This window comes from Stegodyphus dumicola, chromosome 1 (assembly GCF_044657685.1).
Source record: "Stegodyphus dumicola isolate Sdum_Otavi_A_Nest chromosome 1, ASM4465768v1".
In the NCBI taxonomy this organism is placed as follows: Eukaryota; Metazoa; Arthropoda; class Arachnida; order Araneae; family Eresidae; genus Stegodyphus; species Stegodyphus dumicola.
The window spans coordinates 148364070-148436158 of record NC_140768.1 but is presented as its reverse complement, the minus strand read 5'-3'; the positions used below and the strand labels follow the sequence as shown (position 1 = coordinate 148436158).

The following is a 72089-nucleotide window of genomic DNA, read 5'->3' as shown; positions in this document are numbered from 1 at the left end:
TTTTTTACAGATTTTGTACATCCCTCAGAGTATTGTACCTTTTGCTTTGATTGTGTTCTTCCTGTAATAGGAGAAATAGACGTATACACTGACTTGTCGGGACAGGACGGTCAATTTGGTGCAGCTTTCGTAATTTACTTTTTTGGTGTTGAAATTGTAAATAAAATGTACAGGTTGAATAGTTACAATTCTGTTTTTCAAGCGGAATGTTGTGCGCTCCTTAAGGCTTTGCAATGGATTAAGAGTAATTTGAGCTGTGTAAATACTGTACATATTTACTCTGATTGTATGTCTATGCTCCAGTCTCTGTCCTGAGCCCGTACAGCCAATGTTCTAATTTTTGAAATTAAGTGCTTGTTAAAATTGTTGAAACAACGCATGGATGTTTATTTACATTGGGTAAAGGCCCATGTTGATTTTACCGGAAATGAAAGAGCCGACGTGCTGGCAAAACAAGCCATTTATGATGAGCGAGTTTAATTCTTTGAGACGTCCGGTTCGAAAAGCTATGCTATTAAAAATATGAAAATTTTTTATTTTAATATCTGGACATTCAATGGAAAGAGTCTGAGAGGTGCGCGTGTTTATTGCAGCATATTAAAATTAAAAACGAAATGAAGCCGATTAGCGATGTACATCTGAATCAGTTCTTGACTGGACATGGCCGTTTCCCCGCGTACCTCTCTAGGTTTGGTTTGCAAAATTCAGATTTATGTGGCGTTTGTCATGTAGTTGGGAACGCAGAGCATTTTCTCAATCACTGTCCCTTGTTAAAGGATTTGAGAATCGAATGCTTTAGTGATAAACCATTAGGTATTGAAACTTTAAAAAGATTCTCTAGATATGCAATGTCTTATATAAACAATAATAGAGTGACATTTGGTGTATTAGTTTAAATTATGTCTTTAAATATTTCAATTATTTTGTCTAATTTTTTTCCTTTATGTATTATTCATGTGTATGTATTGTATGGTGTATTGTCTGTTTTTTTTTTAAATTTAAACATATGTTTACAGCACATATATACAGTTTAGGCACTCTGTAATAACATCATAGACCATAGTCTAAATATTTTAATTGAATTATAGGCTTTTAAATTATTTTATATGTTTTTTAAGATAATTTTATCAATTCAACGATCATTTGTGAGCTGAGGATTTTATTTTACTTGTAGTAATTGTATTTTATTGTACTTGTATTTTATTTTACTTGTTGATGTAGTTATTTTGTTCTGCTCTAACCGGGGCTTTAAGTAGCAAAGTTAAAATTAATATTGCTGTCAGATTATAATTATTTTCTATTGCATATTTAACTATAGAACATCTCATTACGTGCGGCCTTGGTGTGATCTTCTGCAGGTTCTTTTCCTTTTGGGAATTCCCCAATGAACCTTTGAGGTGCTTAGTTATTTATATTGTTTTATGGTTTGAAGCGAGTTTTATTATGTGACAGAAACTGCCTCTCTGTGAGTGTTTTTGTCTGTGATTGTATGATTGCGTAAGTGTTTGTTTGTGTTTTGTGTCATTTTCTTATCTTTAGTTTTTCTACTAACCCTTCTTTATTTTTGGTTCGTTATTTTATGTTTTCTGAGATGTTTTATCAGCGTGGTTTGGAGGAGGATTGACCTATTTTTAATCATATGGTCCCGCTGGGACAAGGCGGATTGGGTCTCCCTCGAATAGTTCACGAATAGTTCACAGGGCCAAGCAATGTAAGACAAATGTACGATGTATGATATGCTCGAAAAGACATTGGGGTGTCATGTGTCCGGATTTGCCCACCAATCAAAAGAGCAATGATGTTGAAAAGAATAAAGAAGAGGAAACACAAAACGTATCACATGCGAGCACTAATTTCCTAGATGAAGTGTTTCTTCAAACACTATTAATTAATATAGACGCAAACAAAAAGCAGAAGACAGTAAGAGCACTTATCCATACAGGATCGCAACGTTCATACTTATTAAAGGAGACTGCTGTAGACATAGGGTTCAATTGGATCTGAATCTTTAATCCATACACTTTTTGGAGGAGTAACAACAAAGAGAGAAATTCACAAACGCTATGAAGAGAACGTTAGAAGCCTAAGAGGTGATTTTTTTAGACGACTAATCTTGTTGGAACAGTCGAAGATTTGTGGACCAGTAGTCAGTTTACAGCCTGGACCATGGATAGAAGAACCAAGACAGAAGAATATCCATGCATCTGATGTAGGAAAAAAGGATTTGAAAATAGAATTTCTTATTGGAGCTGACGTCGCAGGTGTTCTGTTAACCGGAAGAATTCAGAAATTAGAAAATGGGCTGACTGCTGTGGAATCAGTACTTGGATGGACAATCATGGGAAAGATAAAAGATAACGTTGCAGAAAGAAACTCCTTGTCCATGTCTTCAACCATAACGTCGATGTTGACTCACAGCAGTGACATAGAAAACTTGTGGAAGCTAGAAGCACTGGGAATTACAGATGCCAAAGAAAGTAAAACTGACTCAGAGTTAGAAGAAGCAGTGTGGGATCACTTTCACAAGACTCTGAAGAGGGTGGATGATCGCTATGAAGTCACTTTACCTTGGATCAACGATAAAGAAGCTTTACCAAGTAACAGAGAAGTTGCTGAAAAGCGATTGATCTCCACGACAAAGAAGCTCATGTTGAAAGATAAATTTGAAACATACAATGCAGTGTTCGAAGAATGGCTCGAATCTGGAGTAATAGAAGAAGTAACAGAAGAAGCGGAACGAGTTAACAATCATTATCTTCCCCACAGACCGGTCTTCAAAGATAACTGTACAACAGCAGTAAGGCCTGTATTTGACGCTTCGTGCAAGCAAAAAGATTTCCTGTCACTTAATGACTGTTTAGCAAAAGGTCAAAATTTAAATGAATTAATACCTAGATTGCTTCTTGAATTTAGGCAAGGAAAAATAGGGATTATCTCAGATATTAAAAGAGCTTTTCTTCAAATATCTGTTCAAAGATCTGATCGTGATTTCCTAAGATTCCTATGGTGGAAAAACTCGGAACAAAAGGAAATAAGAAAATTTCGCCATTGCAGAGTAGTCTTCGGACTAAAATGCAGTCCTTTTCTTTTAAGAGCAGTGATCAACTCTCATTTAGACCAATGTGAACCTTCTTTGAAGGAAGTGGCTACAAAATTGAAAAATTCCTTCTGTGTTGACAACTGTGTCACTTCAGTGAATTCGAATGAAGAAGCAGAATACTTTATTGCAAAATCAACTCAGTTAATGGCAAGTGCTAACTTTGACTTAAGAGGGTGGGAGCAAACAGAACTGAACAGTGGAAAATCTACAATGAGTGAACCATTGAAAGTACTTGGTCTTCTGTGGGATAAATATGAAAATTCTTTGTTTTCTGACATCCCTAATATCAACTTGATTGATCTCTCAGTGACAAGACGAAACGTTCTATCGATTGTACAGAGAGTTTTTGACCCAATAGGTTTCACATGGCCTTTTACACTCCTTCCAAAGTTGAGCTGGGATGCAGAGCTACCTGAAGATATAAAAAGAAAATTCTTGAAGTGGGTCAAAGAATTACCCTTGTTATCCTCTGTGAAGATTCCCAGACAACTTTCATTGACAGAAGGACAATCTTTTAGTTTTCATACGTTTGCCGATGCTTCACAAGGATCTTATGCAAGTGCAGTATATTTGAGAAGTCAAAATAAAGAAGTCAAAGTGACCCTAGTGCAAGCCAAAGCGCGAGTGGCTCCCTTGAAAAAAATAAGTATACCACGACTTGAATTGCTTGCTTGTCTTATTGGGGTGCGATTAGCATCATTTGTCAAGAAGAACCTTAAGGTCGAAATTTCAAAGGAATATTACTGGACCGATTCGTCAACAGCACTGTTCTGGATAAAGAACGTAGAAGTTTGGAGCACTTTTGTGAATAACAGAGTTTCAGAAATTAGAATCATATCGGATCGTGAAAATTGGCATCATGTACCAGGTGCGGAAAACCCAGCCGATATGCCATCAAGAGGATGCTCTGTGAAGAAACTCATTGAATCAAGATGGTGGGAGGACCCACCTTGGTTGGTACTACCGGAAGAAGAATGGCCTCGTTCTATCCCAATCGATAATAAAGAAGAGGTTAATACTGAAAAACGTAAAGCAGTTATAGTTTCGTTAAGCAATGTTAGCGATATGTCTTCACAATTCTTTGGCTATTTTTCAAAGTATAAGAAAATACTTAGAATGATTGGGTGGATACACAGATTCATAGGAAATACCCGAAAGAGGAAAGAAAAAAAGAGAATCAGGAGAGTTAAAAGTTTATGAATTGATAAGGGCCTATGTCCTGAGAATGTTGCCATTCCCAGTGTTGGCTGTCATTCTAGACTTGTTGGTGTCCGTGGTACTGGCTGTCATCCGAAGAATGCTGCTTCTGGTTTGCATTCAAGGAATAACGTCCACTCCCAGCCCCTGTCATAGAAATGATATCCTTGCTGATGTTGACTCATCCAGGCGTGTTGCAGTCCATGGTTCTGGCCGTTTTCTGAGGAGCAATGCTAGTTCCACTGTAAATTCTTCTATGAACACTACTGTCTCAATTGCTAGTTTTCAGAAGAATCCAATTCGTGCTTTTGGTGATGGTTTGTGCCCAAAGAGGGATTTGACTGTTAGTGGCGGTTTGCATCTGAAGAATGCTGCTTCAGCTGTTTTGCGCCTAAAAAGTGTAATGGCTTACATGGGATCATCACTAAAGAATGCAGTCACTGCTGCTGGTTATAGTGTACAGCAGACAAGTGCTGTTTCTTTCAGTGATTGTTATCCATTGCATTGTGCTTCTGTTAGTGGCAAAGGGAGTTTAAAAAAATGATTCAACAAATTTTGATATTTCACAACCTAAATTGTGTACAACAAAAGATGATTTTTACACTGACTTTGCCTCTAGTTATGCTTTGCAGCAAAAGAACATTTCTATTATCAGGTTCAGTGTTTCTCCTTACTTGCTTGGGGAACATTCCAGAACCTGACTCGGAACAGGGAGCTTACTAAAGCTATGTTCAATAAATGTGGGAAGTAGACAAGATACACAGTAAGGGTATACGAAACCCTTTATTTTTCACTCTTTACAATAATTTCCGGAATTCGGAATACAGAGACCAACCACTTGTGGTCTGAACGTAAGAATATAAAAATATTAACTAAACTCTAACTTAACTTTGGAATAACAAACAAGGGTCTCCGAGAAGATTGGCCGTATATTAACAGGAAGCCGTATGTAGTACAGAGAACTGTTAACACTACAATACGTTTAAAATTATTAAGAGGATTAAACCTCTGGCCTGGAAGGCAACCAGCAACCGAGTAAAAACTGCTAAGGCACGCGGCCTGCTTCTACTAACTCCTTCCTCTCTCTTGCTTGGCAAAAAGCCACAACTTAAGTACTTGGCGTTCGCCAACAAATTTGCATAAATAAGTTAAAGCTTTTAATTCTGGCCGGAAGTAGAAAATAAGAAGTGATAGTAAAGATTTAAAATAAAATAAACGTTAGTAAAACTTCAGATCCTTACATACTTCCAGAGTTAATTAGTTTGAAACTGAAGTCTAAAACGACCTTGTTGAAAACTTTTAGCTCTACAATCTAACGCAAGGCCAATCTTTTACAAACATTTCTCACTAGAAACTAGAAATTTGAAAAGAAAAAAAAAATTGTTTTTACATTATCAGCTCCATGGACAATTATTTTTCATCTGTACTGCATCTAAACAGGAGCTTTTAGTTGAAATCTGGTTCCTTCCAGAGATCTGGAAGGAAAACTAGTTTAATGAAATGTTACACAATGAAATGGTAAGTAACATGAATATTTATATTTCTCTTAACATTCTTATTTCATTCATGACTTTATTTTAATTATCTCTTCCCGTGCTCTCTGACATGTGTTGTAAAAGAAAACACCAAACACGAATGTGTTTATGTATACGTGTTCAACACTGCCGCCTACAATCAAAACACTAACGTGTTAAAATTCAACATAACACACCCTATCTTCAACTCTATGCCCTGAGGTACTATTCTGAAAGTGGCTAACTCTGAAGTGTAGCGTCAGAGAGCCTAACTACATTCATTCAACCTTTAACACATATTCACAATACTTTTCTCTTTTTTCTCAGTCACACGAATAAGTTTAAAATTTTGGCATTACTTTCACTTTTACCATATCACAGTATTTCTTAACATTTAAAATAACAGTTCACATTGTATATAAGAACATATTAACATGCCGTTAATTTTACGCATTTTAGAACATACATTAGTAGTACATTGTTAACTTCTATTCTTTTCCAAGCAAGTGCCAATTCTTCTACATTGAAATACTACATTTTAAAAGTCTTTCAGACTAAATCTTCTTTCTTGCCAGAATGTTTTAAATAAAATTTATACAATAACTTTTACAATATTCAAGTATTTACACATTCCTATTATACATCAACTTTAGTTTTACTCGCGAGTAATTGAAAAACATAATACCAAAATAGGTAACAACTCATTTCTCGCCTTTTGGCGATAAAGGTAGACCTCACATGAGGTAAAACGTCTTGAAATCTGCCACTTGCAATAAGAATGAAAGATTAACTTAAGTTTGCAAAGTAACATAAAGTTTTACTTATCTTTGTGATATTCGGACATTCTTTTCTCTGCCCAGTCCTGGAAGGTAGCGCAGATTAGTGTTTGATTTATCCTCCTTCTTGTGCGGGCTCGCCCTTCAGTCCTTCCTCTAGGAGCTTTCTTTTCCCTCCAGTTCGGTCACCCTTGAATACCTTCTTTTTCGCCTCTGCCTGTGGTCCTTCCGTAATTCGGCGACATTTGCCGGGTAGAGTCCTGTCCGATGAGTAGATCTTCCGTTTGGGAGCCGGGTTATAGTTGCCGTTATTTCTCCTGGCTCTCTTTGCATTCGTCGTACTTCTCCCTTCTTCGTTCTGGGGGTGGTCGTGCGCTCTCTTTTGTTGTCGGTGGAACGGCTTCTTTTTCTTGTTACCTTCAATTTTCCAACGGGAAAACTTTCTTTTCAATTGCTCCTGCCTCCTAATGGCTTGTCCTTGTGCTTGTCGTTGTTCCACCTCTGGAGCTTGTGCCTGCCGTGCCGGATCCTGCAGAAGATCTTTAAATATTTGCATTTTATTACGGTCATAGTATGGTTTTATTTGGTCAATGTTTGCGGAGCATGTTTCATCATGCTGGCTTTTAACACCACTACAGCCTGAGTTATTTTTTCTATGACATATGGTCCTTCAAATCGTGGAAAAAATTTGGCGGTTTTATCTTCTAGTGCTGAAGAAAGTGAATGCTTAATTTTTAATACTTCACTCCTACTTTATAAGTTACTCCGCGTCGTTTCAAATCATAATAGAGCTTTTGTTTTCTTTGTGCTACTTCAGTGTTCTTTTTTGCTTCTTTAATTAATTTTTCTATATCACCCATTTTAAATTCTGGGGCTCTTTGTTGAACATAAAATAATTTATCTAACGGCGTTATAATCTTTCTGCCTAAAAATAACTCAGCAGGAGTTTTGCCCGTTGTATCATGTTTTGCGGTCCTAAGGGCGAAAGCAAATTCATTGACATAGTTATCTCAGCTTTTATGAAAATTTTTAACATAACTACGGATAATTTTCACTATATTTCTATTGCCCGTTCCGCTATATTTGATTGCGGTCGATACGGGACCATTTTTAAATGACGTATGCCCAGTTTTTGGCACATGTCTTCAAATATATTACTTACAAATTGAGGACCATTATCCGATATAACTTTTAGGGGCGCCCCGTATTTTAAAATATATTTATTTAAAATAGAATCAGTAACTAATTTCGCGGATGCTCGTTTTAAGAGAACAATTTCGGTCCACTTACTAAAATAATCAACCATAACAAGGAGATACCGACTTTTATTTAACTGACTTTTTGGGAAAGGGCCCAATAAATCGATGCCAATTATTTCATTTGGAAATTCGGATTTAATACTATTTAGAAACCCGGCGGGCGGAAATTAATATAATTAACTGCTTGACATGTTGGGCAGGACTGGACATACGACCTTGTTAACTTTTGCATTTCAGGAATATAGAGTGCCCCGCGTACGCGTTGGATAGTTTTTCGAATACCAGCATGAGAAGCTAAAGGGCTGTCATGTAACTCCTGCAGGATATTTAATCTAAGACTAGCTGGAATAACAGGTCGAAATTCGTTGTTGGAATTTGTAGTTTTTGTATAAAATAATAGACCATCTATTAGTTCGTAATGGGCCGCCCTATTTCTTATCGCCACAATATCTTGGTGGCTAAAATTTTCAGGATCCTTTAAATACTCATAAATGTTTCCAAACTCAGGATCCTTACCCAGTTCGGTTATTACAGTTTCTCGGGAATTTATTGTACATGCTGTGAGCATTGCCACCTTTACAGTATTACCTTCTTCATCTATTTTTATTCTGGATAGGGCATCTGCTACGATATTTTCCTTTCCGGGGGTATGCTTGATTACCAGATTATATTCTTGTAGCTTGACTGCCCATCTTATTAACCTTGGGGATAAGTTTTTCCCTGAGTACAATCTAGTTACCGCCGCATGATCAGAATACACTGTTATTGGCGCCTTTCCAAAATAGACTCGGAACTTTTGCACTGCTAACAGAACTGCAAGTGCCTCTCTCTCGGTCGCGGAATAATTTCTTTGTGTTTGATTTAAAGTTCGACTAAAAAATGCCACGGGCTGCTGATTTTGCGAAAGTACCGCTCCTACCGCATAATCCGAAGCATCCGCTGAAATTTCTGAATTCTCATTCTTTTCAGGAAATTTCAACACAGGGGCTTGTGTTAATGCTTGCTTTAATTTTTCGAAAGCACTATAGGCTTCGGCCGTCCACGAGAATCTTGCCTTTTTCCTTTTTAATTTTAACAATGGTTCAGCAATAGCTGCAAAATCTTTATAAAGGACCTATAATATGAACAAAGTCCTAGAAAAGAAGAGAGCTTCTTCGCCGTATTTGGCGGCGGATACCTTTGCACAGCGATTATTTTTGATTCGTCTGTCTCGATTTCTTTCTGAGATATTTTGTAACCTAAGTATTTTAATTCAGGGGCTGCAAATTTGCACTTTTCGACATTAACTTTTACACCGACCTCATTTAATAATGAAAACACCTGTCTTAAATCCTGTACATGTTGGTCCAGATTATCACTAGTAATAATGATATCGTCTAAATAGATAAGGGTGGACTTTCCAAGAACAGGCCTTAGCACAATGTCCATACATCGCTGAAATGTTGCCGGTGCCCCTGAAAGGCCAAACGGCATACGCAGGAATGCATAAGTGTCAGACTTGGTTATGAAAGCAGTCTTAGGTACGTCCTCAGGCCTAAGCCCTATTTGAAAATAACCAGTCGTTAAGTCTAAAGTCGTCATATATTTGGTAGACGTTATGTTCCTTAGAATTTCTTCAATAATAGGGAACGGATATACCGGATATTTAGTTATGGAGTTTAATTTACGATAGTCAATCGCAAAACGCCACCTTTTTGGATGTGTTAATGGATAGTCATTATTTTTCTTACATAAAACCACCGGGCTAGCATAACTACTTGAGATGGGCGTTATGATCTTTTTACGTAGCATATCGCTAATGTGCCATTCTATAATTTTTTCTTTATTCTTATCATACCGGTATGCTTTGTGGCGAACTGGCAATGAATCTCCGGTGTCGATACTATGGTTAGTAACTTGAGTAAATCCTGGAATATCACTAAATAACGAAGCAAATTCACTTACCACTTGTCGGATTCTTTGTTGCTCTTCCTTAGGCAGATGGTCAAGGTTTAACATTGGCGGTTCCGTTTTTTCTTCTCGAACTGGTTTCATCGTCAGCTTAAGGGACGCTTCATTAAAATCCAGCGTTGCTTCTGCCTCTGAAAGAAAATCTATCCCTAAGATAATATGTGCTTGCAGATTCTTTACTATAAAAAACATAATTTTTACTTGTTCGTCCTTGATACGAACGTATAGCGGTAATTTACCTATGCACTTACATCTTTCTCCCTGCGCAGCTAACACTGTCGTATTATCCAAATTATATATGCGGTATCTCCGAAAATACTTCCTAAACAAATCTTCTGCCACACAGGAACACTGCGCGCCTGTATCCAGGTGTGCGGTGGCTGGGATGTTATTCACCAACACTTCAATCTTCGGAAGAGTCAAATTTTCCACCATTACTGTATTTAACTTGAAGGAAGAGGGGTTTTCTTGGCCTTCGGATTTCCGTACCCTCCCGTTAGCAGAAATCCGTTTTAGTTTAAATCTTTTTTTCTTTCCATGCTTTCCTTCTTTTTCCACTGGCCTTGAGACTTTTTTCCTGGATTGCTATTGAACTGTCGACGTTCGCCGGCTGTTTTTGGATGCTCGGGTTTCCTTGCCCACTGATTCGCTTTGCTTCCGTAGCCGTGTGCTTGACTTTGCTGGCCCTTCAAAGCGCTGGTAGCTAAGGTCTTGGCTCACCAAATTGGTTTCGTTGTTGATATTGGCGTCTTCTTTCAATGTCCGCCGTTCTTCTACTTTCAAACTGGATTGCTAGCTCAAATAACTTTTCCAGTGTAGTTGGATTCCTTAATTCAATAAAGTCTTGTACTTGGGGAAGTAACCTCGGCAAAATCACTTGAATTATCTCAGGATCCGGACGTTTTCCATACAGGAGTTTGAAGACGTGAATTTTTCTTAAAATAAAGGTGGAAAGATTTTCTATTCTTTGCTGATATATGCTGAAAAGTTCCGTTTCTAATTTCGCACGATCCCTTACGACAGGGAAGGCTTTTACTAGGGCAGTCTTGAAATTTTCGTAAGTATAGGTGGGACTTCCTGCTTGACCCAAGAGACTTCTGCCTATACATTTGAACCAATTAAGCGCTTGGCCCCTCAAAGCGCTGGTAGCTAAGGTAACTTTCTGGAACTCCTGCACGGGATACATCATGAAGTGGTCCTCTAGTTTTTCCAAAAAACTGGTTACCGGTGAGTTTCCATTAAATGTTGCTTCTGGTTTCATCGCTGCGCGCATGGTCTGGACGATGTAACCACATCCTTCCAGGCCGGCAGCTGGCATTTCTGGATTCTGAGCCGCTTCTGCAGGCAGCACAGGTTCTTCTTGAAACTCGGCCATGGTTATTCTTCTCCGTCGCGCGCCCACTATCAGGTTCAGTGTTTCTCCTTACTTGCTTGGGGAACATTCCAGAACCTGACTCGGAACAGGGAGCTTACTAAAGCTATGTTCAATAAATGTGGGAAGTAGACAAGATACACAGGAAGGGTATACGAAACCCTTTATTTTTCACTCTTTACAATAATTTCCGGACTTCGGAATACAGAGACCAACCACTTGTGGTCTGAACGTAAGAATATAAAAATATTAACTAAACTCTAACTTTACTTTGGAATAACAAGCAAGGGTCTCCGAGAAGATTGGCCGTATATTAACAGGAAGCCGTATGTAGTACAGAGAACTGTTAACACTACAATACGTTTAAAATTATTAAGAGGATTAAACCTCTGGCCTGGAAGGCAACCAGCAACCGAGTAAAAACTGCTAAGGCAAGCGGCCTGCTTCTACTAACTCCTTCCTCTCTCTCGCTTGGCAAAAAGCCACAACTTAAGTGCTTGGCGTTCGCCAACAAATTTGCATAAATAAGTTAAAGCTTTTAATTCTGGCCGGAAGTAGAAAATAAGAAGTGATAGTAAAGATTTAAAATAAAATAAACGTTAGTAAAACTTAAGATCCTTACACTATGACCAGAAAAAGCACTTCTTGTAGTTCAGGCCTAAGTTTCTTTCACTTTAATAAATTTTGTTTACTAAAAGATCACATAGAAAACAGTGAAATTAATTGTCAAGAGAGAAAAAATAAGTCTATGTGTCCTATTCTGACTGGAGGGAGGTCCGAAATTGACTGTAATGCACCATCGCTTTACCCTGGAAAATGTGATATTTGTAAAAAAAAAAAAAAAAAAACTGTAAAACTAAAAATTCTTTTAATAACCATAAAAAGAATTGCAAAGAAAAACTTGAAACTGAAAATTTTAAACTTTCAATAACTTCTCCTCAGAGTAATATTGCTATAAACATTGATAATGTATTGAGTGCTAAAAAATTAGAAACCAAAGAATGTATTAATGATAAAATAGAAATGACTTATCTTCGTAAATGTGAAATATGCTTAAAAACGTATAAATCGAAGAATTCATTTTATAACCACAAAAAAAAAAAAAAAAAGGAAAAAAAAAATGTTCAAATAAACAAGTATCTGATTTAAAACAAAATTTTTCATCTGTCTACCCTCGGAAATGTCTGAATTGTGATAACTGTTATCCTTGCAAATTATCATTTTTTAAACATAAGAAATTTTGCACAGAAGTTAATAAATTGTATGTATGCTTCATACCTGATTGCCATAAGTCTTTTACATATGTTTTAAATTTTAATAAGCATTTAGCAGGTGAACATAATTTAAAAAAACTTAAAAGAATATTCATTTGAAATAATGAGTTATTTTCAAGATTGGCTAGAACTGGAAAGAACCTCAACATTAACTTCATTCAGAAAGTTTTCTAAAGTAACGAAAAATTCTAAAAATTATCATTATTATTGTTTCCAGTTTACCATGCACGGTTATTCTTATTTTGAAAAAAAAAAAAAAAAAAGACTAGTCGGAAAATGAAAAAGTAAAATTTCAAACAATTTATGCTGTCCGGTCAGAATATGGGCTTGTGAAGAAATGAATAAAATCTCTGTTTTTTACTTTCCTAAACATAATCATAAGCAAAAGTTTGAAAATTGTAAATATCAGCCATTGAAACAAAGTACGCGGTGTTTGATAAAAGCAAATTTACGTTTGTCTGTGCCTCCACAAAAAATAAGGGATATCTTACAAGATGGATCAGGAAATCGTGAGAATAGAAATAATTTCCCTGTAAAAGGAAAGCTTTGTCTCCCGTAAAACTATTTCTGCTTATTCTAGATATTTAAACAATTCATTGCGTCCAAGTAGTGATGCAGTTTCTGTTAATTCAATCATTGAAACTTTAAAATGTGAAGCATACAATCCTGTGTTATTATATAAGCCTCAGAATAATTCAACTTTGTACGGTCCAACTGATCTAGATAATCTTCCAAATCATAAAGTATCGTTTGCTCTTGGTCTTCAGATGCGTGAACAGAAAGAAATGATGATAAAAGGTTGTACAGAGATTTTATGTATCGATTCTACACATAAAACTAACCAGTATGATTTTTACCGGAAGCACTTCCGCAAAAAACCCGGTAAATATAAACATCGCCAACTTCGACGGTAATAGTTCAAACCTGGTAACGCATCGGATTTAACCTATTCGCTTGTTCCAAGCTCGAAGTTTGCAACCACTCCTCTTGCGTTTATTTTGTTGAATTATCACTGTCGTTGTTCGCATTTACAGATTTATATTAATCTTCTTTTATTTATTATTATTTTATCTGAATTTTTTTAACAACGAATAGATAAAAATATTTTCGAAGATAGATGCCGGTTCTCGGTTCGGGATGAAAGGAAGAAAATACGGCGGGAGGGGTGAATGCTAATTTGTAACAGGGCTGTTCACGTTGTGCTCTTAATTATTAACAGCTCTAAGAACCATGAGGTTTCCAACCTCTAAAATACTTTGTTTCCGTAGGCCGCAAAAATGTGCATGTGTATTTTAAATAATTAAGTAATGCTTTTATTTTTATTATTGGTTATTGTCATATAAAATTATAAGAATAAATCAATTTTTATGGCGTCAAATTTTAGCAAGATAATATATTGTTAATGCTTTTCTAACAATAAGCTTTCAGACTATGGCAGGTGTGACATAAATAGATGATTAAATTGAAATAAAAAATATTATTGATTATCTAAGATAACAGAATAGTTTGATGCATCACCATGGTCTTCAAAATTAGCAAACCATTGCTGGTGTAAGGAATATATTGTTTCTGTGTGAACTGGAATTTAAGACAATTTTTTTTCGTATATCACGTTTAACCGGTTAATTTCAGTATATTAATACTAATTTATATTTTTAAATGAATTTTTATTTCCGTTATAAACGCTTAATATATTCTTTTCTGTGCAAACTTGAATTTAATACAAATTAATTTTCGTATATCACGTTTAACCGGTTAGTTTTACATCTACATGCTTATTAGCTGTGAATTTTTACTACCATATGCTTAATAAATTGTTTTGTCTGCTAATTTGAATCTACATGCACTAAAAATCACGTTTACAAAATATCACGTTTACGGCTCGGCTCATCGTCGATTAACCGCGAGCTTGGCGAGTAAAAATGCAACGGCGCCAACAGGTTCTCTGCGGATGAAAACCCTTTTTACCTTCTTAATCTTTTAGTACCTGATGAATTTGGTTGTGGCTATCCAGTTCCTCATTTTATTACTAATTTTCTAGATGCGGACACTCTTTGTTTATTTAATAGTTTAAAGTGTCGTGTACCAAATTTATATGTAAACTGCGTAATGACAGATGATGTCAAAGTTACATATCCTGCATTTTCAAAGGTTTTTGGCCAAGATGTTAAGCATCTTTTATGTTCCAAGTTCCAAGTACCGCTGGATGCGCCGCTGATTAACTTGCAGGATTTGCAAGTTTTGTTTTTATGTTCGTGACACGTACGCCAAAGTTGGTTCCGACAACTTGATTCTAAAGTGGTAGATAAGGAAGTACAACAAAAAATGCTAGGAGAATTAACAAAAATATTACATGAAAGAAACCAGATCACTTTTTATGATCAAATAAGTAAGTTTTTGAATGACTATTCTAGGAAAAGTCGAGGTTTTATTGAATATTTTTCTGAAAATTATTAAAAATAGATTAGAAGAATGGGCTTTATGTTATCGGAACTTTCCGCATGCATTTACTGATACTAACATGTACTGTGAATCTTTTCACAATCAGTTGAAAACTGTTTATTTTAAGTGAAGACATAATAGACGATTAGATATTTTAATTTCTACACTTCTGACAATTGAGAAAGATAAATATTGAAATCATACCTATAAATTATACACTAATGTATCTCCCAGAAATTCCATTTCTTGTTTAAGTAGGCATCAGAGAGGACTAAAAATTAGGGACAGTGATGTAAATAAATGCTCTGATAATTCTTGGACTGTTTGTTCCCAGACAAAAAATAAAATATATACTGTGCAGCGTCTTTTTGAAATGTGTCCTTGTCAGGATTTTTGCTTTTATAGATGCCCTAAAGTATCATGCGTCTCATTGTGTAGTCACTTGTATGACTGCAATTGCTTAGATAAATTGCTGTGCAAACATATACATAAAGTGCATTCATTCCTTAATAGACAAAATGATTGTATGTTTAATCCATCGGGGATTAATCTTGAATCGAATCAGAAATGCAATGAAAATATGAAATCAATAAATGTGTATTCTGTTAATCATTACAATCCACAAAGTATTGAACAGAGAGTAAATGCATGTGAAAAGCTTGTAGAAGAATTAGTGCAATTAATAAGACAACTAAAGTCCAAAATGTCATGTTAAAGTGTGTTCATACAACATTAAATTCGTTAGTTTCAGAATGTAGAGGAATTTTAAACTCGAATGAAAATTAAAGAGCAGTTTCAAGTGCATCATGTCCAGTTGCACCAAATCAAAAACTTAACACAGAATTGTTTAAAACTTCTATAAAGAGAAAATTACAGAAACGTCAGCAGAACAAGAATCAAGATTTTAATGATAGTGTAGATGACTCAGAAATAAATGAATGCGTGGAAAAGAAAATTAAATTTAAAGTCATAGCATTTGATTTAAATGACAATGATAAATATCTATGTGATTTAACCAGAGTTGATCAATGCTTAATAATCATTTTCCCTTCCATTAAAGTCTAGCGAAGATATTTCTGAAAGAATTTTATAAATTCGCTGCTATAGTATCAATCGTCAGAAGGGTGTTGATTCGGGACGAATTGTTGCTCTAAGTGCTCTGCCATAAGGGCGGCCTTTTCCTTGTATGTGAGCGCGATTCTGTTGTTACTATAAATTGGTTTATTGCAGGGGGGGCTTACGCCTAAGGTTTCTTGCGAAAGACCAGAAATCATTTCCAGATTCATTGAAACTCTCAATTTTATTATTCCAGACCTCATCACGATGTTTCCGGATCTTGCATCTGATTTTATTATTAAGTCTGTTAAGTTCTTTCTTGACCCCTGGGTCCCAAAATATATGCCACCTCTTTCTCAATCGGTTTCTCTCTTTAATCATATCTCTGATTTCTCTGGGTAATCGGAAATTGTCTCTATCAATTGGGGTTTTCTTGGTAGCAGTGTTGTATGCACCGAGGATACTATTGTTGAGAATTTCAATCGCATTATCAATGTCGTCTTTATTCTTAAGTGAGCTAATAATTGGGGGGTTCTCTAGCAATTGGGTGTAATATTGCTGCCAGTCGGTGATATTTTTAAACTTGTTTTCTTCGCATTTGTTAGTACCTAAAATAGCAATAACCGGCACGTGGTCGGAGGTTAGTTTAACTTTAACGTCTAAATACATAGGAATGGCGGTATTAGTGAGCACAATGTCTAAAATGTCTCCTCTTCTAGAGTTATCTGGGAGATAAGTATAGTCTGCAGGTGCATAGAAATATATAGGATAGTTATTGATAAACTCGAGCAGGACTTCGCCATTATTGTTGGTTCTTCGACAGCCCCATTCAGTATTTTTTTAGTTCAGATCTCCAGCCAGGATGATATGTTTATTATTTGGGAGAAGATCAGCTAACTTATCAATGTCAAGTACATTGTTTTGTGGATTATATATTGCAATAAAATAGACAACTCCATAATATGGGAGTAGAACTGAGGCAGTAACTGCTTCATATCCGTTATCACGATCTTCGCTGATGAGGCAAGATTGTAGGGTGCTTTTCACAAAAATCGCGACCCCCCCACCTCTATGACTCAATCTGTCACATCTATAACATCTATAGTTTGCTATATTCATATTGTAACAGGGAGTCGCAAACGTTTCTGTGATGAGTGCAACGTCAATATCATATACAAGTAAAAAGTTATGAAGTTCCGTAATTCTATTCTGGACGCTATGCGCGTTCCAGGTCATGAACTGAATAGGGGCCCGACTATTTCTGTATTGACCCATGATCTAAAGTCTGTGTTATAGCAGTTTCTGGACTGGTTTGAAGAGTCTGTTTTGTTTGTTGTGTTAATTGCAAGAAGCCAGCGCCTTTAATGATTTTTACTAGCTCTGCTAGATTAGCAAGAACTGTTTTTGCTTCATTGATTGTTTCCGAATATAGTCCTGATGATATGGCCTGTGCATAACTTTTACCTTCTATGATTTGAAAAAGAAAAAAGAAAGTTTGAGAAAGTTTTGTTTTTGACAGTATTACTTGTGCTGCTATTGTTCTTGGGATACTTTTCACAACCCTTAAAGCTAGATGTGTGAGGTCCCCCGCAGTTCGCACAGACTAGGGGCTTATCAGGATTTTTTCTGTCAGGGCATTCTTTAATGGAATGGCTTCCGCCACATCGGACACATTTCGGAGCATAATTGCATCCGGCTTGGGTGTGATTGAAGCCCTGACAGCGAAAACACTGTATGAGCACCTGTCTGCCTTTATACTCCACTACTTTAATTCTCATGTAGCAGAGTTTGTATTCATTGTAGATTCGTTTCGAATCGTCAGTTTTTGGCAGTGTAACAAGAAACAATGGGAGTGGGATGACTCCCCCCCTGGTCGTCTTGACATTTGCTTAATTTCAATAATTTTGTAATTCAATTCCTCTAATTCAGTTTGAATTTCCTCTATATCTGAAGTAGTAGTGAGTCCATTTATGACCACTTTTAAGTTTTTATCTTGAGGCAAAATGTAGGAGTGGTGCTCAACTTTGAGCTCTTTGAGTACTTTAACCATGCCTCTATAACTTTCCGCAGTGGCTAATCGCACCGACGTTGCGAATAGCTAAGAGGCTATTCACACCACCTACGTTCGCGCATGCGCCCAATCAGCTCAGGTACCAGCATTTTACGCCGATTTCCGTAAGACAGGTGGTAGCAAGAGCGAAGGTTGCTAACCCTAACTCGGCAATAGAAAGAGTTGTTAATAGTTCACCAGCAAGAGAATAATTTGCAAGTAATAATTATCAGATACAAAGACGAGGTAAATCTATATACATGATAATGCTCAGGAAATGATTAGATAAAATAGGGATTTAATGATGGTACTAATTGCAAGCGAGGACGTGTAATTAGTTAAAAAATCTTTAATGTATTGACAAAAAGGATACAGAAATTACTTAAATTCTTTTATTTCACTGAGGAATTTTTATGCAAACTTAGACCCTAGTCTTATAGCATAGGACTGTCAGAATTTATTATTCAATAAGAAAACTTACTGAACATTATAATATTCTTATATATTCATCACTTTTTCAGTATCCACAGGTTCTAATGCCATATTACAGGTTCAAATGGCATATTTCAAAATCAAAGTTATTTATGAAATAAAACCTTATAAAATCTGATAAATCATTTGTGTGTGCAAATTTTTAAATCTAAAATCTCTTACATTAAATTATTTCTGTCTTAAATTCCATCCCATTATTAATAGCAATTTAATTTATTAATGTGTTTGTACTAATTTTTCAAACTTCTTTGAAATACTTTTTGTGTCGTGAAAATGCCAAGTATTTTCATAAAAAAAAATAAACAGACATACAAAATTGTTAATAACCAGTATTATATGATTAATTGTTCATTTAATAGTTGATTTGATCTCTTTTGACTTATTTCATGTCTAAATTTTCTACACAAAAATCCTCTGTCTAATTTTTATTAGCTTTTCTCAGACAATTTTTTAAGAGGAATGAATTAAAGTCTTGATTGGCAAAACACATCTTTGAAAACTAAATGTACTCTAAGAAGTACAGAAAATGTAAACAAGATTTTGTACCTCCCCCAAATCAGTCATTTAAACTATTCCAACCGTTCAGGAAAACGATAAACATTGTGAACATAAAAATCTGCCCTTTTTTATATATACTTCAATAAAAGGAAATGGGTTCCTTCTTTTAATATATATAAGAAAAGGAACCCATTTTCCTTTCTAAACTTTTCAAAGTCGCCAACGCTTAAAAAATGATAAACTACGCTAAGGTAAGTAACCCGCCTTTAAAAAAAAAAAAAAAAAAAAAAGATTCACTACAACACTTAAACCATGGAGGTAGGAAGTAAGATGGAGTCGCCCTAAACAAGTTTCTCCGTACCCTGCTCTGAAACACCGGCGATCCCTACGTGGTGACCAAAACATTGGATCATTTACCATTGAGTTCTATGGGATTTGACGCGTTCGGGTGTAAATATTTTGTAATTACGTCGCAAATATACATATAAATGTATATATTTTCTTTTTCTACAACACTTCAGAGTCCTAAGTATGTGAAAACAACATATTTTTAAACAACATTTCATTCTGAACGGAATTAAATGCTATACTTTTCTCAGAATGGTTTAATTTGAATGAAATATTTTCACAAGTTTTCGTTAATTACATTAGAAAAAAAATTAAGGTAATTCGATTTTATTCGGTTAAGGTACAAAAATTAAGATCAAAGTTTATTGTATTATTAATATTAAAATTATGCATTATTTCTTTTCTATTTATAGAGCTTCTTCCTAAAATACTTTCTTAAATATGACATGATTTTTTGGCTTCTTTTAAATCGAAAAATGTAAGTCAATTTATAATTAATGCTCTATTCGGTTCATTTTAAATTAGAGAATTATTAGGAATTAGCGAAATACTTTAAATAAGTATTTCGCTAATTCCTAATAATTAAATAGGTATTAAATAGTATTTGACTTTCTCTGAACATTTCTGAAAGGGAATAAAATAAGTTTTGTTTTTAAGTATTATTTAAAACTTGTAACTGAGTTATTATAAAATGTAAAGGGAATAATTCTTTTAATTATACTTATCAGACTTTTTTTTACCCTTCATTTCAACAATACATATTCCAAAACTCTTTATTACGTTCTTAAGTGCGCATCTCATAGCATTTGCTTTACAATACCTTTTAACAGATTGCTTTCCAATACGAACAATTCTTGCTTAAATAGTTTTATAACGTATTTGTCAACAGGATTTCAATTTATGTTTACAATTCAATATTAAGGTTATTATATATTTAGATAACATTTATAATCATTATAAATTAGATACATTTAATCATTAGATTTCTTCACAGTACTTTCACAGTTGTTTATAAGTGAATAAATTCTTCATTTCAAATACATTTATAAATAATTTAATGAATATTTAAGTATTTTGTCAAAGGCAGATACATGCTTTTTGAAAGCACATGCATAAATACCCATACATATTTCCTATTTATCATTTCCGGCATGTGCAAATCTTTAATTTCTGTACATTCACTATATTTTTCGTGTAAAGTAATTTACACTAATTTAGCATACACCCGAAAGTTTTACATAAAAAATATATATGAATATAATTTGAATGAAAATTATAAGTATTATTTTTAATACCCACTCAAAGGTCAGTTTTTCTTCAAAATTCCTCCACGATGGCATCTCTCTCTTTAGGCAGATAGCCCTTGCATGCGTTACTCTATTTAATAAAAACTTAATCTGAACTATGTGCCTAATTACAAATATTTTAACATACATAATTTTATATTTACATTTAGCCATCAAGTTTCAAACTTTTCAAATCTTCTAGAAAATAAATTTTGGCAGATCTCTTTCAGCAATTTTCTTAAAATCTATATTTTTGTAGTGCAACAGCTTAGAATTTTATAAAACAAATTCATAATCATAATCGCTGTTGTTAGTTATCGAAAAATAACCAAGATGTGATTTTTGCGTAAATGTCAGTAAACTATACAAATTGCTATTATCCATTACACTATGAATGTTTCTTTCATGCGAGAGTGTCCCTTTTTCGATTTCTATGGAACTGTCGTGTGTCGAAATACTATCAGAATCTTGTCAAGCGAGCTTCTGAATGTAAACAAAGAACACCCGGTCTGGTGACCCAAGCTTCAAAGCAGTGCTTCACTTCTAGCGCGGAATGGCCCCTCCTCCCTTTCCTACCTCCATGACTTAAACAGTTCGCGTACGTAGAATCCGTTCCACCGAATTCGCTGGTGCAGCTCCGCACTGCAAACTTAATGTTGCTATACTCATGCTAGACGTGGCGAAAGCATTCGACCGCGTCTGGCATGAGGGCTTAATTGCTAAATTAATTGACTTTCAACTGGACAGAGAACTCATTCTGCTAATCCATTCTTTTATCAGGGATCGGACATTCAGAGTTTCGGTAAAAAATGAATTATCCAGCACTAAAATAATGACTAGCGGTGTTCCACAGGGTTCTGTGACTGGCCCTATACTCTATCTATTCTACGTTTCAGACTTTCCGAGATTGCATTTAAATCATAATTCTATGCTAGCCTGTTATGCAGACGACACTGCCCTGGCAGTGAAGTCTGCTAACATCAATCATGCTATTCGGAAACTCCAAGACACTATTCCCTCCATAGAACAATGGTGTGGATATTGGAAGATACGAATTAACGCTCAAAAATCGCAGCTCCTACTCATAAGGAAAAGGAAGAAAAATGTTCCGATCAGGCAAAGTGTTTATCTTTTTAACGAGGCTGTGCCTATCGTGAAACAAGCCAAATATCTGGGCATCACCATCAACGACAAGCTCACATGGCAGCATCACATCCAACAAATCAGGGATAAAGCGATTAAAGTCATGAAATGTTTATATCCTATGATAGGGAAATATTCAAAACTTTCGTTGGACAAGAAACGACTTATTTATCTAGCCACAATCCGACCCATCATGACGTACGCTTCGCCAGCATGGACTACCGCTACGAAGGGCGAAATCCAAAAATTAAAAGTTGTGCAAAACCAATTTTTAAGAATTATCACAAATGCACACCCGTATGTGAAGAACAAACGTCTCCATGAAGATTTAAAAATGGATACAATAGTGGAATATTTAAGAACTAACACGGCATTTTATGACGCCGCTAAGGAGTGCCAACATATGGACATTTTCAACCTATTTCACTATGAAATTTTACACGAGGACAGGCACCTCCATCCATATGCCGCTTTTCTACTCAGTGGAAACCAGGATTTTCCAACATAATTTGTGTTTTTAAGTATGTAGTACTCTGAAAAACTTATTTGATTTGTAAATAATGATGTTTAGAAATCTTAGCCGGATGATCATGTGACACACACAGCCACGCCCACAAGATATTACTTATATTTTTCCTGTATATACTACTTTCCTTTTTGGAATCGTATTTTATTTTCTGCATTTATGACTGCAACACACACCTTTTATGAACTGATTTAGTACTATTTTATGTATAACTATTGTAAACCTTCAGATTTACAGCGCTACGATGCCTGGATACCTCATCGCCAACCAGATGTCTTATCGCTCATCACGTGACATTGGTCACACCCCCTGCATCTGCTATCCTGTCTCCACGAGAACTACGTTCGGCATTTCCTTACCTGCAGCGCTCCTAGAAGCACCAAAGTTCGATAGCCGGAACACAACCTGCGATTTCGCAGGTTAATCGCGGTAAATAAAGCAAGTTGGAGTTGGAGAGAATCCATTCTTTTCGATTGGGATCAAATGACGGATCCGACAACTCAATGCGCATGCGTGGTTAATGCAAAGAATCTGTAAGGAATTCCTTACAGATTCTTTGGTTAATGTTGGTGCGAATAGCGTCGGCCATAACTTTCAGCATCTCCTGCAATGACTTTTATGCCATCGTTCCTCAAGTTTTGTCCAATAAATGAGAATTTTTTGGTATGAAATAATTTTTTGATATTTCCCCAAGTCATGACATTTTCTTTAAGAATTAGTGGTGGGAGTTTTCTTTGCGTGTTAGTCTCTGAATTTTGTGTATTACCTTCAGTGAGTTCATTATTTATTATCGTCTGATTATTTGTGTTATCCTGATTTTCTGTTTTGCTAACATTGGTATCCATGTTATTATCTATTTCATTATGCTGGTTATATTCTGCATGTGTTTGCACACTATTAATCGACGTTTGATCATTCGTGCTATTACTAGCTTGATTAGCCGTAACGATCGGTGAGATTATTTGTGTGTGCGTACTGAGTTTCACTTTTTTAGCAATTGGTTTGTGAATTTTTGTTCTAACGGTGTGGTCGCCTCTGCGGCGTTTGAATGGTTCTTCATCCGAACTTGTATCTTGATCAAGTGTTTTTTTCCTCGGTACTGTTAATGGGATCATCATGTAAGTTTATTGGACTTCTGGCCCTGCTGTTTTCATCAAAGTTTTTACCTGTGTTAGATGTAGGTGTTTTATCATTGACGCTATTATTTTGCTCTTTCAAAGCATTTACAATCTCAAGGGAGCTAAGCAGAAAATTGTAAAATGTTTGTTCAATGTCAGATAATTTCCCATCTTTTTTGTCTCTGATTTTATCTAACTCCTTAAGCTGATTTGTGTAAATTTACACGAGCCTCTCCATGATCCGCTACGCAGAAATAAACGCAACAAAATCCAAAATCCAGCGCCCATAAAAATGGAGCCCTGGCTCGATAACCTTCTCCACAGACAGATGTGCAGGCGAAGAACACACGAGGCCCCTGACAGTCACCTGAAGTGAGAGCCTGGGGGTAACTACGTGTGTTATCCGATCCTAAAATCCAAAATCAAACGCGCAAAATATTTTAATTTTATCTGATTAAATATTCAAACGCGCAATTAATCTTAATGATAAGCAATATGGCAGTATTAGTCGCAATACCAGCAATCAGGCAATTTGGCAAGACACGTGGTGGTGAAAATAAAAATTTTGCGAAATAATCCTAAAATAATGTAAAAAAGTAAAATAGTGAAAGCATATAAGCATTTCACAATAAATACCAACCGTAAAACAGAATTAAAAAATGCTGATGCAATCAGAATCGTACGAGCACTGCATGCTCCTAAAACGTACTCGCTGTACCTCCTGCTGTGATAGCTGCTTCGCTGCTATTGGTTAGAAGACTGAAGACGTAACATAGAGCTTTCAGCGTCATTTGTTTAGTCACGTGGTAAAGCTTCTCGTTCAAAGTAGTTGTGTAATAAAAATGAGCAGGACACGTTGCATCTAATGCAATATTTCGGCCTAATTAGTAATGAATGAATGAAAAAACTTTTATGGTGTACAGCGGTAATGTTTTAATCCTTTAAAAAAGCAGTTAAGAAGTTTGAGGTGATTTTATGTACAACTAAATTAAATCATATGTTAATAAAAATTTTATTTTATGCAATACACACTTGAGAAATACCGGATCATTACAAAGGAAGGAAAATGGGTTGTTTGCTTGAAAGCGTTATATCCATATTCGTTTTTGCTAATAGAATGTAGGAAAACAACATTTAACATAGTTTATTAATGTTTTATCGTGATACAACTATATTTTTAAGAAGATTACAACGCTTACAATTATACACTAAATTTATCTCACTTTTTACCCTGAGATGGAATCCCAGGAAGAAATTGTTAATGATGGACTAGATCAAAGTAGTGATATAGAGAAAGCACACGTGGGATCTTTTCCTTTATTGGATAACTTTTGCCAACCAATTTACTGCAAAATATGTATGCTTACATTGCCTACTGTCCATTAAATTAAATATAACCTTTGAATTGCTCATATTATTCTTGTTTTAAAAGTAACTGTTGTCAGTTAAATCTATCAGTAACCTTTAGTATGCATAAGGTAGTAAGGATTATACCTTTTAGACACATAAACATTGCTTGGATTATTTTAAATTTGGCACAGCTTTAATATTAGTCCTTTTTGGCGAGAAATTTGTTTGGCGACATTTTGGAGCGATAAATGTAAAATTATAATAACCTTGGTAACCCTAATTACTGAGCTAAAAAACATGCCGCCATTTCTGTCCACGTAACTTTAAAGAATTTGGTAGGTATCAGAGCTTTGATGGCAGGAGGGATAAATTACATGTTTTTCTTAAAGTTACGTTTGTGTTAGGAAAGCACAACATTTAAAATATTTTTAAAAAAGCTAAAATTTGATAGCTAAAACTGATTCTTTTAATATTACATCACATGAGTCTTGACATTTTTTCATATGTCAACTCTCCATATTATAAACTCCACCCCCCCGAAAAAAAAAAAAAAAAAAAAAAAAAAAAACATTTTCAGTAGCATGAGGTAAACTCTTTGTGTTTCCTTTGCTAAGGAGATGAAAATTACCATGGTCTAAAAATACTTTTTCACCTCATATTAGAAATATAGGGATGTGTAATTGCATGAATTCATAGGTTCAAATCAGGACCAAAATTATTGCTTTTATAACATTTTTATAATTTGACCGACTATAAAAAATATAATCTTGCTTAGATTATGGAATATATTGCTTATAATTTACAGTTCTCAAATTTTGTAAATCTTACAACCTAATAGCTGTATATGAATAACCTTCACTGAGTATTATTACTTTTATTAATAGTATGTTGACATAACAGTCGACTTTTTATTTTAAATTTTATGCCACTTTTCTACATTACTTAAACATTTTATCTAACAGAAATCTGAATTTTTTTAAATAAAAACTCTATAATAAAAGTAAGAGTACAATTTATATATAAAAATTTGACTACATGGCAAGCACTTGGATACTGATTTCAATGTCTTTAAATGTTATTATTATAAAGTTTAGATATATTCTTATTAAGTTAAAATATACTTTTATTCTCTTATAAAGTTTAGATGTACAGAACAGAAGGCACACTTTGTGCTTACAACTCAGTCAACCACTTGTGGCAAGATAAGTTATGATAACAATTAAGTTCAAATGTAAAATTTAAATTCAAATAAATCAATTTAATGCAAAGTTGGTTAAAAACTTAACCAGCATGGAATTCAACTATCAGCAATTACAATGCGAGACTGAAGACTACATATCTTATCTTATCTAGCAACCTAGTAACGTGGCCTCGAAAGGCAAAACACGGTTTGTTTTACAAACTAAAAACTTCATTTAGATTCTGGTGGGAAAATGGATGGAGAAAATTGATAGTAAAGATCCCAAGCATAAAATAACTCTGGTTACAAAATAAAGAATGTTACATTATACTTTGTGCCCTGATTAATTATTCACTACATGAAATAGTGTAATGCATTTTTATTTGCATCATATACAAATTATTTATTTTATTTAAATGCTGTCCAAAACTGAACAGGATTTTGCAAACATATTCACCATATTTTTCGACCTATAGATGCAACACTTCTTCACTTCAAAAGTAAGATTTAGAATTAAGAAATAAGAAAATAATAGAGAATTATGAATAGAAAATAAATATATATGCTGGCTAGCAGAAGAAGGATGCCTTCATAAAGTACTTTTTAAGAGAAATTGGCTCAGATTCACATTACATGTACGAAAAACCACAAAAACTCCCATATAGCCAGCCTGAACTACCACTGTTAAGTGGCTTATCACTCCAACACTAGTGGATTCCAATGACTGTTTGAATTTTTCACAGAAATCATCATTTATGATGATTGTTGTATTATTACCATTGGTACAAAATTTACTCATTATGATAATTTAATTTTAGCTTTTAAATTATAAACATAAATTACTTGTAATAAATTTAGGGATTAAAAAATACACATTTCTTAATATTTTTACCATTTACAAAATTTAATCATAAAAAGTATTCCTAACACTGCTACAAAACTTGCTCATTATAATTTAATTTGATTTCCTTCACTTTGAAATATTTTTTATTTTCTTTTAATAACAGAATCTAAGAAACTAAAGTAACATATACTACTAGTTTGAAATGCATTTCTGAACCTTTTGTAAATTTCATTATTCACAACATAAAAATTAACCTTTTGTAAATTTAAAATATTAGCTAAGTACTAATATAATATAAATATTAACTAACTACTTAAAATATTAATGTTTAATACATTAATATTATATTTTGTAATTTAAAATATTAACCTTTTGTAAATTTCATTACTCATAATCACTGCCATAAATTCATTTATGGTAGTGTTTCAAGAATTTATCATAGCAGTACTAGAAATGTTGAAAATTAGGGAAAGTCTGTTTATTCTGATGAAGAGTTTATTTTTTAGGTTTGTTATTTAGTCTAGATCGGGTTTTGTTGACAATCCGCCATTTTTTTCCGATCTTCAAAGTCGGGTATACATTGCGACCGAACTTTGTCGCCAAATCAAAAAATTGCCAAAAGGACCAATACTAAAGCTGTTCCTTAAATTTTTATTTATATTTTAAAGTACACAGTGTCATTTCCATTACCTATTTTCTACTTCATTACCTTTTTTTTAAAGATGGAGATTATCTGGAAATGTGACAAATTGCATTATGAATGTATTTTAAACTTACCATTAACATTTTAGACTACATTTTGCCCCAATATTTATGTTTGGTGATGATTGCTCTCCCATTAATGGAAACGTAGCAATAAGGTTTTGTGTTTAAATATATTAAGTTATTAATTTAAAATTCCTATATTTAGATTAACATCCCTGTGTTTAACAAGAGCCGTAAAATATATGGAATTTAGATTCTTACCACAGACCCACTGAAAAGTCATGAACTCGTTGGCAACTTTAAAGAGCATTTGCAAACTTGTTGGTGAGTTAGGAGAGGGATATTTGTTTACATTAAATTTATTTCAACAATGCATTCTTACACTCTCCTTTTTCAATACAAGACATGCACAATTCAAGGCTTTTTTTCACCGTTGTTCTCCCTATAAATAACTGTATAATAAAATAATAATAATAATAATAATAAATAAATAAAAATATCAGAAAATTGCAAAATTTTGGCACCAGAATCCTAAAATGAGAAAGGAAAGAGAGGAATGTGATGCCTTTTATGTTGTATGCACACAGAAAGCTATGTCGCCATAGATTGCACCAGAGGCAACAGAAACTGCAGTATGTGGTCCACCACAATGCTAAAGTACTCAAATTCCCATAGAAGGGATCATAATCTGCAACTACACTGGTGAAAATATCTGGAGAAGTGCTGTCTGGGAGAATGCTATGTGTATACTTGGGTTGCCACATAAATGATTTTTAGTGACGTGTAGCCACATAAATGTTTCTTCGCAACATGGTTTAGACCATCAGTACTTTTTCACAGCATTCTGGTGAGGTTCAGATAATTAGAAAGTACCAAAATTCATCATTTTAGAATTATTTTGAGTAAGTTATATACTTTGTGAAATGTGATGAACAAAAATTAATAAGCTGTGCTTCCCTCAAACCAATTTCCTTTCTTCCACATAATGTTCGCATATATCAGAACTTTACTATTGCAATATGCTTTTAGAATGATTATAATTTCATTCTATGAAATTTTTACCATCCCATGACATAGCAGACTGAAACTAGAAAAAACAAACAGTTTTCTGTTTTCATTATTTTTAGCAAATCAGAAAGATCCATATTTATAAAATGAGAACATGGCTAACAAAAATGAGATAGAAAATTACATACACAATTATCAGAAGTCGGTTATGATTATACATGACTGTTACAGTTCGTGCAGGCATCATTGCTGGGAAATAGCTACCTCTAAAAATCTGAGATGAAGTAAATAATCAATAGGTACCTTTGTCACAATTTACATTATCATTTTTACATTGATACTTTATTATTTAAAAAAAAGCATTATCTTACTTAATCTGGTTTTCCTATAGGTGGTGAATGCTTAAGCAATGAACTCACTAGTTTGACTCATTGATTAAGATAACATACATCTGTATGTATGGCTGTTACAGTTATATTACTCTTCAGTTCAGATCTAAGTAGGTGCTACATATGTACTGTTCAATGTTATCTGCATCATAAAGGAGTTTTTTAAAATGACCATTGTTTCAGCTAACTTTGGTAGAAAAAAAGTGCAGCCCTCGTGTGCTTTGCCATATTCAAATAACCTAACCTAACCAAACGCTCGTTAGAACATTATAAGTGACTACAGCGATAGTTGTGCATAGAACTTTGCAAATAGAAGGATAAATAATATAAATTAATTTTTTTCCAGATGAATCTTAATACATCAACACCATCAAGGATCCCATCCATGGTCTGCATCAATAAAATGCCACATTATGTCATGCATTATGCATTCCCATACAGGTCTGAAACCAAGTGTAATTGTATGGTGCCATTACATTCCAGTTGCCTTCATGTTTAATGCTCATCGGTGGCCAGGACAACCTGTATAAGTGCAATGGGCAGCAAGACATAGGAGCGTCAAAATTTTTAGAATTTTGGCAGGCACTGGAATGCATAATTTGCAAGCAGCAGTTATTGCATTAGGTGATAAAATGTCTAGCTCTGGCTTCGCTAGCAGCCAAGCAGTAAAATAGTTGAATTCTGATAATTAGACCCGGGTTCACATTCTGGCAAATGGGTTGGCTGCACATGTGTTTTCATAGTTTTCCACATATATGAAATAGGTATAAGCTGATTTCTCTTTGAAAGTACTCTATGAAAGTATCTCTACCCTTAGCCAAGTTACCATACTGTAATCAAATAAATTAAACACTTCCCCCCAAAAAAGAGCCTCCATGTTTAATGTGCAGTTGAACAGGCACCATTGTTTAGGGCTACTGTAAATGATTCATCAGATTTAAAAATTCTAATATTGAAAATATTATACATATTATGATGATTGAATCCAAGTAAAGAATGAGAAATTATCCAAATTTTCTTTACATACAACAAATGTTTTGCTGTGTATGTTATGTAAGCACCAGGTACATTATGTACAAAAATGCCACGTGAGCACCAGGTACATTTTGTACATAATGTATTAGCAGTACATTATGTACAAAAATGTACTCCTTAATGTTTGCCCAATGGAAGACTTCAAATGTGATAGATGATGCAGTATGGAAACTCGTACAAAAAATGTGAAATCAATAACCATTTGAAAGTGTGCAATGTGATCAACGTTCATAAAATGTCTGTAGCATGCGAGGTAATTTTGTAGTTTCTAGTTCATTTCCATAAATTGATTATTGTATGTATACTACTTATAAAAAGGCAGCGTTTTTAAAATCTGATGAATAATTTATTATTGCTCTGAGGTTTTCGAAGCTCACTGCTGTCTATCTTTAGAGGTTGTCTAGAACTAGTGACCAACAAGGAATGACTGGCACATAACAGAAAACAACTCCTAAATTCCCACCATTTTTTTATTGATCTATTTATCCCTTGATCTGTGATTTCATCAGATCTGTTACCTACTGAATATATCAGGCATATGATTATAGAAAACTAGCACACCACAGTCTACCCACGGCTACATCAGCTGGACACTGGTAATAATTGAAATCTCATTTTCTCACATATTCTAGGAGCACATCCAGTATGTATCTGTTTACCTTCATGCAGCAGTTTTATGCAATGGCTGCACGAGGTGATACATTCTACGTCTGTTTTTTAAACCATGTATTTTAAGTCTGATTTGCTTACACATGTACAGTTAAGCAATGTATTAAAAGTTATTTCTAAAATAAATATGGCTCTATCGCTCTTCAGTAATGCTATGCTTTTAATAACCATCAGTGTTTTATGATTACAACAGTTATTTATATTAATGTTAACCCCCCCCCAAAAAAAATTAAATCACAATTAAATCACTGTGGAAATCTACAAATTACAGAAACTGCATTTATCATTTTCTTCTAATATTTGATTTAAGGCAGAGGTTCTCAAAAAATTAATGATCTGATTAAAAAATCTGTGCAAAATAACATCAACAACAGAAGTAAGTTATCCTAGCTGTATCTAAGCAAATGTTCTGTGATACATATTTATATGGGTTATAATATATTTATGATATATTATTATAAAGATTAAGAGTTTTACTAAACATGCATCACTATTACCTAGCTCCATAATTAAAGCCACAAAACATTTGTATGCTGATCTCAGGCAGGTCATGGCTGGCTTGGTCTTTCATGTATTTTCTAATCAGAAAAGCATATATGAGACAAATATCATTTAGTGAGATAATCTCCATGAGAGCTTCCCTCAAGCAAAATACTTGCGAGAATTAATTAATTAGCTTGTAAAGGTACATTAAAAGCATGATGTTATGAAGAAGAAAAAAGTTCTACAAAGCAAAAAAAAAAAAAAAAAAAAAAAATTCTAAAGTACAAATTAGCAGGAAATCCAGCCTTAGTTTATTATAACATTATTAGATTTATCATTTTAAACTCTAATTCATTTACCCAGAAAAAACATTGGTACTTACGTATTATCGCAACCAGGTTGGCGCGATTTGTAAGTTTGAGTAAAAAAGTACGAATAGAAATAAAATGTACATTTATTAATTACAGATAATTTTTAATACAGTTTTTTATATTATTTTGTTTTAAAATATAAAATAGCAAGTAAACCCTTCCGGTGTCGAATTTGAATAATTTGCAGAATTATTTTTTCGGCGGAAATCTTTTGGCTATTGCTTTTAGCACTGATTGAAAACCATCTTCGCCATTAACAGCTTGAGCTTGGCGCCATATAAATTTGATAAGGTATGAGTCAAGATGATGACGGGCTGTTCCTCTCTGTTTTTTGTTGCTCCATTTGGCTGAGCCCCACATGCGCTCTACATGTTGTGTGTGAACGCCCGTGTTGGGATCCACAAAGTTATATTTGTGATTAACAGTTCCATGCAGAAATCCAGCATTTTCGAACTCACTTGTATTGTATCCTTTCCAGCAATCCGAATAAATGATGCTTCCTTCCTTGATATTTTCGCAAATTTTTCCACAATAAGTCCTTCGCTGCCTATTTGTTTTCTTTCTTTTTCATCCATTTCAAGGGCACATATCTCCCGCATGTAATTATTCCAATCTATAACAGTAATCTATAAAACTAGGAATAACATGTAGGGTTGCCGTAAGTAGGGTCGCCAAATTTGGCGATTTATGCGAATTTTGGCCTGGTTGCGTTAATACGTAAGTACCAAAAATTCTATCAAAAAATTTTATATTCTCATCATTAAGAAAAATATATTGTTTTTTATATGACTACTTCATTTTACACAATATATTACTTTATGAAGCCAAATAATAGATACACAAGCCTTAGTTGAATATCAATTGTGTAAAGCAGGTTTTGAAATTTTAATATATAATTAGGTGCTTTATTAGTGTTGAAAACAAGATTTTGCAAGTAATTATTTTCTTTTCACAAGACTTGCTGTATTTTTGTGTTAAATCTGGATGGTATTTTCTAGGAAAGATAATCTTTTAGAAGACTTTTGCTTACACTTTTGTTTGATTTATCCCTTGGAAAATTTCAAGAATATTCTGATGTTCACTGAGCAGTGCTACTAAGGCATTAATTTTATATCATTATGTACAATGGCAAATGGTATGAGGACAACTAAATGGTTAGTCAATAAGAGTGATTATTTTTGGTGCTTTTTATTAAATCAGATCTGTAGCTTTCATAAGTATAATAAAATCTGAGATAGAGTTAATAATTCATCATGAATCAACCTGACTGCTTTATTTAATCTTAAACAATGCCTGAGACTTATGGAATAGCCTCTTTAATAAGAAAGTACCATGAGTCTAATTTTACAGCTGATATCACTCAAAACAGTTTTATGTATCTTATCATGCACATGAAGTATGTCATGATGCACAATTTTTTCCCTACATGATGGTAATGTAAGTTGAGCCTCCAGCAATGGACACTTCACATTATCAGATATATCCCATTAAAAGACAGTTCCTAATTTCCTGTACAGAGAGAAGTAGAGAACCATTATACACATATTTGGCGATCCTGTAACTGTCCAGTAGCGGGTGGTTTTATTATACTTCACTTATATTTATAATATAATATATTTATGATATATTTTATAAGAGTTTTACTAAACATGCATACATGATGCCAATGTTGTAATGAGCATACATGATGCCATTAATTATATCCTCAAAGATATCCCTGCTACTATGATAATGAAAAACTTCAGTTTCTTATCGTAATGTTTAACTTAATTTCCCATCTATTAAAATATTAATTTGATCCAAGACACTCTGATATTGATCAGTAACAAAGTGTCATGCGCATATTTCATGTGAATGTAATTATTTTTGCTTTGTATATATATATATTGTTAATGTTTACTTCAGGACAGATTAGCTATTTTGTAATTGTAAGTCACTTCATTTTTTAATTGCAATTTACTGGTGGGTGGGAAGAGTACAAAAGAAAATCAGGGAAGTGCAGAATCACCCACTGCTTGGCGCATTTTTAAGAATTACACAAACTTGGTATCCATGTACACATTGACGTATTTTCACTTAAAAAAAATCCCAGAATTGCAAAAAAATGGCATTGCGCACTCCCTTGACTTTATCCATGTACACATCCACCTATTTTCACTTGAAAAATAAAAGATTATTGACAAAAATACTTACTCTTACATGATATTCTGAGCAAATTCCAACCTTACAAAGCGCTTTCTGAACGACAAATCCACTACAAAACTTTTTTGAAATTATTAATTCATCATGCCAAACTCTACCTAGAAATATCATAATGACTATTTCCAAGTTTTTGAATGCTTATTTTTTTCCTGTTATTCACATAACTTAGTATGCACCTGAATACTCACATCCAAAACTGAAACAATGTTTTTTGATACATTATTGGTGACAATGACACAGTAATGTTCTAGTTTGTCTTTTTGTATCTTTTTAAAAGGCGGACATCATCAGAAGATGCTCTATATTTTTAAATGTTCGAAAACAATACTCTTTTTCAGAATATCGGTTATTACTGTAAATATTAAGAGTCCACCATTTTATAATTTTGGTTCCAGAAAATATTAACATACCAATGAAATATTAAAAGATTAAACCGTTCTGCGAAATATTTTCAAATATAAAACCAGTCTTTTATTATAAAATAAATTAAAAAATCTATTCATGTCACCCCCAAAATTGAATCTCTTATCTTAAATCAAAAATCTCTTGCATTATCTCACAACTTCTGTTATGTGAAAATCTAAAATACAATAATAAATACTTTTATGCTCCAGTAAAGAAATTTTTTTTTACATATTTATATATTTTGTTTGACGAAATTTGTTTTCCTAGTAAACATATATTATGCCGTCCAAATAAAGTATTATGTCTGAAGAGCTTTACGTCCTATGTTCTTTAACGTTGTACCTTTTTATTAGTTCGGAAATGTATATGCATACAAAATTTATTACGTTTTATCCAGCAAACTACGCCGGTTCCATAGCGCTTCTTCAGAATCCATGCAATTGGCTTGTCACGTGACCAAACAAGTGACGTTATTACGTAGCAAGCCGATCAGCCAATAATGATTCAGCATTTTCTCAGCAGGGGGTACAGCTAGAGCTACTAGAGATACAGGCTGACTCGTCAGCCATTTTGAATCTAAGCTTTAGGGTTGCAATTTAGGTGTGGAGCGGCAACTTTCGCTCTTTAGCGCTGTCCGCTAAAATTTAACATTCTAGAGAATCCGAATTTCAGCTTTTTTCTGCATCCATATAAAAATGTGTGGCTTTTTCCCCTTCTTTTGTCTGCAGTTCAGATTCTTTCTCGTATTTCTTTTTTAAATTGCCAAATTTCTCGTATGATTCAAGTTATTTTAAAAGTTTCTAAAACATTTTTACATATCATATTTCAAATTTGTATTTTTAGTTAAAAATACTTTCTTTTTGAATTCCTTTATTGAATTTTCAATTTTTTCTTTTAAATGCACGCATAATGTTATTCATCTCAAAATGTATTTTTTGACAAGAGCTTTCCCTCAACCACATTCTTAATATGGTTGAGGGAAATCCCTCAACCTCCATTAATTTAGGATAAGGTTTAATCTTTAATTCTTGTTTTTTATTTTTAATATGTTATTTGAATTTTGCTCACATGGAATCAAACGTCTATTACTGTAGCAAATTTGTTAAAAATGTTATTTTGTGTGTTTCCAGAAAAAGCTGCTAAACACTTAGCTTGATTTTAAATACTGATTCAGGATATACACCTTTAAATTATAATGCTTTTAGAATGAAGTGCAGAATGCTATAAAAATTAAAGTTCTTTATTTAGCTAAATATTAAAATAATACACACACAAATAAATAAAAATAATACCTATACATACAGAATTTACAGATACTATTTACTTATAAGTTTATTTGTTGTTGATGGTTACTTTTTATTATACTTGGAAAAATTATACTTACATACATATGCTCTTAATATTACACAATCTGAATATTTAAATGATAATTCCATAACATAATAAGATTCAATCTATATCACAGCAAAGACAATACTTAAATCACAGTTCTTTTTATTAATTAATTTGCATAAGTAAAAACATAAAAATATTATTCAGCTTCAAATCTATAAAATAAGTCCTCTAGTAACAAACATATGACAAACACATATAGTGAAAATAAAGATAAATAAATAAAAATGTTTTGCTTTTTTGTCTAATGTAGTGCAATTCAGTCTATTATATTCAAATTTTATTAAAACATACTGCAGTAATTGAATTTTTTCCATTATACATCAAACTGCTTTATATAGAATGATATTATATTAGTTTTACTTTTAAAACTAATATAATATAATTAATTCTCATTTATATGAGGAGATGTTTGAATAAATGCAAAAAACCATCTGAATAAATCTTAGCCAACACTATTCAGATAGTATTCTTGTTTTCAAGGTATATCATTTTTATTTTGTTCTTTTTCCATTAAAGGAGCTAACCTAAGAGACTTATTTCATTTACATATATCTCATTGATATTATAAATATAGCTTAAACATGTTTTATGTGCATACTCAAAGGGGGGTGGGAAGTAAGTCTTTCATTTCATTTTTTTTGGTTGCTCTAAGTTCTTTCAGTAATATTTTGTTCTGGCATTGCAGAAGCGAGATCAATTCAGTCTGCTGTTTTATAAAAATTCCTTAACCCCTTAAGGCACACATTAATTTCTAATTTTTGGTCAAAAAATCACCTATTTTTTTCCTTGCATAATCATATTCTCTAGTGCATTTTAAGACATGATCGACAAATAAAAGTAATTTTTAACTAAAAATTTAATTAAAAAATCTTATTTTTAATTTTGGAATAATTTCACTTAAAGTTGTCTTTTGTTATGCTCCTTTGTATTAGAAAAGACAACATACAGGGGTACAAGTATAGGCTAATTTAAAAAAATATATATATATTATACAAACAAAGTGAAAACGATTTGATTACATGTTTATTTTGAATTTGAAGTTATTAAAATCAAATTAAATCAAATTGTCATACTTGCAAACATAAAATTGACTAAAAATTCAGTTTGGTATGATATACCATGAAGCATGGTACTGCGCAAAGTCCAACATTACAGTTCCTACAATAGTATCTTGTTTCTTTCCTTATCTTTTTACTCCTCTCATCTCTTTTACTGCAACAAACGGCGCAATTTCTACAAAGGGGCCGCTTTCTTTTCTGTAGGTGGTATAAATTCGAGAAAGTGCCTTTCAGTTAGTCTCAGAGGCCCAGGTTGGTAACCAGGCCGACCTGTTCTTTTGGGTAACACTTTTGAATGGTATTTTTCAATTAATTTTTCAACAAGCATTTTACGGAATTCGAAATGGTCCCGTTTTCCTCCATTTTTTTTTATATAGTACAAATGAATTCCATACGGATATATCCACAAGATGGAAAAATATTTTCTTATACCTTTTTCCTCGTTTTCTTGTTGTTGGGTAATCGTGGAGATGCTGATCAAGCCGATCAACGCCTCCCATTGTATCGCTGTAATCAATTACAACTTTCGGTTTCTTTATTTGAGTGCCATCATTGGCTGTTTTACTTGTATTTTCCTGATGTGTGTTATGGATTTTTGAAAGCAAACAGACATCTTTTTTGTCTTTCCACTTCATCGCCATTACTTTTCCTCTCTGAAACGCTATAACATCTCCCTTTTTCAATTTTTTATTTCTAATTTCAGATGGAACTTCTTTTCTGGTACTTTTCAGAGTCCCGTAGGTATCTGTTTGACGTTTTACCAGGAAATCCGCTAATTGTGGAGAAGTATAAAAGTTGTCAGTCGTTAAACAGTACCCTTTATCTAATAACGGTTCAATCAGTGACAACACTACTTGAGTTGATACCGGCATTTCTCGATATGCATCGCTCAGATTCGTTCCTTTTCCGGTATATATAATGGATGAATATAAGTAACCGGTTTTTGATTCACAAAGAAGGTACATCTTTATTCCGAAACAAGCTCGTTTCAGTGGTATATATTGCTTCCATTTCATTCGCCCTTTATACAGTAGTAGACTTTCGTCTATCGTGATATCTCTTTCCGGTGTATATAGAAAAGAACACTTTTTATTTATATGGTCAAATACAGGCCATATCTTATTGAGCTTGGGATGGGGGTGAACCTCAGCATCGTAAGTTTCATTGTTAGAGAAGTGAAGATATCTTTTTATCTCAGAATAGCGACGAAAGCTAAGGAGCTTCGGAAAAATAGGTGATTGAAAAATTTCAACTTTTGACCAATACATCCTTATCTCAGGCTTTCTAATTATACCTTGTAGTATAGTTATGGCTAAAAATATGTATAATTCTTCCATAGTAATCGGTGACCATAGGTTCTGTGATGATCCTGGATGTTGAAATGCATATCTGTTTGTTTCAGTTAGAATTATGTCCATCAGAGAGTTATCAAAAAATAATTCAAAGTATGACAAAGCATCATCGTAATCCGTCAGAGTAAAACAACAGCCAGGGTTAGCTTCAAATCGAAATCTCGGTGGAGCAACGTTTGGTTGATTTATACTAATTTGATACCAATTCCTTGCTATATCCAAAATCTCGTTGTCATTATCTTCCGATTCACTTCCATCACTCAAGAAATCATCACTCTCATCGCTGAAACTGTCTGATAAATTGGCATATTCAAAATTGTCATCGTCAGAGTCGCTCATTATCAGATAACTTATTTTAAATTACAAAAACACTTAGTAATATAATTTGCAGTTAACTGCTTACTTTTATTATATTTACGTAATAAAAATGGATATATTACCTTTTCCACACCAAACGACTACTTTATAGCAAAGAATTTCTAGCAAACTTATAGCTAATCATCAAAATGCGCCACGTGGTTTACACAAGAAAAATGCTGAATAGTGGTGCCATCTATGTCAAATAAGTTTAATTATAATCTAGCCTATTTATTTTTACTAGAACGGATCTCAGACAAGCATTAGAAATAAAATAACGGGAGATACAAGGGCGCCCGTGTGAGACACGGGCATGTGCAAATTTGACGGAAACTTTCGCCCGTGTGAGACACGGGCAAATGCGTTAAGGGGTTAAAAGAACATCCTGGAATAAAGAAAAAATCTATATGAATAATCATCAAAGAAGGGGGGGGAACACAACAAACAAACAAAAAAGCTCTGAAAGGTTTCAGATTTTAAATTACACCCAAAGGGGCTTTTTTTGACATTTTGTGTTTTACCTTTATTTATTAAATATCAAGTTTTTCACACTTAAACTATAAAATTCAGTTCAACAGCAATATTGCAAGATAATTTTAAAATGAGCGTATCTTCAGAATTCCCGATTCATTGTCTCACACGCCGAAGATAAAAGTGTCTTTTCTGTACAACATTGCCATTGCTCGCTTTGAAATCCTCAAGTTTGTTAATCAAAAATTCGTTAAAGCTTTACAACATATAAAATCTATATTAAAACAAATTCCGAATTTCAAATTCGGGCTTCCAGATGTCCATATTCACAGTAGAATTAAGTCATTCAAAATTTGATGGCTCTAGGTACCGTTGTTTTATCAAAATGCGAAAAACATACATGCATTTATGCAGATTCTTCCCTATATAATAGGGTGATAATATTTGGTGGCAACAATTTGAAAAGTGATGCAGCCGTTTATAGTGTTTCAATACAAAATGAAAACAATAGTCCTTCAGGGACAAAGCCCCTTTGGATTAAATGCCAAACTTAAACAGATAATAAATCCACAAAATAAAAATGCAACTTCCAGGTCTCTTTTCCTACACCGTGGTGGGTTTTTAAATTTGACTCTATTGTTTTCAGCATTTTCTAGATTATTTTTTTTATTTTCTAATATTTAAAATTTATTTCACTTAAAAATAGATTTTTAAAATTTATTTCCAGCTTTTCAAGGGATCAATTATCTCCATAATCATGAGCAATTTAATAACACAAATTATCAACTTATATCACAGCCTTCACATATGCTGATGAAATTAATTAAAATTAATTACAATTTGGTTTCAAGATGAGTCTAAAAGTTGTTTTTGCAAACAAAACTGAAATTTACATAGAGAATTTGCAACTATTGATGAAATTAATTACATTCCTTTTACCAAAAAATTACTTTATAGAACATTTTAAATGTATATAAGGAAGCAATTTAATTATACATTAGTTATCAACTTACATTAGAGCCTTCACAAATAGATGGTATTTCATTGCAAAATGAGGCTAAAGGCTGTTCTTGCAAACAAACGTGAAATGTACACAAAGAATTTGTAAATGCTGATGAAATTAATTACATTCCTTTTACCCCCCCAAAAAAAGTTAATAGAAACGTTTTGTATAAGCAAGCAATTTAATAATACACTAATTATCTACTTACATGAGATCCTTCACAAATAGATGGCATTTTATCACAAGATGAAGTTGAAGCTTGTTCTTGCAAACAAACCTGAAATATATATATAAGAAATTTAGAAATACAGATAATATAAACTACATTCATTTTAAGAAATAATTATTTTACATAACATTTTATAATTCATAAATAGATAATAAATTGTTAACACTCAAAACTCAAAAATAATTCCATAGCACAACAGCCAGATATAGTACAGCTGTTTAGCAACCATAAGACAAACAATTTCATATTTCAGAAATGGTATAAAAATTCATTAATATATGTAAAACATATGACATTTAATAGCTGCTCAAATGAAAACATAGCATAGATTCTTTACTAGCAGCTGTTATTTAATCAGAAGGTAATGCTAAATGTTGTTGCAAACACACCTGAGATGTACTGTAATGTACACATTTGCAACCACTGGTGAAATGAAATAAAGTGCATGATTATGAAGATGGAAACGTTTAAAATACTTCAGCAGCAAAATTTATTTCTCCAAAATATGAAGCTGAAGGTTGTGGCAAATGAACCTAAAAGAAATTATAATATATGAAATATGTGGAAGTGAAAGAAATTATAAACTCTGATCGGATAAAAATAAAAACAAATAATCATTACCATTTTAAAAGTAACTTTCAACTTATAAAAAAGCATAAATACATTGGACTGTTCATAGCATTCATACTTCTTAAACATAAGTAAATATTACGTTAATATATTTTTAAATTTTAGAAACAGTGTTAATATTTTTAGAAAAAGTTTATAATACTAAATATTTAATAACTGTTCAAATGAAGACTTACAACAGATGGTTCAGCAACAGAAATCGCTTTAGTTGATAAAGGTAAACTGTGCAGCAAGCCACCCTCAAGATGCAAAAATTATGAAACACATATAAGTAAGGATACCTGAAAATGCTGATAAATAAAATATACTTAATGTAATTTTAATAATAAATAATATAAATAATCCTAATAAGTTTTGTAAATCTTTAAACAAAAAATAACAACATTCAGACAAGACATATAAGACATTAAAATATACATTTAAATCAATGTATTATGACTATATTATTGTATTACTCAAGATTAAAGTTATTAATTTCAATATTATTTCTTTTACTTACTCCATACATATTTCCCTCTATTTATCTGGAATTTAAAATTAAGCAAAAAAGCAACTTTAGTTTAATACAAATTTTGATTTAAACTCTTTTGACTTTGAAGGCAATCAGACACAGGTTTCTTTCTTTTAGGAGCAAATTTGAAGAAACCAGACCCATGTATGACTGTCCTCGAAAAACTACAAAAACTTTATCCAAAAACTACATCAAATTGAGGTTTTATGCCTAATTTTCAATATATGATTATAATAACAAAGTACATACTTAATTATATATATAACAACAGCAAAATTTTAATTTTTTAATCTAATCTTAGGGACTGTAATTACAGCTTTATCACATAATACCTTAATTTCAATATTTTGATTCTTTTATAAAGCAATTTAGTCCATTTGTAATAAAAACATATTTTTTTTATGAAAAACCATAAAAATAAAAAACACATACATTACAAAAATTGGATGTAACTGAACGGTGCTTTGGTAAACCAATGCCTTTTACACGCTTTGGGGTCAACAGTTGTGGGGGATTAGGCACACTGAAAAGAGTTGGCACAGCATTGGGCTTGAGTTTTTTACGCCCATCTTGCCTAGAGCATTCAAATTGATTTTCTTCAAAATGTACCTGCATATCTAACAAAAGCATGCACGAAATTTAACATTAAAATCAAAAGCACTAGTATTTAATTACAGTTACATATATTATATTAATTTAAGAATGTAATTTTCTGATAAATTTAAATTTTTTTTTATGAAAACAGAACAAAATTTTTAAAAAGTAATCATGTTTGTAAAACTTCTTAAAACATATTTCCTGCTCACACACTAAAAATAAATTTAAAGTACCTATAGTTAAAAATATAACATTAAGATTTACTACTACAATAAAGGATAATAATGGGATCAAAATGATTCATCGAATATTTAAATTAATATTTAACTTCATAAAAATGTCTAAAAATACAGAATATATTTATCTTACTATAAAGAAAAAACAAAATCATTTATTATTTGGATCATACCATCCAGTTTTTAACATTGGCGCCAACTATCCGATTAGGCGACAATACATCAGAATCAAAACATAGAATGCTACTTTAAATCACCAATCGTACAGTAAAATTAAAGAAAAAGGCACATCACATTTCTAACTGAGCACAAAGTTTACATGAAATGTATGATACAAATTTTACAAACGGTATAAACTTTTCACGATAACAAAAGAAACAACATGAAACAACGATATTTTACTGCACAAACACATACACATTCCGCAGTTGATTTTGTACTTATAAAATCAGTTGATCATCAATAAGTGACAGTTAAATGAAAATGAATATTTTAAAGTACCAAGAAGAGTAATTTTTCTAACATTCTATGGAAAAATACGAAGCTGAACTTACCTCACAAAGATACGCTCCTGGGCCCGGGATCCATTCATCTCGAAGAGAATTAACTATCCATTTTCTTCGTCTTTCTTCATTTCTAGGGAAATGAAACATCCTAAAGTTATTTTTAGACTGATTCGAACAATTTGGTACAGCACAACCATCCATATTTCTGAAAATTAGGTCGGAATCGATCCACAAATATGTCAAGAAATCAGTGCTAATCCAATAGCGAATACCAACAAGTTAGCTTCAAAATGGATGATGATTCAGCTCCCCTTTATAGTAGCCTTAGGTACAGCGAGTACGTTTTTTAGGAATATGCGATCGCGCTAGAGAACACTGTGAGCACTGTCAGTTTAATTATGGCCACCCGGTATTTTGACAAAAAATCAGGCTTTTTCTGAAATGACATGACAATTTTTTCCATATTTCGATTCTACAACTCAAATTATTTCTAAATATTAAATTTTGTATAATTTGGTGCGAAATCTATGGAAAACTTTAAAAATTTATCTTGGCAAATTCTTTTTAGTTTGTTCCAAGAATAATTCACTTTGCAAAATTCTTAATTTTTATAGCAATCTACTTTCTTTCTTTTTTTCATTCATGCACGAGCAGAAGAAAGTTCCGTTGTTCATTCTTTCAAATAATATTTAACAAACTGAGTAAACCGCATTTTCGTTATTATCGCTTCTAATAAGTACGCCAAATTTCAAAATGTGCCAATATGTAAATTCATGTATATCTCAGAAAATTTTGAATAAAAAACTAATTTTTTGCAACTATTCCTACAAATACATCTACTTTAAGATGATGTTAAAAATTTTATAGGCTATAATACAAAAATATTTTCCAGAAATTTATAAAAAATATTTAAAAGTACAAATTTTAAAAATAAATCATAAAAATGTGCGAATTACATTTGGATTAAGCCTAAATTTCAAACTCTGGAAGAAGAAATCAAGTAAGTTTAATAAAAAAAAAAAAAAAAAGAGAGAGAGAGATTTTAATATAGATATCAAATTCCATCAGCATTGAGGAGCTAAAAGTTTGAGAGCTATTATTTAAAAACTACTCGTGTAAGTTTTACAAAACTTGGCAGTTTGGCATAATCCGAGTCGTAGAATCGAAATACAGAAAAAAATTGGTATGTCACTTCAGAAGAAGTCCAATTTTGTGCTAAAATACCTATATGAGAAAAATACTATATATAAATCTAATGTGTATCCTAAGTCACACTTTCGAGACATGACAAACGCAAGTTGAATTCTATCAATCGGCCCAGTGGAATGAGAGATATAGAACTGTCCCATTTTTTTTTTTTTTTTGTGCAGTGTAAAGAACTCCAGAATAAGCTTTGTATAAAAATAATTTTAAAATATGCAAATATACTGTTATAGTATCAGAATTTTTATTAAAATATTTTATTGCATATATGTCAGATGTGAATATATTCCATAAATGTGGTTATATCCCCATATTTAATATCCTTTTCTAAAACATAAATTTATGACAATTTTCTTTACAAAACACTCCACAAAGCCATTCTTTCTCATAAGTAGACAGTCCTAGTGTATTTTGCCATGATTAAATAACTAAAACTAATCCATGAGAATCTCCTAGTTTTTCATATCTTGAAAATGTGAGGTATGGCATTTTCTCCCAGAAGCATAAAAATATCTTCTGCTAACTGATCATACATTTAATTTATGTGATTTTTTTCCTGTGTGCGTGTTGCGGAGATGTTTATCTAAAATATATTTCAATGCAAATGATTTGTAACATATATCACATGTGTAGGGTTTCTCTCCAGTGTAACAACGCATATGTGCAATTAAGTGATTTTGCTGTGCAAATGACTTACTACATATATCACATTTAAATGGTTTCTCCTCTGTATGGATACCCATATGTTGAGTTAAGTTATATCTCTGTGCAAATGTCTTGTTACATATATCACACTTATGTGGCTTTTGACCAGTATGAGCACGGCGGTGTCTGTTTAAGTTTCCTCTGTGTGAAAATGTCTTTTTACATATATGACATTCAAGTGATTTTTTACCACTATGGGTTTGCATATGATCACTTAAGATACTTCTGTTTGTAAATGGCTTACTACATATATCACATTCAAAAGGCTTCTCACCGGTATGGGTTCGCATATGATTCATCAAGACACTTTTGTGTACAAATGATTTCTTACATATATCACATTGAAGGATCTTCTCACCAGTATGGATATTCATATGTTTCTGAAAGGTACTTTTGTGCTTAAATGATTTCTTACATATATCACATTCAAAGATCTTCTCACCAGTATGGATATTCATATGTTGCTTAAAAGTACTTTTGCGCTTAAATGTTTTCTGACACAAATCACATTCAATTAACATCTCATTGGTATGGATATGCATATGTTTCTTTAAATTACATTTCTCATCAAATGCCTTGATAGATAAATCACATTCATGCAGTTTTTTACCAGCATGGATATACATGCATGTATTTGAGTTATTTTGGAGTACAGATGACTCATTACATATGTTATATTCAAGAGGTTTTTCATTACTGTGAATTAGCATATGTCCCTTTAATCTCCAAGAAAATTTAAATGACTTAGTGCAAATAAAACTTGTTAATGGTCTGTCGCCAGTTTTCCTTACAAATGACTTCTTACATACATCACATGTATAAAGTTTCTCACCTGGGTGAATATTTGTATGTTTCTTTAACATTTTTTTCACATGTAAATTACTTGTGACATACGTCAAAATCATTTGGCCTTCGATGGACATCATTATCCATGTTTCTCTAGGCCTCTTTCACCAAACAATAATTAGCAATAAATGCCACTTTCATATGGTTTGTCATTTCCAAAGGTAATATATATATATAAAGTTACTCAGTTTATACAACTATGTAGATATTTTGCAATAAACACGACACTTGAATGATTTCTCACAAGCATGGTCATTAGTGTGCTAATTTTTAAGCATGCAAATGGGTTCATTATTGTATTTATGTCACACAAATGTGATTAATCTTCCTTATTCCTTTACATGTTTCCCTTTTTTAGTTGAACTGGATTATAATTTTGTGGAAATTCACTGCTAAATAAGTCATACAAATTTCTCTGCTTATTTGCTTTGGCACAATTTCTTAAGCAATTCAGTTCAATCCCTTATAAAAAAGTTTCAGTTCTTTTCAGAACTTTTTTTTACTTGAATTTAATTTGAGTAATGAGTATAAGTAAGCACATTCGTAAGTAAAAGTATCCTCACTCTTTTATACATGTATTTTTGTCTGCAATTCTTGCAGTTTTATTAAACATATATGCCTCTTGAAGATCAGATTTTAGACTTATATACATGTATGTATATATACTGGAAATCCGTAAATTATCGTTACCCACAAATGAATTTAAACACAAACAACTTTCTACTAGGATAACGTCCTTTCGATAAATATCTCTGGTCCATTCCATTCATCGCTTGTAAAGAACAAACTGCTATCAAAAGTTACGGACGCCTTTCAAATCACTCAAATGAACTACTAGTTCTCCAGATGAATGAAAGAAGTATTTATTCAGTTAAAATCCTGGGTTTAATCCTAGTAATCGGTGCACATGGGATTTGGCTACTTTTGGCGAATTTATGATAAGTAGTAAACGGGACGCATATTTCACAAGTGCACATTTGTGTAGCCACCGAGGGTGGGGCTTCTAGGATGGATCAATGGGCATCCAGTAATATTTCTGACCTGTCACATGACCTTTCGCGTGCTTTAAAATTTAAGTAAAATGGTTTAAAATATTTTGCCACGCAATTTTCTGTACAAAATAATTAAAGTACCGTCGAGTTCTGAAAATTTTCATTGCGAAGTTAGATCAAATATAAGCGAATGTGAAGATTTTACTACCTGGTTGAAAGAATTTAAAATAAATAAAAACACATTTTGGATACTCCGCAAAAATATCCATGTGAAATATTACTTAATAAATGGTAAATAAGATGAACAAAGAAGTATGTGATAAACATCTGAGCCCAAATGCTATCTTTATATAAAACTATGCATATGAGAAAAATATTTACACCAATTATATATGTAAATAGAAGTCAGAACTTTTTATTGCGGTCTATATGAAAAATTATTTAAAAAAACTATACGCTCGAATTTTCTTAATTCACAGGTGTTAATTAAATGCATAATATTCGAAGCTAATTATAGCTTCGAATCATTTTAATTATAGCTATTCGAATTATAGCTTCGAGTCATTTTCTCGATGAAAAGAGCGATAATATGCCGTGAACATCAATCCAAATATTGTGATAAAAATCGCGAAAGTAAAATGTCAGCGATTAATTAAACTCATGAAACGAATGCACAACGAGATTTTCTTCTACTACGCCATACATTTTTTACCGCGAAACAAATGCAAATTAAAACGTAAACGAAATACGCTCACATGCATGAAGATTTAGCGTCACAAGAGCAATAGACGCTCATTGGTCTATTTTCGAAACCCCTCCCTCAGTGGCTACGCTGATGTGCACTTGTGAAATATGCAAACGGAACGCGTATTTCCAAACCCTACCCCACTTTTCGAATTTTTGACGTCATGGACAAATCGCCTGAATGGTAATTATTGAGCATGCGCGGAAGGGCGAGAAGTAACATACAGACAGACAAATTAACAAGCGCCTGGCCCCAGCCACCACCCCAAGCTCTTATTGGACACGATTTCTGATGTCAAACAGTGACGAAAAGAATTCTCTGCAGCATTTTTGTGCGCCAAAAGCTTGAGCTCGAGATCATTTTAGCGCTGAAACAGGCGAAGCAATGGAATAATTTGCCCTATTTGCGAAAAAATTACAAAAATAAAAAGCAGCTTCAGAAATATATTGTTAATATACATAATATTAGAAAAAAGGTGCAATTCGATGTGCAGTCTATAATCGTTTAGCAGTATTTTGGTCATTAGACGAATATCGAAGTCATTTGACAATAAACACTTTTTATAAGATATAAAAGTTAAGAAACAAAACAATAATACATAAAAAAGCAGAATGATAACTCCAATTGACAAAGTCAAATAAACGATATTATAAGTATTTTACGATTTAAAAGTATCTTATAACTTTATCTTATTTTTAACCACAAACGAGGAGAAATTAATGCCTAGGATTAGAAAGTAAAAAATTAATCTGACTAAGAACAATTTTGATACCAAACAATCTCTTTATAACAAGCAATAAATGAAAGGAAGGTTATTTAATTATCAAACAGTTCATTTTTATAAAGAAATAACTAAATTTTACATTTATATCACTTTTAAAAACACTTCTCTGCAAAATAAACCGCTAATTCATGAAAACTGCGGCAGACATTATTAACACAGTAAGAGTTAAGTGCTATTTTTTGACATTGCTGACGAAGCAAATCTTGTTAATGGTCTCCTTTTATATGAAATTATAAAACACATTTCTTAAATATCAGATAGCGCTATGAATTGCATTGAATACAGATTGCTTAGCCAAACACTATTTACGCATTATAAAGTTTTATCTATTCCATTAACATGATTAAACAATTTATATAAAAAGTGCCGACATATTTTCTTATACTCTTAGGTTCGTTTTAATTGCAAATATTCTGTTACATTGCACAAATTCGCATTAACACAGGAGAGAACCAAATCCAAAGTAGTTATATGTTCCTCTTGACATAACTCAAACGAAATAGATGATGGAATCTTTTCAGCCTGACGTCATAAACGGCAACCAATAAGAACAGGGGTGGTGGCTGAGGCCAGGCGCTTGTTTGCAACACCAGGGTGTCTGAGCCTAACAAGCGCCTAGACAGAATTTTACAGATAGCTGAGACCCTGAAACCGGAAGAGTTTACCGAAAATGTGTACTTTTTCCCATGATGCCTTTCGAAATCGCTGTAGCAACTTAAGGTTACCAAAATAAATTTTGAAACCAAGTGCATTGTTCAAAAGCAGCCAAGGTTATGATTAGTGCTGTAGAAGTAACGAGAAATTGTGTACCCGTAAGTATTCGTTACTCGGTGAACCAGTACTCGTTACTATCGTATCGTTACTCGTTACTTTCAGTAAAATCGATCGATATCCGTATCCTGACCCTATTTTATCGGTCTACGGCCCTAAAAAGGGCCTTGAAACGTCGCATCGCATTGAATCACGTGAGCTATTCTACCCCACGGGAACTGAGTAGTGCTGCGATAGGGAGTTTTGCGTACACATCGTTAAATGTAGGAAGCTCCGACGTATTTCTGAGCTGTGATTGGTTTAAAATCACCTACACGGAAACTATATTTGGCGACAATATCGCCAATGGGAAAAATTAAAGACATGTCTTGTTTTGCAGCTTTTAAATCGTTTTGTCTATGGTGCCTTAGTTTGCCGATTGTAATTGAAACTGAAGTGTGCTTGATTAATTATATTTTTGGCAGAATCCTGAATTTATTTTTTATATGCGCATATAATATTACTTTATATTTGCGCTTCCCATGTACATTGACTGAAATGTTCATAAATTTTTACTTCTATACCGTAAATAATATAACAATGTATACACCTATATTTATGTTATTACCGATTTAAATTCATGTTCAAAATGTTTTAAATTACTGTAACAATAGTGCAAGCTTAGTATTTCGTTTCTTAATTGCTGAAATTTATTAATATTACGTTTACTTTTGTTTCCTTGTTTAATTCAAAAACATGTCTTTAATTTGTACAGAACCGTATTTATGATACGAGCGTATGTCATTTTTATGTGTGTTTCAGGCATACTGCATTTCATTACAAACATCAAATCTGTGTGAAATAAATATGTTGTAAACATACAGGAAATTCACTTTTTATTAACAATATTTATTATTTGTACTACTGTGTCACATTGTAGTAAATTTCAAACTTTATTTCATCTTTGTTATATGAAAATTAGGCTAAATAATATGATGTAGTGGTTCTTTATGTTCACAGTAACAATTACATTTGTTACTCAATTTTTTATTCATATTACAGTCAAAAGTCGTTAATTCGGACACCCATAATCCGGAATGATCTATAATCCGGACCTCAAAGCTAAAATCTTTCTCCGCATGCGCCGCATTGACGCATGCGCATAGGCGTTTTACTCGTGCGCCCAAGACATTTACGACTGCGCATATGCGTCTGCGCAAGTGCTGAATACGTTTTCGCGTGCGTGTTTAATGTATAACGGACGGTATAAGCTAAAATTATCTAATTATCTATTTCAGTTAATGTTGATGATTGCGTTGTTCCTTAATCTTCGAATTGGATCCGGCTTATTATTTTTTGCAGACTGTAAGAGCAATTTTCTAAAAGTAAGCTTGAACTTTTGATTATGTCAAATAGAATTTCCGATGCTGGAGCTCCCAAAGGATCTAGAAAACGAAAGTATGTTTCGATGTCCATCAAACAAAAAACAAATTGCTACAAAAAATGGATAAAGGCATATTCTTTGTTTATCTAACCGTTCCGAAATCTGTTTATCAATTTCCCGCTGCTCTGCGCGGGGGGGGGAAGACGTCGCGGCGCGCAATGAACTGGAAGTTGATTTGTCAACACTATCGTTATCTTCAGAGCAGATGTTTTTATTTTATTCGGCATATAATTCCTTACTAAATGTAGTATTTAATTTCGATGTACTCCGTCTTTGATATGATTTAAATCAAATTCCTCGTCATTATAAATACCACGAATACAAATCAAATAGTTTTCTGGTTGCAATTTTCTAATTTCGGCTATGCATAAGGTATGCTTTACGCAACCGCCCGTTGAAAGAAATGTTTAATAAAGTAAACAAATAAATATTGGGCTTCTTTTTTGGTAAATTTTGATACCCTTTAGATCATAATTGCTCATTATTTTATAAATTACGGTTTCATATTTTTAATTTTATAATTTCTGCATGCCATCTTACCAGATTTAAACTGATGATCTATAATCCGGAAAAATCGATAATCCGGAATCTTCGAAGTCCCGACGAGACTTTTGACTGTATTTATTAATGAATTATTTATTCATTAGGCTAAGAAACTGTCAGAGAAAAATTTTGAGCACCTAGAAGAGGAGAAATTACTAATTCAGAAGTCAAACAACAAAAATCAGCGTTATATTTACAAAATTTTCACAGGACTAGTTTCGATGGTTTTACCGAACCATCATCTTCAGCTGCAAAACCGCAAATGAACAAGATAGGAAATAATGATTAGATAAGATAAGAAAGCCTGGACAAGAATAAGCAAGTGGCGCCATCTGTTGGCGAAACCAGAACAAAAACATAGTTTCTCTAAAAGCCGAAGGCAAATTTGGATTGGAATTAGGATCGTTAACTAGAACAGAAAGATTTTTATGAATGTGAAATGCCTCTAGAAAATCCAGTTCTCCAATGGAAGATGTTTTTTGAATAATTTTGGCAGCAGAAAAATTGAAAGTGTGATTTTCGGACCAACAATGTTGAGCAACAGAAGACTTCTGTGTTTCCTTTTTTCTAACATATGCCTCATGTTCTTTGACGCGAAATTTTAAGGCTCTCTTAGTTTGGCCAATGTAAATTAAACCACACTGGCAAGGAATCCTATAAATACCCCAGGAATTCATATCCGGAATGGGGTCCTTGAGTATAGAAGTTGGCATTTTATTGATGGGAGAATAAACAACCCGAAAGTTAAATTTCTGCAAAATATGTGCAACTTTATAGCTAATTGATGGAAAGAAGGGAATGACAACAGAATTTTTATAATCTCCTAAAATAAGAGTGTGGCTTTTAGTGTGTTGAGATGAAAATTTTTTAACTGCTTGATTAATAATGTTGGGTGAAAAGCCCCTGTCAATAGCTATTGCTTTTAAATAATTTAGTTCTCCATCAAGGGCTAGTTTGGAGGAGCAAACTTGAAGAGCACGGAAAACATAGGAATAAAATGAAGCTAACTTTTGTTTAGTCGGATGACATGATTTAAAGTGTGGTGGAAGGCAAACCGATGAAGGTTTACGGTAAACTGTAGTACTGAAGTTGGATGTGTTACGTGTGACCAGAATGTCGAGAAACGGAAGAGAATTGCAAGTCTCAAGTTCAAAAGTGAACTGAATAGCAGGATCAATAGAATTCATTGTTGAAAGAACTTTATTTAAATCATCTTTATTACCTTCAAACAGGGTAAAAGTATCGTCTACGTAGCGGAACCATGCCGGGAAGTTTAAAGTTTCAAACAATTTTGATTCATAATAATTCATAATAATTCATAATAATCATGTAGATATCAGCCAGGATGGGACTGAGGGGGCTTCCCATGGCTAATCCATCAGTTTGCTTGTAATATTTATTTTGGAAAACAAAATGTGTTTGTTTCAAACAGAGTTGAGTGAGAGAAATTAGCTCATCAATTTCGATGCAAGAGAAATGAAATTCGCGAAGTCTGGTTTCTAGACATCTTAATGCACCCTCCACTGGGACATTGGTGAATAATGATTTTACATCAAAAGAAACCATGAGTAAATTACTAGGAGAAATGTTTTTAACCTTTTTTACAAATTCTATTGAATTTTTTATGGTGTAAATGTTATTGTCTAATAGAGTGGAAAATCTAGAAACTAAATATTTAGCTAATGGATACGAGGCAGTACCTAAATTTGATACAATAGGGCGGAAAGGAATACCACTTTTATGAATTTTGGGAAGAGCATATAATCTGGCACAATTCGCAACAGATGGGATAAGCGAATGTTTTAAGTTGCTTGAAATGATTTGCGAAGATTTGATCGCAGTTTTTATTTTGGATAAGTCCGAAGGTGAAGGATCTTTAGGGATCAGATTATATGGTCCTTCGTTGACACCATCGATGTAAGTGTTCTTATCCATGACGACTATCTGGCCATCTTTGTCGGCCTTTGAAATGATAATATCCGGGTTAGAATGAATTTCACGCATTGTAGCTCTTTCTCTCGCAGTGAGATTTGGTTTCAAAGGTTTATTATTGAATTTCACATTATGAGCGATAAGATGCCTAATCATTTCTTTCTGTGAATCTGAAACTTTACTGAACTTGAAAGCTTTTTCGATAGGAGCCAAAATCTTTGGAATCGAAGGTTTACAGGTTTGTGAGAAGTTAAAGTTATATTTTAGAATTCTCTCTTGTTCTTCTGAAAGACTAACATTAGAAATATTAACTATTGGCTTGGTGTTTACAATGGGAAGATTTTTTGAACTACTTGAACTGGAAGACTGTAAAAGAAGTTTTTCGAATTTAACTGCAAGGGTGTTTTTATGACGGTTAACTGCATTCTCCGTTCTAGACCAAGACTTTTGTTCAAGGGCAGTGAATTTTGGATATGAATTAGCGAGTTCCAGATGAAGCTTATAGAGTTCATGTTCAATTTTGGACAATTGTTGACGTGTATCCCTTATCACGGACCGAAGTAAGGCAAGCTTGCAATTTAACAGAATTCTTGAAACGCGACTCGAAGGTTTTTGATTAGATTTGATTTGAATAAAATTGGGGATCAATTTTTTATATTTACATTTAAGTAAAAAGTCAAGATTATTCAGGAATTTTTGCCGTTTCAGGCGTAATTTAGTGAAACGATTAACGGATGAAGGCATGATAAACAATGCAGAAAATCAAATTAAATTAACTGAGCAATAATAAAGTACACACAAAACAGCAGAAAAATCCCTCACTGAAATGAATAGAAAACAAAACGTTTGTAAGCAAAATGCATGAAATCAGACAAGCAAAGCACAATATCCAAATGTACAAAACATAAAAATAACTTTAAAATTGCAAAAATGTACTCACCGAAACTCCTACAATCACAAAATGGCGGCCACACCACGTGCAAAAAAGAAAGCAAAATGTAAGCCTGTTTGGGGCTTCTATAATTAAGACACAATAACACGCCGAATAAATACTAATTCAGAAGTCAAACAACAAAAATCAGCGTTATATTTACAAAATTTTCACAGGACTAGTTTCGATGGTTTTACCGAACCATCATCTTCAGCTGCAAAACCGCAAATGAACAAGATAGGAAATAATGATTAGATAAGATAAGATACCACTCTATTAGACAATAACATTTACACCATAAAAAATTCAATAGAATTTGTAAAAAAGGTTAAAAACATTTCTCCTAGTAATTTACTCATGGTTTCTTTTGATGTAAAATCATTATTCACCAATGTCCCAGTGGAGGGTGCATTAAGATGTCTAGAAACCAGACTTCGCGAATTTCATTTCTCTTGCATCGAAATTGATGAGCTAATTTCTCTCACTCAACTCTGTTTGAAACAAACACATTTTGTTTTCCAAAATAAATATTACAAGCAAACTGATGGATTAGCCATGGGAAGCCCCCTCAGTCCCATCCTGGCTGATATCTACATGATTATTATGAATTATTATGAATTATTATGAATCAAAATTGTTTGAAACTTTAAACTTCCCGGCATGGTTCCGCTACGTAGACGATACTTTTACCCTGTTTGAAGGTAATAAAGATGATTTAAATAAAGTTCTTTCAACAATGAATTCTATTGATCCTGCTATTCAGTTCACTTTTGAACTTGAGACTTGCAATTCTCTTCCGTTTCTCGACATTCTGGTCACACGTAACACATCCAACTTCAGTACTACAGTTTACCGTAAACCTTCATCGGTTTGCCTTCCACCACACTTTAAATCATGTCATCCGACTAAACAAAAGTTAGCTTCATTTTATTCCTAAGTTTTCCGTGCTCTTCAAGTTTGTTCCTCCAAACTAGCCCTTGATGGAGAACTAAATTATTTAAAAGCAATAGCTATTGACAGGGGCTTTTCACCCAACATTATTAATCAAGCAGTTAAAAAATTTTCATCTCAACACACTAAAAGCCACACTCTTATTTTAGGAGATTATAAAAATTCTGTTGTCATTCCCTTCTTTCCATCAATTAGCTATAAAGTTGCACATATTTTGCAGAAATTTAACTTTCGGGTTGTTTATTCTCCCATCAATAAAATGCCAACTTCTATACTCAAGGACCCCATTCCGGATATGAATTCCTGGGGTATTTATAGGATTCCTTGCCAGTGTGGTTTAATTTACATTGGCCAAACTAAGAGAGCCTTAAAATTTCGCGTCAAAGAACATGAGGCATATGTTAGAAAAAAGGAAACACAGAAGTCTTCTGTTGCTCAACATTGTTGGTCCGAAAATCACACTTTCAATTTTTCTGCTGCCAAAATTATTCAAAAAACATCTTCCATTGGAGAACTGGATTTTCTAGAGGCATTTCACATTCATAAAAATCTTTCTGTTCTAGTTAACGATCCTAATTCCAATCCAAATTTGCCTTCGGCTTTTAGAGAAACTATGTTTTTGTTCTGGTTTCGCCAACAGATGGCGCCACTTGCTTATTCTTGTCCAGGCTTTCTTATCTTATCTAATCATTATTTCCTATCTTGTTCATTTGCGGTTTTGCAGCTGAAGATGATGGTTCGGTAAAACCATCGAAACTAGTCCTGTGAAAATTTTGTAAATATAACGCTGATTTTTGTTGTTTGACTTCTAAATTAGTATTTATTCGGCGTGTTATTGTGTCTTAATTATAGGAGAAATTAGTTATGTTAAATAATTATTATTGTTTCAAATCATTCTTTATCAGCTAGTGCTACACATATTAAATACTGAAAGGTTAATATACATTACGGCCAGAGTACATTTATCCACACATAAAACAAATAGCACTTGTAAGCCTCATTTATATTTATGATTTAGAAAGGGCCACTGGGCTGCTCTCACTTATTTCTAATTAGTATCTACACATGCCTTTTCAAGAAAAGAATGAAATAGTGTAACAGCAAGGTATGAATTTGCTGCAACATATTAATGCTAGAGTTTAGAACCAAAATAATTTAAAACAAGTGTAAGAGAAGAACAGAGATTTTAAAAATAATTAAAATTCAACCCTCATATTATAATTTTTGAAATGCAGAGATAAAACTCCTGACTACAAGAGTACATCAGACACTAAAGTACACCAGATCATCACTCAAAATGCACAATTGTTCTACATCACTCTCAAGTTGAATTTTGCCCAGAGGGAAAAAATTTTGCATGGATACTTAATCAAAAACAATCAAAATTTCTCTTCTATAAAGGAGAATTCCAATATTTTTCTTTTGCTGGTATATTGGAAATTTACTTCTTTCTACTACAAAACCGATTAAGCACCAGAGCTCTTTTTGTAGGAGATGTGTGTGTGTGTGAAACTCCATATTGCTGAGAATGAAAATGCTTTCCATTCAATATATGACAACAGGCATGTGATCTCGGGTAGACCAAACTAAGGCTAGTGCAGCCAAACCAGGTAGCAAGGTTTTTAGAATTTAATAGTGTATTTAAGACTATGTTTTATTAGTATGTTTTCATGTGAGATAGCTTACAGCAGTTAAGAGAAAAAAATAACATATTCATAGATCTAAAATATAAATAAGAATAGTAAATAAGAATTTTACTATAACAAAATTCTACTGAAATGTGAATTGAAATCAACACGTGTCTAAATTAAACTGATGTATAAGGTTACTTTATTAAGGAATAAAAAGGAAGATAAATCTGGCATAATTAGTATACAGAAGCACACTGGAATATCTGCTACACTAATATTGTTTCGTTATGTTTAAGCTCTATGTATCCATTCCTTCTAGGATTGAAATATTTGATTATGACAAAGCAATATTAAGTCTATTAATGGGAAGCAATACAAACTGCTTTTACAGAAAACTTTCTAAGGAAAACTGGTCCATGTTTATATGACATAAGGGGAGAGAAGAACCGCAAAAATCTTATGTAACCAGCCTGTATAATAACTGGAAATATTTTGTTTATTGTTATCATAACAATTCTATGAATGTTAATAACATGAATATGGATATGCAAAAATGTTATGTTTTAATGTTAATGAAACAACCAGTGTTCAATGACTTTAACTACGCTAGCACTGAAAAAGCACCGAGTACTTTTCAGTACTCAGTACTTTTTTTTACTTCTGTAAAAGAATAATTTGTATTTCAGTTAACCTCCTTTTGAAACACTTTAACTTTCACTAGAACCAAAATAAGTTATCATGATAGAAGAAGCATCTGACTGAACATTCACTCAGCCATTTGGTTATCTTTATATTCAGTAGCATTAGCACACCATGCAGGAATATCATCTTTTATTTTTACAATCTACAATACAAATTACAGTCTTTGTGCAATTCAGTTGCTTCTTAAGATGAGTATAAGTATTACATGTGTATTAACAACATAATAATTTAAAATTTAGAAAGATTACAAAACATACCTAAGAAATATTTTTAGATTTTTAAAACAAATACTGTTTAATATAATCACACAAAATTCTGAAATTTATCTTTACATATATAAAGAAAGTACAAGGAAAATATTAAACTGAAAGAATCAACAAGAACTTTATATTTAATTGCTTTTGATTTTTATAAGTCTGGAAAAATACTCCAATAGAAAAGACATTTTATCAAACTCTTTCCTTAATGAAGTATTCATCCAGTATTTTTATTATGAGCACACAATTACAAAAAACAAGAAATTTAAGATATAGAAATAATATTTACATAATTAGATTTACTGTTACATAAAAAAATCATAACTATACATGACTTTATTATAAAAAAAACTAAAAATCTGTTTGAACACTAAATTAAAATTTTCCCACAAAAGTGCACACAAGTACAGTATTTGTCCCCCCCCCCAAGTTTGCAAAATTTATTAAATATATTTAGGATTAAATGAAGCATCAATTCAAATAAATACACGAACTAAAACATTTTTTCAATTTTCCCATTATATCTTAATAATTTCTTTACTTTACTTTAATTCATTAGAAATTGGCTTCTTTATTTTTTTGAATATGTGTGGTCTTCAGAAGAAGCAACATAATCAGCAACTTCACTTGCAACATTTAAAATTTCACCCTTAATAAGATCCATTTCATTCACCAATGGTTTAGAAATTTTATTTCTTCTAGTTTTGGGTTTCTGTTTTGTAGGGGGGAAAAACATGTTTGGCTTTTTATGCTCATAGTTTGACATGCTGGTGAAAGCAGTTTTAAAACCTGGCACATCTAGCTGAGAATTTAAAAAAGTGCTTAAATCATTTAATACAGTCAAAAGTCGTTAATTCGGACACCCATAATCCGGACCTCAAAGCTAAAATCTTTCTGCGCATGCGCCGCGTTGATGCATGCGCATAGGCATTTTACGCGTGCGCGCAAGACATTTACGACTGCGCACGCAGAATATGTTTTCGTGTGCGCGTTTAATGTATAACGGACGGTATAAGCTCTAATTATCTATTTCAGTTAATGTTGATGATTGCGTTGTTCCTTAATCTTCGAATTGGATCCGGCTTATTATTTTTTGCAGACTGTAAGAGCAATTTTATAAAAGTAAGCTTGAACTTTCGATTATGTCAAATAGAATTTCCAATGCTGGAGCTCCCAAAGGATCTAGAAAACGAAAGCATGTTTCGATGTCCATCAAACAAAAAACGGATAAAGCCATATCCTTTGTTTATCTAACCATTCGGAAATCTGTTTATCAATTTCACGCTGCTCTGCGCGGGGGGGGGGTGACGTCGCGGCGCGCAATGAACTGAAAGTTGATCTGTCAGCACTATCGTTATCTTCAGGGCAGATGTTTTTATTTTATTCGGCTTATAATTCCTTACTAAATGTAGTATTTAATTTCGATGTACTCCGTCTTTGATATGATTTAAATCAAATTCCTCGTCATTATAAATATCACGAATACAAATCAAATAGTTTTCTGGTTGCAATTTTCTAATTTCGGGTATGCGTAAGGTATGCTTTACGCATGCGCGCGTTGAAAGAAATGTTTAATAAAGTAAACAAATAAATATTAAGCTTCTTTTTTTGTAAATTTTGATACCCTTTAGTTCATAATTGCTCATTATTTTATAAATTACGGTTTCATATTTTTAATTTTATAATTTCTGCATGCCATCTTACCAGATTTAAACTGATGATCTATAATCCGGAATCGCCGAAGTCCCGACGAGTTCGGATTAAAGACTTTTGACTGTATTCTGTTTGTTTTAACTATAGCATTATTTTGAGTCACAGGATCTAGTTGTCTTATTTGACTGTTAACCTTCTAAAACCGGTCCCAAATTCTCATAATATAGACATCAGACCGGCACGATCCGAAACAGTTTTGCCCCCTCTTTGACATTTTCCTAATGGGAAAAGTCGTTAGTTCCCCTCCATGGATGAAGTAAAATTTACATGTTTGTCGGACGCTTACGTCCCATAGTAGACGGGTTGCTAGATTTGCAATTTTTTCGATGATTATTTTGCTTTCATTTAAATGAAGTTATAAATAAATATGCAGTACTGGATGCATATCCAGTGCACACTTTATTTAGAACAAAATGTATGCAATGTTTACATTTCACTCACTATTTCTAATCAATCTCGTAAATAATTTGTGAATTTTTTAACTTTGTTTTCACTCTTCATTTATATTCACGTATTTTCGTATTAGAAATTAGAAAGCGAGAACAAAATTTAACAAAATATAGTAAATACGGACTAGATTTGTAAGTCTGCAGGCTGGAATGCGATTTTTAATAACATATTTTCATTAATAAAATAATTTAATGAAATAATAATAATAATAATATTTATTACCATTAGATGATTAGAATGAGATTCAATACAATTAGATTTTGAGATGAACTTACAGCAATAATAAAGCTTTACATAACAATAACAGAGATTTAAATCTGCTTTTTTCGATAATTTTGTTGTTATAATATAAAAATCAAAATCCGAGATACATTGGTTGCGTTTAATCATTTAAATTTAACAAATATTACCTTGGACTATCAGGCAAAGAAGGTATATCCTTAATGAGAATTTTTCTTTGTAAAATTGTCTTTTGTTTATGTTAGCAGAGAAAAAAATCCGTGACTTATACATGCAATCATCAAAAGAATTTTGAGAACAGTTTTAAATGTTCATGAAGAATTAATTATACGTCAATTTCTTTTCATAGGTAGAAATTTCGTCTAAAACCATCGTTATATCCAAAAGTTGAAGTCTATTTCATTTTCAACGAATATTCTATTTGCACATAATATATTTTCTAATTTATTTTAGAAAGAGTAATCTTTCACCTTTTCAAAAGAATAAGGAAATATTGGGTGTTGACACAATGTAGTAAATCTGTTTTCATATTTCTTCCAGTAATGAAAACGATTACCCTGGAATATTTTCAAAGCAAAATTAAGAAAACCGTTTGCGCCAAATTTTGCATAAAGTATCTTCTTGTGTATTTTATTTAAAGCGTGGAATTTTCTCTTTGAAAATATCAAAAATCATGAAGAGCAAAATTAATTCATGAGAAATAACTTTGAAATGCAATAATTCCATCGTAATATGAAATAGTGGAGAAAAGTGCAATACAGTTTATTTATTCACAAATAATCCCCCTCATATGCGTAATTTATGTACTGTCGATTGAGAAATATAGGTTAGTAAATTAAACCGGTTATTTCAATACTTTTCCTTTATCAATATTTTTACGGGCTCCTCAGTAGAGCGGTAAAGGTGGCTGAACACTTGTAGCTCGCTTGGGTTTGAATCCCGGCAAAATAGTTGGATTCACAGTTTTTGTGTAACGTAAATGCAAGCCAGCTTCTCTTAGAAAGTCCTTCGCGAAGGCATAACTCCACTTATACAGGTAGTTGTTGTGTGCTTTGATGTAATTCAGTAAACGAACAAAATTAATCCAATCAATACCGAAGAACGGGTTGATTACATGTGGAGTTTTCCACCAGGAACGTAAATGCGAGCAATTTCTCTTAAAAAGATTTACACGAAAGCATCCATCCCCTTAAGCAGATAGCATTCGCGTGCTTTTCCATAATCCAATCCTAATTTTCATACATTTAATAGTAAGTTGACATACACCTTATTACAGACAAAATAACAACCTTTTTTAAAGATATTTTTTATCAACTTGTCTGAATTCCCTTTATCTCTTGAGGAGTATAAGAATTTCAGCAAATAAAACTCGCTGAAATTTTATAAAATGTAACCGATGTTTTGATTCAATTTAGAAGTAATGTGAGCTTTATTGATATTTAAATACTTTTTGGCAGATCTCATCCTAGAAGGGGGTCTAAAGATAAATTGATTTTATTTAATTTACAATGAATGAAAACCATTGAAAGCAATCACTGAATGAATGAAAATCACAAAAACTATTATGCATACAATTGTCTCTTATTTATCTCCTGATAAATCAGACAAAATTGCCTGCATAAAAGAAGCACTTTGAAAGAGTTAACAGTTCTTAAGGGTTTTATGCACTCCACAAAAAAATGTCAAAATAAAATCTTATTATTCATAAGTATGAAAAGGAAGTAAATGATAAAAGCGATTTTACCTATTTTCTAGAAGGGCATTAAATCTAAAATATTAATCTATTCTTATTTGTTATGATTAAAAAAACATTAAATATGGTAAGCTTAAAGAGCGTGCAAAATCGCTGACGTTTTAATCATAGCAAAAGTCAGTACTAAAAAAATTAGCATTAAAATTATGAGACAGATTGAGAAAGAGATGGCCTCTATTTAATTTTCAAATATATTGGCGCGAGACGAAACCTGCGGTTTTTGCTAAAATGTAGCCAAACTGATAAGAAGAGGAAAATAATGCGTAGCCAGCGGCTACTCTGAGCAGCGACAATGGACCACCCAAATATCTACAGATAGGCGATTCTCTAAAATGGGGAGGGCATGGATGGTACGACAGTTGTACCAATGCCGGCGTCTGAGAAAGTCATTCTCCTGGTACAACTGCCAGCCGGCTTCGAGAGGTTAATCTTCTGAATTAATTCAACAGATTTATTAATCTGAGAACTAAGTGTGCTTTGAATAAGAGTATGGATTTTTGAACTGCTTTAGTGAATAAATATTTGAAACAGTGTGTACAATAATGGTGCTTCCAACTGACATTCTCTACTTCAAATTTTTGATTTGGTATCAAATTTAGGTTCACACAAACTACTCTGCCCGACTTTTATTTTTTGCACAAGACATATGTGTTTGCATATGACATTCCTAATTACAAAATATAAGCAGTTGCAACTTACAGTGTGAATACAAATTTCACACGATATGCATTGCATGACTGTATCTGTGCCTATTTACTTTGTTTTAATATCGCTGACTCTTCTGTGTGTATTTTGTGCTTAACTGAACAAGACATGACCACTGCTGATACTGACAAATGCCCCACAATCATTTTCATTGCCTTGTTGAAAAATACTGGAAAGCATACAGCCTGATGACCTAGTGGCCACTAGGCTATTTGATAAATTAAAAATAATAAAGTTCTTAAAACTATTGCCTATTTGAATAATGCTTATAATTTTCAGCAAAATCATATGCAAATTTGAAAATATTTTAAATGCATTTTTAAACATTTCTTGAAGACCAATTTCCTGTATTATGAGTTAACATTCTTCTTGACGTCTTGTGTAATTCAAGTGTAAAGAATCACAATATTAAAATAATATCACTCCTAAATTTTTATAAAGCAAATTTTTTAAATTTTTAATTTTTTAAATTGATTTTCCAAATTGACAAAGACATCAAAGTTGTGTCAGCTAAATTGTTCTAGTATCGTATGGCAAATTAAATTTCCATATGGAAAATATATATAACTTTTTTTTTTTACTTTCCATTTTTATAATTTTTAAATGAGAATTATTTTAAGGTTTTCCAAAAACTTTTTCCTTTAATGTAATGTTATTTGAAAACAAGTTAACTTTCTAAACTTTATTAATTTTAGACGAAATTTTAAAAGTGCTATTTTCAAGACTAATACCAACGTTGGTTGATTACAAACGTACACTAATAAGATTGGTAACATTTTACATTTATAGTATAATCGCAAAAAATCATATACTGCAAATAAATACATAAAAATTACTTTGCGAATAATCTAAATTTATGCCAAAACTGTAGAATTCATTTCTTCCGGTTACTTCTAATTTAATACAATAATATTAACGTATCACTAGCATTACAAGAGAAAAATCAGGCAATAGGCAACATCAGATGCCTTTCCTGTTAGATTATGTTGAGTCATCAGCACTTTCATTTCAGTAATGTTTTTCTGATGATATTAAACGACCTAAAAAGTCAAAGGGAAAGCACTTCCGCAGAGAACCCGGCAAATGTCAACATCGCCAACTTTGGCGATAATAGTTCTAACTTGGTAACCCTTCGGATTTATCCCATTCGCTTGTTCGAAGTTTGCAACCATTCCTCTTGCGTTTATTTTGTTGAATTAAGACTGTCGTTGTTCGCATTTGCAGATTTATATTATTCTTCTCTTATTTATTATTATTAGTCCAAAGGGATTTGAATCCCGAAGGACTATTAGTTTCGTTTTGGCATTTTGCGTCGGACTCATAAATGTCGGTTCACTTTTAAAACTGTTGCCACAAAATGTTAGAGTCCTGCATTATATTTGAAGAAATTAAATAATGAAAAATCTGCATAAATGTATGTATATTTCTCGTATTGTGATAAAACAACGGTACATAGAGTCATCGAATTTTGAATAACGTAATCCTCCAACGAATATGAGCATGTGGAAGACCAAATTTGAAATTTGAAATTTGTTTTATGATCGATTTGCTAATTTTTAAAACTTTGACGAATTTTTGATTAACAAACTCAAGGATTTCAAAGCGAGCAATGGCAACGTTGTGCAGAAAAAACATTTTTATCTCCAGCGCGTGAGTGTCTGTATCGGAAATTCTAAAGATATGCTCGTTGATCCGGCGCTTTTAAGTGGACTGTAACTCTCAATTAAACTAATTTTCAAACTACTTTGTAACATATCTTTATCTTTATTATACTAATTTTTGAGAGACGCTCAGGCTCCCACAATCACTCTCTGCTTCGCCATTGAAGCCAACTCTCCCAAGTAATTAACATTCTTTTTGTAAACAGTAACGATGGCAGCGCCATCTGGCTTCAGAGGGACTTAACACTCCCCCGGATTGAAATTACAAAATTTCAAGAAATTATACAAACATTCTTAACAAAGTTAATATACTTATAAACAACATAATATACTATTACTATAACTACAGCTATTATAATACTATAACAATACAATACATATGCAAAAATATCATTTCAGTTTTCTATCGGAAGAACAGCGATCTTTGTTATCGCTCTTTTTAATTCTCCTGATTTTGTTTTGATTTTAACCGTTCTTACTTTATTGTCAGATCCATGATAGACTTTAATAACCCGACCTAATATCCATTTGCAAATTGGCAGATAATCCTCCTTGACGAGTACCATAGTACCAACAGAAATATTGTCCTTCTCTATCATCCACTTGTTTCTCTGCTGCAGAGTTCCTAAATAGTCATTTGACCATTTCTTCCAAATAATTTGAACTACTTTCGTTGTTCTCTGCCACCGGCTTAACCGATTTTCAGTTACGTCTATTATCATTGGCTCCGGAATCGTCTGTATTGATCTCCCTATTAAAAAATGACCTGGGGTCAAAACGTCATAACAATCAAAATCATTGGAAATAGGTGTAAGAGGTCTCGAATTTAGTATTCCTTCTACCTGCACAATTATGGTTTCAAACTCCTCATATGTAAAACGCAAATTTCCTATCGTTCTCTTTAAATGATACTTTACGGACTTTACACCGGCTTCCCATAGCCCTCCGAAACGAGGGGACTTGGGAGGTATAAAGTTCCAGTCTATTCTTTCGGACGTGAAATATGAGGCCAAAGTTTTATCAGGAAAATTAATTACATTGTAAAATTTCTTCAACAGAGAATTTGCTCCTACAAAATTAGGGGCATTATCAGTGAATATTTTCGCACATTTGCCACGTCTGGCCATGAAACGCTTAAGAGTGGCAATTAAAGCACTAGAAGTTAAATCTGACAAAGGCTCAAGATGAATAGCTCGTGTCACAAAACATATACATACTCTTTCTATTATCCCTTGATTTAGGTACTCTTCTAAAGTTTCTCTATATTTCAGGTATAATGTATTATCATGCTGCATTTTTCTCATCAGAATTTTTATTCTTTTTTCTGCGACACCAAAATTGTCGCCTAAATGTTCCCAACGTTTCTTCCAAGGCAGACTAACAATATAACGACCATCTTTGAAACTAACAGTTTTGTTGAATATCTCTAATGCTTTATCTTCATCGTAATAATTGGGATCATCTCTGATACCAATTGATTCCAAATCAAGAAACTTCTTCAACTGTGCTTCGACATTGTCATAAATTACCCCACAATGCATTAATTGTTTCTCATGTGGTAAATCTTCAATGCTACCGCTCACCAAATACCCAAATGCTGAGTTTTGTAACTTCGATAAGATAGTTTTTTGAGTTCTCTTTTTAGTGAGAACATCTTTCAGTTTCGTATCCATTTTCGCTACACTTATCAATAACAAATTATCACACAAACTTAATTCAGAATTTACTAAATGCAACAGTTAATAATAAATAGAGTTTCAAGGGTTTTTTACTTACCCCTTTCTTTCAGCAACTGGCTATAATCCACAAACACAAATTCCATTGAAACAAAATGGCAAACTCACTGTTTTACACTAGATTATTTATTTAGCTGATATCTCTCCGGCTCGACGGACCACTCAAATGATCCGGCGCTTTTAAGTGGACTGTAACTCTCAATTAAACTAATTTTCAAACTACTTTGTAACATATCTTTACCTTTATTATACTAATTTTTGAGAGACGCTCAGGCTCCCACAATCACTCTCTGCTTCCCCATTGAAGCCAACTCTCCCAAGTAATTAACATTATTTTTGTAAACAGTAACGATGGCAGCGCCATCTGGCTTCAGAGGGACTTAACACTCGTTTTAAAACTATTTTGCGATATTGCTGTTGCACTGGATCTTATGGTTTAAGTGCGAGGAACATGATATTTAATAAAGAAAGGTAACACACAAAATGTTAAAAAACGCCCCTTTGGACGTAATTTAAAATCTGAAATATTTCAGATTTTTTTTTTCTTCTGAATTTTTTAACAACGAATAGTTAGAAATATTTTCGTAGATAGATGCCGGTTCTCGGTTCGGAATGAAAGGAGGGGCCTAATTTGTAACACGGCTGTTCACGTTGTGTTCTTAATTATTAATAGCTCTAAGAACCACGAGCTTTCCAAAGTCTAAAATAATTTGTTTTCGTAGACCGCAAAAATGTGCATGTGCACTTTAACTAATTAAGTAATGCTTTTATTTTTATTATTGGTTATTGTCATCTTAAATTATGAGAATAAAGCAATTTTTATGGGGTAAAATTTTAACAAGATAATATATTGTTAATGCTTTTTTAACAATAACCTTTCAGAGGATGGCAGGTGTGGCATAAATAGATGATTAAATTGAAATAAAAAAATATTGATTATCTAAGATGACAGAATAGTTTGATGCATCACCATGGTCATCAAAATTAGCAAACAACTGCTGGTGTAAGGAATATATTGTTTTCTGTGTTAACTGGAATTTAAGACAAATTTTTTTCGTACATCACGTTTAACCGGCTAATTTCGGTATATTAATACTAATTTATATTTTTTAAATGAATTTTTATTTCCGTTATAAATGCTTATATATTGTCTTATGCTTAATAATATATTCTTTTCTGTGCTAACTTGAATTTAATACAAATTTATTTTCGTATATCACGTTTAACCCTTTAGTTTTACATCTACATGCATATTATCTGTGAATTTTTACTACCATATGCTTAATATATTGTTTTATCTTCTAACTTGAATTTACATGCACTAAAAATCACGTTTACGGCTCGTTGTCGTCGATGAACCGCGAGCTTGGCGAGTAAGAATGGAACGGCGCCAACGGGTTCTTTCCCGAAGCGCCAACGGGTTCTCTGCGGATCAAAACCCCTTAGAACTGCCTAAAGAACTTCAAATGAACAAGATTACACAAAATTTAGTTATTTAATGATCCTAAATTTCTTGAAAGAAAAGTCATGGTGGAAATGAATAACAGCAATCTAAATAATAATACATAAATATGCACGTGTGTGATGTGTATAAAATAGTATCTTTCATGGTGCTTTTCCATGAATGTCTCTCCACAAATGTCTCTAACTGACGAGAAGTTATCCGGAATGACGGCTTATTCTAAACAGAGATGGGAAAACATACGTTGTTTAGACAGACAGACAAAGTAGACAGATGTCTTTTGTTGCACCCTCTAAGTCTTTCTGCACCGATGGGCGAAAAATCAAGCATAGGTGCGAAGGAAAGTTATACAGAAAGAGGGACAATTTCGTATTTCAGAGGAGAGTAAAAAGGAACATCGTATATTTTATACGATTTCGAAAGGCCAGGAAGAAAAGATGGGACAAAATAAAGTAAAAAATAAAAGGCCCAAAAGTAATGGAGAGGAAAAAAATTATATTTGTAATTAAAAAAAAAAGGGCCTATAGAAAGAAAAAGAAAGGAAGTAAGAGAATTTTGTTAAAAAAAAAAAAAAAACCCCACGATTGTGTCCATGAGTGTAGTCAAAGGAAGTTCTTATTATTTACATTAAATAGAGTCTTCCAGGTATGTGTAATGAGTGTGTTTTGTAAAGCTGAATAGATGTGAAGATGGGGGAAAATTAATAATAAAATATAAATATTGGGGGTCCAGTCACATAACAGTATAAGTCTAGTTTAGAAGCTAACTTTTGCTATAACAGGGAAACTAAAATTTAAAAATTTTTAAATTAAATTTTTATTTTTTAACATGGGAAACAATATGTTAGCCTCTATCTCGAGACACAGTAACAGAAGACACATAAGATCAAGATACATATAATATTATGCAAAATTATACATTAACTAAAGTAACATCATCTATTGCGGTTTCCAACATATTCATATATTCAAAACACCATCAGATAAAATCGTAAATCTAAAACAAGTCTAGAACACATCAGCAAAAATAAATAAGTAAATAAATTACAGAGTTTTTTAATTTTAATATTAGTTAATTTAAAAAAAGCATTTTATTTATTTATTAAGTTAATGGTCATAATTTATTATATGTGTATTATTTTATCAAGTTGAGGCACACTGTATTAATATATGCTTTTAATTTAAATAGATAGCAAATATAGATTAAAGGAGCAAAAACTATAAATCTATACATTCATTGAGGCGCAAGATCGTGTTTTTTCCCTCTCGAAAAAATATCTCAAAGGAGCCCCAATGGGTAGCGCTAACAGACTACACTACTGATAAGGGCTACTGATAAGGATAGCGTCCTTACGAGATGGTAACCAAAAACAAAACAAAACAAAAAAAAAAAAAAAAAAAGAACCACATGATTTAAAGAAATTACTAAGTATTTAATGCCAGAATATAATAAAATGAGTATAATAATAATGATCATAATAAATAAATGAATTTAAAGGTACTTTAGTGACAGATATTTGATTTAGCTTAGAGAAAAGAAGTTCTATTTAACTGAATGTTCCGTCTTGGTGTTGTAAAAGATTGCAAGGAAGATAAGACCTTTAGTTACAGGAGAGCTTTCGGTTTTGAGAACGAGACAATGTAGAAGATATTCGCGAAAATCTTTCTTAAATAAATGAACATTTTCTGAAAAACACCTTTGAAAACTTAGGAGCTCTTCTAAGATACTGCCTCCATCGTACGTGATCCCGATTCCACAATTCCCATGCTAATCCAACCTCAAAAATTTCAGGAGCATGACAAACTAATTTATTACAGAGCAGCTTTTTACAAGCACAGTAAGGCAGCAAGTTTTCCTTAGTAAACGCGCCATTGAAGTTTTTTCAGATACGTTGTTTACAAATCTGTTTACCAAAAAAAAAGTTAAAGTTACGATTATTTTTCAACAAATCTTCTCATTGGTTGTTTTACTATCGTTTAACGTCAAAATGTGGGCGGTGCGAAGGAGGAGCTAATAACTCTTTCGATCGGCGAAAGCCTTAACGTTTCGTCCCGTAGAGGCTAAGGCTATATAGGAGCCTTAGTAGAGACGCTTGAGGATACCAGTTTTCGCTCATTCGTTAGTAGCAGTCGAACGAGAAGGATTCGCTTGCTACGTCACTCTCGTCGCACGGTAGGAGGATACGGCCCTAGGACTTGTACTTAAATAGATTGGAATTCTATTTCTAGGGCAAGCATCATAAAACGTGGCTTTCCGTGGCTTTACATTTTTGGAATGTAATACATAATTTTGGATATTATTAGCTTCGAGGTATCCGGGTGATGATGAATGGTACGTGGCAATAAGAAGTTTCTAGCAGTAAAAGTAACATTTCTTTCCTCACTGAATTTTTGTCAAAGTCATTGAATTTAAAGGGAGGAATAACTATAATCGCTATAATCGTTAGTCTGGACCGCGGAGTGTAAAGAAGGAGGTGAAACTGCATAGTAAAAAAAAGGGTAAAAAAAAATGTCACGATCACTAGATGACGCTACTGTAGCATCTCTGACGTTCCAAATGTAAACATTTATTGCATCGTATGTTTATGTTTTTATGCGACGGATTACGTTATTATCAACGTTCGGAAAATTATTTTCCGCATTAGAAAGGGGTAGGGCTATTGCCCAGGGGACTTTTGAGAAGAAGTTGTTACTGAAGTACAAATTTTTAATATCGTCCGATAATATTCTGTTCACTAATGATAGTATTTTATTCCTCAAATTATAAAATTAATTTACAGCTTTTATGCTGCAAGGGCTTGTAGTACTTTTTACGAATAATTAATCTGAAGATATTTTTCAGCCCCCCTTATAAAAATAATCCTATTACTATTAATGATACTTACTGTATATACGTTAAATTTATTTAGAATAGGTTCTTCGCGTCTTTCAAAGAAAGATGCGAATAGGAAGTTTGCCTATTTACATAACCTCTTCTAATACTCATATGACGCGAAGAAAGACCTAATGTAAAATGCTTATATATGTAGCGAATAGTTTATCCAACAGATGGCAGTATCTGCCAAGCTCCTTTGGTAATTGCCAATGCGCATGCGCAAGTGGAGTGAAAAAAGAAGTATGTTTTTAGGAGAATGAGCTTTCGTAAATAATGTTGCTGCGCGTTTTCGCTGTGTAAATAAAAGTATATTTTTATATCATAGATGTTCTTTACTCTCTAATGCGATGCACTGGGTTAGTGCACGAATCTCTTCTGATTCAGAAACCATTTTCAAACCGTGGATCACCACAATAAAAAGTGGCGTCCATGACAGGACGCATTAGTTAGGTAAAGGACACTTTTGATGGTTTAACAGCAGAAATGGAAGCCTTGAAAGTAAGAAGAATACCACTGCGTGCAGCCTTCACGAAAGCATATAATAGCCTACATGGACATTTGAATGAGTCAGAATTGAACAGTGATGTTCTATTATCGTCCCTGGAAATTCTGGAAGATAAAGGAATTCGACTACAACAGTTGGATGAAGAAATATTGGATCTCCTATCAAAATCGAAAGAAGTCTCGCAAGAAGAATATACTAAAGAATTTGAGTCATGTGAGATTTACAAGGAGAAATTAATAGCAGCCAGGATGAAAGTGAAGCAAATCACTGTGAAACTAGAGAAAAATTTGCTGACTCATGCATCTGTAAATGAAACCAGAACTGTTGATTCAAGAACAACGGCAACGAATTTGAAGCTTCCGAAAATAAATTTGATTGAATTTACAGGTGATCCACGACAATGGTTGAATTTCTGGAATACCTTTAGTAAGATACACGAAGATCCAGTGCTAGATGATCATTTGAAATTCGTATATCTGATCCAGGCTACTGCTGCCAAATCGAAAGCACGGGAAATAGTGCAGAGTTTCCCGACAACTAAAGAAAATTATCCGAAAGTCATCGAACATTTAAAGAATCGTTTTGGACGTGAAGATATTCTTATACAAGTGTACGTTCGGGATTTATTGAATCTTGTGTTGATAAATAATAATGCAACCAAAAAGGACTTTGCGCTATCATCGTTGTACGACAGTTTAGAAACAAAACTGCGTGCTCTGGAATCTCTCGGTGTGACTGAAGATAAATACGCTAGTGTTATTTTTCCGTTAGTTGAATCTTGCCTGCCCCCTGACATCTTACGCGTGTGGGAGAGGGAACGGGAGAGCTCGTTACAACAAGGTAAGAGCGATCTTGAATCTATTCTTCTGTTTTTGAAAAATGAAGTGATATCTGAAGAGAGAATTAAATTAGCGCGTTTTTAATTTGATAAAAGTAGAAAATCTAAAAGTTACATTAATGATGAGTCTAATATTCCTACTTGTAATGATTTGTATACAGGAGACAAATTTAAAGAAAATGCTCCTATTAAGAAAGTTGAGGAATCGTGTTTATTTTGTGATAAGCCACATTTAACAGAAAAATGTTTTAAAGCTAATACGCTTACATATCAGGATAAAAAAGATTTAATATTTAAGAAGGGTTTATGTCTATTATGCTTGAAGAAAAACCATATTTCTCGTAACTGTAAGTCCAAGGTTAAGTGTTTAATTTGCCAGAAAAGGCATTTGGCAGTAATGTGTCAACAAGTTCCTTCTCAATTGAAAGAGACTAAACAAGTAGAGCCTGTGGCGAAAAATCAGGTCAATGTTTTGGCTAGCAGATCCGCGAGCTCCGATGTGTTACTACAAACATTAATCGTAAGGGTAAAAAATGGCAACAGGGAAAGGATAGTCAGAGGGATTATAGATACGGGTTGCGAGAGAAGTTATTTAACGAAAGATATTACAGATTCTTTGAAATGTAACAGTGTTGGTGAAGTGAAATTAGTTCACAAATTATTCGGAGGTGTAGAAACAAAAGAAAAATTGCATTCTAAATATATAGTTAATTTGAGTAGCCTTGATAATAAATATGTATGTAATGTGCATTGTTTAAGTGAATCTGTTATCTGTTCTGATGTTAAGAAAATACCTAAAGGTCCTTGGTTGAAAGAACTTCGTAAATTAAATATTCAAGTGTCAGATGTAGAGGGTAATGCTCCCGAAAACGAAAGTAACATTAAATTGTTGATAGGTTCTGATATTGCTGGAAAATTATTCACCGGAAATATTAAATGTTTACAAAGTGGTCCGGTCGCGATGGAAACAAGTTTGAGATGGATTTTATTGGGTAAAATTCCAGCGAAAGAATCTTCGGGTATAAATGATTCTCTTGCATGTGTTTCTTTATTGCTAAACGAAAGATCAGCAGAAAACTTGTGGAAGTTAGACGTTATTGGTATAAATGACCCAGTTGAGTCTAAAAAGAAAGCTGAAATTCATGAGGAGACCATGCAGTATTTTGAGGAAAATTTGAATTTGGATTCAGACGGGAGATATGAAACTGCATTACCTTGGGTACTGGACCCCTCTCGCTTGTCTAATAATAAAACGTTGGCAGAAAAACGCCTGACTAATACGCGAAGGAAATTATTAGATTCGAATCAAATTAAAGTTTATCAGGAAGTATTTGATACTTGGTTGAAGG

The 72089-nt window shown here is 32.9% G+C and overlaps 2 protein-coding genes across 2 annotated transcripts; both read right to left on the bottom strand.

Annotated features, from left to right (window-relative positions):
* Nucleotides 1–39808: 39808 nt before the first annotated feature.
* On the bottom strand, nucleotides 39809–43249 carry LOC146999319 (peroxynitrite isomerase THAP4-like). Its single transcript, XM_085821868.1, has 5 exons — nucleotides 42436–43249; nucleotides 41481–41657; nucleotides 40714–40776; nucleotides 40297–40440; nucleotides 39809–39955 (listed from the first exon to the last, which is right to left on the bottom strand). Exons 1-4 carry the CDS (start codon nucleotides 42586–42588, stop codon nucleotides 40375–40377), a joined length of 459 nt encoding a protein of 152 aa, XP_085677994.1. The 5' UTR covers nucleotides 42589–43249; the 3' UTR covers nucleotides 39809–39955; nucleotides 40297–40374.
* A 565-nt stretch (nucleotides 43250–43814) lies between these two features.
* LOC146999318 (uncharacterized) lies at nucleotides 43815–46154 on the bottom strand. The gene has a single exon (XM_085821865.1). The coding sequence runs from the start codon at nucleotides 45219–45221 to the stop codon at nucleotides 44118–44120; it is 1104 nt and encodes a 367-aa protein (XP_085677991.1). The 5' UTR covers nucleotides 45222–46154; the 3' UTR covers nucleotides 43815–44117.
* Between the last annotated feature and the right edge of the window lie 25935 nt (nucleotides 46155–72089).

Excerpts from the sequence above, each read along its gene's own strand:
- LOC146999319 (XM_085821868.1), bottom strand. The coding sequence starts at position 42,588 with ATGGATGGTTGTGCTGTACCAAATTGTTCGAATCAGTCTAAAAATAAC. Across the intron at positions 40,777-41,480 it reads TTACATCCAATTTTTGTAAT|GGTGGCTTGCTGCACAGTTT; the intron begins GTATGTGTTTTT and ends TTGCATCTTGAG. Across the intron at positions 40,441-40,713 it reads CTGTTGCTGAACCATCTGTT|GTTCATTTGCCACAACCTTC; the intron begins GTAAGTCTTCAT and ends AATTTCTTTTAG.
- LOC146999318 (XM_085821865.1), bottom strand. The coding sequence starts at position 45,221 with ATGATGTCCATCGAAGGCCAAATGATTTTGACGTATGTCACAAGTAAT.